This window comes from Equus przewalskii, chromosome 6, assembly GCF_037783145.1.
Source record: "Equus przewalskii isolate Varuska chromosome 6, EquPr2, whole genome shotgun sequence".
Lineage (NCBI taxonomy): Eukaryota > Metazoa > Chordata > Mammalia > Perissodactyla > Equidae > Equus > Equus przewalskii.
Genome location: NC_091836.1, coordinates 23117991 through 23190079, shown reverse-complemented (window position 1 = coordinate 23190079; position 72089 = coordinate 23117991). Strand labels below are relative to the sequence as shown.

Sequence of the window (72089 nt, the reverse complement as noted above, 5' to 3'; positions counted from 1 at the left end):
CCAAGTTGTCAGACAATTCAGTGTGTATCCGATCCTCAGGCACTGACAAGATTTACGTTCCTTTTCCAGGAGGAACCTTGGGTAATAGAGCCCAGGGAAGGAGATGAAGTCACAAATCCTTACTCAGAGCTGTATCCAAATCTAACTCCAGTCCATCACATCGTCCGTGCCCCCCCACCCACAGGTCTCCACTCAGAGGAATGCCTTCCTTTAATGCAATGCTGTATTAGTGTTTTAGATGCACAGCCTTTCAGTCATAGCTATTGCTTTCTTTCTGGGCTGCATCCTCAGATACATTGAAATAAAGGAGCTATTTATGCACAGACTCTATGGCTGTAGAAATTATCCAGTAGCCCAGATGTCTGTCTTTATGGAAAATTATTAAATTGTCCTGTCAATTTCCAAAAAGACCACCACAAAAAACCTTTGATGGAGGAAAGCTAAGTTTATTAGACTCACTGCCATAAAGGAGAGTACTACTTTGACAGTCTCAGTAGTATCTCAGAGAGGGAAATCGGGGAAGGATATTTTTAGTATATTAGACACAGGGCTGGGTGATTTAAGGCGGGTCTTACAAGGCAGACAACTAGTTAGGATTGAGTGGAGTTTCGACATGAAAGCTTTACATTGATGATTACACAAAGCAAGGGTTTTAGAGTATTGATAAGTAAGTTGTTAGTCTTGATAAGTGAGCTGTTTTAGTTGGTTCACAGTGCTAACTTCCAGAAACAACTCTTTTCTGGAACAAGTAGCTAAATTACTCTTGCCCAGTCCTAGTCTTATTTAGCAAAGAAACAGGAAAATAAATTTCAGTTCCAAAAATTTTGGCACGTTTGTATCACACATGTAACTATAAGTTGTCTTGTATTTTTTTTCCATTAAGTTTCTCATGATGGCACCTCCAAGTTCTTGGTAATTTTGCGGGACTTTGTTCACACCACTGTTTTGGTGCATGGTTCTTCCAACTTTTCTCCTTTACACTCTCTTGGGAGAGGGGGTCTTTGGTAAAACAGAGTCAAGAGACAAGGACGTAATTCACTAAAGTTAATCCTTGAGAAGCTATCATATTAGCAAAAGAAAAAAGGTGATTTATTTATGAATCTGAAGGAACCAAAGCCTCTTCAGCAATTCCAAGACATGCGGGATTTGACGCTGCCCCTCCAGATGGAGCTGGATTTGGGGGGAAATTAGAGAAGTTCAACAAAATCAAGGATACTATAAGGAAGAAGAGTAAGAGAGACCAGAGAAAGAAAGATCACCTGGTTACTGATAGGCAACTGATGAGTGACTTAATGGGAAAAGTAGAAGAATATTCTGCTTCATCCTTTGGAACTACACACAATTAGCCTGTGTGCCTGCCTGTTCCTTTGCTAGATTCTGAGATCCAAGAGGGTCTTCATATCCCTATTGCCTACCAAGGTGACATCCCTTCATAATAAGGAGTTTTGAACAGACTTGATTATGAGGCCGACTTCCTCCACTTACAGAGGAAGAATCAGCATTCCTGTCAACTGCACGCAATTGGATACATTTTTTGTTTAGATGTCCAAAATTATTCAAAGGTGGCTGTACCCCATTGTATCTATCTTCGTGGTCTAAATTTGGCAGTCATATATATTAGCCTGTAATCCACCTCTCTTAGTCCTTCATCAGGTGTCTCTTCAAAATGTCTTTTGAAGTGCAGCATCATTATATCATTTTTACTAATACCAGTCTCAGGACCGATTTTCCCTCTGGCAGTTTCCGTAATTGGTGATTTGGCAACACTGGGTTTTTTCTTCCAACCTGCTTGTTTCCTTCACTTAAAGCAAATTCTGTCAAATGAATAAGTGCCTATAGCACAATTACCAAGCATAAAACGAAACCACAAATAGGCATTAGCTTACCAGGGTAGTGCCTAGTATATTAAAAAGAAAGAGACAGGCATATGAGATTGACAAGAGAATAGAGCATTTCATTTTTTCATTCTGTTTTATTGCTGCAATATCCAATTTGATGGCCTCCAGCTTTCACAGCATCAGCTTCCTGCAATGACACTAATGAAGAAATGCTGCTTTTTGTTTATTCTTTAAGCAACTGTGTTGCTCTTTAATGGTAATATGGCACTTTCCCCCCATTCATGCAGAGTTATGAGCAGTTGAGTCTCTAGGCTCCCTCTGATGTGTACAGCACTCTGTTCCCTTTAAGATTTCTCTGACTGGATGGTAAGTACACTTTTCTGTCAATAAATTCAATGTTCTAGATATTTCAAAGTGTGGGCAGAAATGAGGATCTTTTCCAGCTTGGAAAAAATTAAAAAGTCCAAGAAGGAAGAGGGATCACTTTATTTTTTATCTCATTTCTCTGCTGTGTGGGATATACTGTTTTAATTATTTCCTAATCATTTTCTTCAGTCTGTTCCCTATGAAGGCACTCACATTTATAACCATTTTGGTTAATCATTCGCACGTGACTGACTTCCAACTAGTTTCTCATTTAAGCAGAAAGTTATTCTGTCACTTTGCCAGAATGTTCACTCTGGCTTGATTTCCCATGGGGCTCATTTAGTTTCTTCTCTGCTTTCTTCTTTGGGTTCCTTCTGCTTGCCCAGAAGTGTCGAATTTGATCTTATGTCAGCTCTCAGAGACTCCAAAATAAATGAAGGCTGGGTTTAAGCTGCCAGAACAGTGAGGGCAGTGAGGCACACCTACCGTTTTCAACTCGGTTTGATCCCCTATCATGAAATGTAGCTGAGTCCTAGGCTTGGTTCAAACCAGCTGAGACATAACCCAAAGTCACTAACACAGCAGAGCGGCTTCAAGATCCAGGAACAAAGGGAATATCTTCCAGAGAGCAGGAAGCTAAGTAGGTTACCCTTTTCCCCAACTTGGGAGCATTTTATTTCCACAGGATAATGGACAGATTTTGATGTTTCCACACACAAAATTAATCTATCCCACAAATTAAATAGAAATGGATGGGTATTTCAAATGAAACTTCTCATATTACATCAAAATAGGTAAAAAGATTAAGAAATTTCCTTTCAGTTGTGGGAAGAGAAAAACTAATACAATGTTTTAATAAAAAACTCTATTTTTCAAATGTTACTGAAACTGTTGAGTATTAATGCCTAGCAAAGTCTTTCTAACATTATTATCATGATTACTATTGCTGTTATTAGCAATTCAAATTAACAAACATTTATTGAGTCACTGTTATAAAAGATGGGAAGAAAATGACAAAATTAAATGACTTAGTCCTTGAATTAAGAGGCCAGCAAGACTACGGGAGAAAGGAACATGTAAATGGCTAGCTATAGAGCAATGTGGAATGGCCTAAGTTCTAAGTAGGTAACCCAGAGGAAGGAATAGGCAATTCTGACTTGGACTATTGGTGAAAGGAGCCATTGGTAAGCTGGGCATTGAGGCATGCAAACGGTTTTGGACGGTGAAAATTTGTTGGATTTTTAGATTGAGAGGATTGCATAACTAAAGCCATATGGGCAGGAAAGTGAATCCACACATTCAGGGAGTGAGTGGTAGCCTGGTGTGCCTGGAGCAGAGGGTTGTAGAGGAGTGGATAGACAAACAAGGCTGGAGACATAGCTTAGGGTTGGCCTGAGTGCCACTCCAGTACTCTGTTTTTTAAGGGGGTACCTTGATGTGCTATAAGGAATGTAGCAGAGTGAGCAAGATTTCAACTTCCAACTCCAGCATTTGATAGCTTCGTGAACTTGGGCACCAGTTTTTGGATCCCTAAACTGAAGATAATAATAGTAGTTACCACCTAAAGTGATAAGACCAAAGATCAAACACATATGAAAGAACTTAGCCCATTTCCAAGCACTAAGTAAGCTCTCAATAAAGAGCAGCTATTATTACTAGAATTACCTTAATATGATAAACAGATGATTTTAGCAGATATTCAGAATTAATTGGAAATACAAGCAAGGTGAAGAGAAAACAAAGAATTGCTTTGGAAGTTGTTGCAATGGCCAAGATGTTGAAGGGAAAGTTGGATAGGGGATAAAGATAACACAATTTGGTGACTTATAGGATGTGAAGGGTGAAGAAGAGTATAAAATAAATCCAAGTTTTTAGCTTGAACGATTGAGAAGACCATAGACTGTAATGCTATTATTTGAAAAAGAACTTAGGAGAAGCAGCAAGTTTGGATTATTGATGAGGAAAAGGGATATTCAGTTCAGTTTCAGACATGATGAGTGTATTCGTTTCTTAGGGCTGCTGTAACAAAGTACCACAAACTAGGTACCTTAAAATAACAGAAATATATTGTCTCATAGTTCTGGAGGCTAAAAGTCTGAAATCAAACGTCAGCAGAGCCATGCTGCCTCTGACACCTGTGGGTAAGATTCCTTCCTTGCCTCTTCTAGCTTCTAGCTTTGCCAGCAATCTTGGCATACCTCTGCTTGTAGCTTCATCACTCCAATCATCGCCTTCATCATCACAAGGCTGTCTCCTCCCTGTGTGTCTATGTCTCTTCTCCTCTGATAAGGACACTAGTCTATGTATTAAGGGCCCACCCTACTCCATTATGACCTCATCTTAACTGGTCTCATTACAATGACCCTATCTCCAAATAAAGTCACACTCACAGGTAGTAGGGGCTAGGACTTCAACATATCTTTTTGGGGAACTCACTTCAACCCATAACAGTGAGTTTCAGATACCTATGGCGATCAAGGTAGAGAAGTCCAATGGGCAGTCAAGATATGCAAGTCTGGAGCTCAGGAGAGAAGTCAGAGATATAGATGTGTAGTGGAAGAATCATCACCTTGAGGTGACAGTTGAAACATGGGAGTGACTATATGAAATTGGTCAGAGAAAGAATATAGAGTGAAAAGAAGGAAAAGAGTACAACCTCGTGTAATTCCTCTAATAATTAATGGCAGCCTCTGTTCCAGGACAGGCCAAGAATTGCTGAGGGTGGGTTTGGTGGAGGGTAGTTACTGAGTGAGGACTGAACCAGAATTGGCATGAGATAAGGGCTGACAGCAAGAATAAGCCCTAAGCAGTCTACCTAAGATATGGAGTTGGATGTGACATCAAGATTTGTGAGTAACAGTAAGTCACGTGGACCAGAAAACCACATGTACAACAGAAAGCCAATTTCTGCTTCCTGAAAAGAGCTGGACCAGATAGTTATGCAGAGCAGTGGTTCTCAAAGTGGGTCCCCTGGACCAGCAGCAGCAGCACCTGGGAGCAAGTTAGAAATGCAGATTCTCAGGCCCCACGCTAGACCTACTGAGTGAGAAACTTGGGGCCAGGGCCCAGCAATCTGGGTTATAACAAGCCCTCCAGGTGACCCTGATGTGCACGGAAGTCGCTAAACCACCGTTGTCAGGCAGTGTCAAGTCCCGGTTCACGGCCTGAGAAACCAAAAGTAAGAGGAGCACTGCTGGGTGGGACATTTCACAACAAAGTGCTGCCCAGTGGGGAAGTCCAGGGCTTTGAAGATTATTTTCTCTCTAAGTCCAGCAGAGTTTTAAGTTAACAAAATGATTAATAACAGCTGAAAATTAGTGCGATGGCGTCTGACTGTATCTTTGCATTTTAACTTATTTTCATATAAGGGCAAGCACGGTTATTAGAGATTAGTTTTTATTCTGTTTATTGGTATAAACAAGGCCAATATTATAGGATAATGTAATTGGGACATAAGGTCATTCCTTTAGACAAGTGCGAATGGCATATCCCTGGAGGGGTGCGAGATGATCCATTTGGGGAGTGAAAAACTATGTCAGGACTTATCTATCTCAAGAAATAAGGAAGCGATTCAGGTTAACTAACCTTTAATATACAAATCAACCTGGCACCCTCAGTTAGTCTGTCAAATGAACGCATTCCTCTGGTTTTTCTAGAGAGGAAGTGGGAATTCCATAAGGCCAGGGGTTAACAGTGGAACCCTCATTCATTCAGTTCCATTCATTTTGTTCCAACAAACTGCAGTTTACATGTGCCTGGTTAAGTGGATTTTTGGACTGCATTGTCTACTTTTACCTAAAGTCATCGTACCCTAAATAGACAAGTTACTTTCAAAAAGAAAGTGTGGACTGAAGTTCAATTTTAATAGTGAAAGTGTAAGGGAATAGTGAAAAAAGTGAGAGCAGCAGCTTGGTTCAGTAGATAAGAACAAGAATTCTGGACCCAACCACCTAGCAACTGTGTGACTTTGGGCAAGTTACTTAACCTCCTAACCTCTCTGTGCTATAGTTTTCAAATGTGTAAAAAGGAGATGATAATAGTACCCACCCCCCAAGGCTTTTAGGAGAATTACAAAGTCAATATTTTTGAAACACTTAGGAAGGACAGTGCCTAGTATAGAGCAAACTATACGAGTTTGTTATAATAAATAGCTTGAATTCTTTGCCAGCAACATTACAAAATAAAAACAAGGATCTAGTTAGGTCTAATAAAAAGTTAGCCAATATTTTTTCTAATTATCAAGAAGACTATTGGAATTATGGATTTAAATCCATTGTCGTTAAACTATGAACCTAGCCCTAGTGTATATCGCACTTTTAGATCTTGGGCAATCATAGTATGAAGTCATCACAGTTAAAACTATACTCGAGGGGCCGGCCCGGTGGGGCAATGGTTAAGTTCACACATTCCGCTTCGGCGGCCCGGGGTTCGCCGATTCAGATCCCAGGTGTGGACATGGTGTTGCTTGGCAAGCCATGCTGTGGTAGGCGTCCCACATACAAAGTACAGGAGGATGGGCACGGATGTTAGCTCAGGGCCAGTGTTCTTCAGCAAAAAGAGGAGGATTGGCAGCAGATGTTAGCTCAGGGCTAATATTCCTCAAAAAAAAAAAAAATTATACTTGAAAGTGTTATTTCATCTATATCTCATTTTTTTAAAGGTCTGTTTTTGTGTATGTCTTATAATGTACACAATATATTAGGACGTTTGTCCTTTTATACAATTTATACATAAATAAACGTATGTTGGTGGTATGTATTTAAAAGTGTTTTGGGTTCGAATGTGTGTGTATTTGGTTTTGTTTAAACTGATAGCATACACAATAAACAAAATTAGAGGAAACTCCTGTGGAGCAGAGGTTGGTTGGCACACTGTGTCCACGAGCCAAATCCAGCCCACTGCCTAATTTGTAAATAAAATTAATTGCAACACACACACACTCATTTGTTGTCTGTAGCCACTTTTGCCCTACCATGGCAGAACTGTGTAGCTGGGACAGAAACTGTACATCCCACAAAGCTGGAAATATTTACTCTGTGGCCCTTTACAGAAAAAGTTTGTTAACTCCTGGGCTAGAGCACTCTTTGCCTACTAGTAGCTTCATTGAATTGTGGTCATCAAATCTAGGATGAATCAGATAACCTCAGAAAATCCAGCCTTGCAAGGACAAACCTGCAAACTTGTGGCAGACATCACACCCACACAAGTGAAGGCTGTGACACTGCGGCGGAGAACAAACATCCCTTGTCCCCAGCCACCGGCTTCTCCGTGGGGAGGAGAGCTACTCTAGCGACTGAGAAATTGCAGAGTTCCACACTGTCCTGGGCTTTTCTCTGGAGCTGGAAAGGTGCTCCCTAAGGACTTCTTTCATGTTTGCCTTGCAGGCTGTCAGCCACAGAACAGTGATCTGCTTGGACCACATGTAAGGAAGAGTTTGAGCAGGTGTGGGCGGTTGGCAGCAGGAAGGTTTGTTCCTTTCATTATGATCGTACCTGAGGCACCAGACTAGAAAAACATGCCCAATCCTTTGGATCACTTATTAATAGGACAGTTCAGATCACAGATACTGTCCCGCCACCATATGCAATCAAAGATAAACTGGAAAGACAGGAAGTGAGATTTTTGGCCATGTCTCTGTGTGTTTTTCGTGGAATCTACTGTTTTAGAGTTATTTTTGTTTTACTAACGGCCTTGGCCTGAGAAATCAGTCAAACACAAAGAAAATAAGAATTGTTTGTTAAAAAGGATTGACAATTCAGTAATGGATGGGTCGCTTGGCACTATGGCCTTTAGGTGACTGGAAAAGATGAACCAGCTGAAGGACTTGATTCAGTGATGCCATATCCATAGTCTGCAGCTCCTCAGAAGTTGGTCTTCCAGCACTCAGATAAACAAAACCAGGAAATTCACCTGAAAAAGCAACCACTATATCCCTCAAACGTTAACCATAGAGTGGTTTGACCTTTATTGTCAAAATCCATCATTTATTAGATAGCAGATCTACAAAAACAAATCATTTTTTAATGTATACAATCTTTTTTTTTTTTTTAAAGTTTAGCTGTGTACATTGAATGTTGAGAACCAAGACTTCACTGAGTCTCAGGATGCCACAGATAACATTGTCCGTGACATAACGACAACATGAGACAGCTAAAAAGCATGAAAAATGAAAACTTCGGGATGTCCTGGTTACTGGCAGTGACAAGGATACTGTTTGTGAATCCTATAAACAACACGACTCTTTCTCTACAGGTATAGAAGATTGGTTGTCTAAACTCGGGAGAAGACACCAGAGCTAGTATAAGAAAAGGCTAAAGTATCAGGCGTAAGCAGCACCTGGAAGGAGCTCCATTTCTTAGGCTCTAACTGTCAGCACAGGGAATGGGCTTTGCTCCTGAGAGAAGCTGTTTGCTGTTTATTCCTAATGATGGTTAATGTGTGAACAAGCCAGACTCCCAGAGCTCTAACTGATATCATCAATGATGCTGGTACACAAACAAAGACGCTAATGAAGCGGAGCCATGTGACTCCTGCTTTGAAAACGCCTGTGGCAGAGGCAGGAGGGGAAGAGCTTGGCTAAATGAAGTCATTTCTAAGAGCAGTAGATAACAGGTTAGCATTAGAACAAAGCAATGGCTGCAAACCATTACATATTTAAATTCCCTTCACTTTGTGTGGCAGGAAAATTTTACTTTATCACTTTCTCCTCTGACATGTCAAAATACATAAGCTTTCGAGTCCTTAGGGCCTGTGTTCTCCGGTCAAAACATAAGAGGCCGGACATCCAAGGGGGCATTTTGATGCCAGGTGATGGACAAGTAGGACATTCAGCAAACAGCTCTGTCACTCATCCTTCCTCCGTCCACGGAGATGATTGCATACGTCGTCTGTGCCAGTCTCTCTGCTTGGCTACGTGCATGTTCCATGTTGACGCTCCTGCCTCAATGACTCATTCTGCCCAAAGACCATTAACGTTCTGGAGAGCTATAGAAATGGAGCTATTCTGGTGGCCGGGTAGGGGGTGGGGGAGCCTGAATCTCTGCATGTTTTGCCACCCTCAAGAAAATGACTGCCCCTAATTATAAAAAATCATGGGGAGAGCAGTTGACTGAAACCACTGCAGATGGCAGTTATTTCTCTGAACAGCCTAAAAGAGTAGGTCACCCTAGCTAATACACTAACAGCATACTTTTCTGTATATGCAATTTCCATCACATTCTCCAAATGCTTGCGTGCTGACTGATGTCTGCACTGAGCAAGAAAAACAGCTTTTTTTGTCTTCCTGTGGAAACCTCCAGCAATGCATTTATATATAGACTCCATGATTTGTTCTAGCAAGTAAGACATGCGTCTGTGGTAGGAAGAAAGAAGGCAGGTTTGGGTTAGAATTTGAGGGATGTATGAGCATAAGCATAGCGGTATGCATGTAAAGAATTAAACAGGAGAAATCATGTGTCTTCTCTGTCTGCACCATGTATGGGACAGTCTGGAACTGTCAATAAATGTTGGCTCCACTCTGTCCCAGGTGTTTCAGCCCCTCTCATTTCAATCTACTTGACAAAGAAGTAAGGATGGTGCTGGAAAGCAGGTCATTGATTGATTTCATTGTCATCTTAGCTACAGATGCCTCCCCCAGCATTTGCGGATGTGCTACTACATCAGAACTTGGCTAGAATCGAACAAAAATCCAGTCCTGTTTGTCACAGAGCATGTAGTAGAGCTGGGGGTTTGGAGACCCCAGCTCTTGTCCTCTTCAGGTCAATGGCTCCATCTCCAGGAGCAGCAGCAGTGGTGAGGCTGTGGAATGGCTGCCTCAGGGGAGCCACTTTTGTCACTGGGGTCACAGGGCCATGGGAGGGAGCAAGTTTCTCTGTCCCTAAAGAAGGAGCCGCAGAAACCACTCTAGGAGTGCAGCTGCTGCTCTTCAGGGTTATACAACAGGATCTTTGGGGTCACGTTTATTATAGTGCAATTCAGTTCAACAAACATGTATGGGGCATCCATTAGGGGCTAGGAATGGTAAGAGATTAAAACAATAACCATGTTCTTAAGATGGTGTTTCTCAAGTGCTATAGAGAGAGGGCATGTCCCCTATACTTTCAACATCCTCCTCTGTTAAGCAAGTGACACCTGTTACTGCGGCCAGGGGAGGTGTCCCACTGAGTGGAGGATAGCAAAGAGCCTAACAATGCCTCCCACTGGGAGCAGCAGTCCCGGATGTCAGCTCACTGCATAGTTTGCAGGTATTGTGGTCATAAAGAAAGACAGGACTCACACAGGCACTGGAGAGAACAAGGCTTTATCCACACAGAGAAGACACAGCAAGATCAGGTTCAACAGTGTGCATCCGTCCGCCGTGGCCAGCAGGTCTCATCCCACGGCCGATGCAGGGGGATGGTCTGCATACACCCATCTTGTGCTGCAGGCAAAGGACCCATTTCCTCTCATTAGAAACAGATAGAGCGTTAGGGTTGGCCCGGTGCCATTAATGCACACACTGAAGCAGAATAAAGGAGAACACGTCAAGCCCGGAACCGGGAAAGATTCGCCCAAATGAGACTGTTCTAGGGATTCTCCCACACAAAACTGTGAGGGCTCCTTATCTCCACATAAGAAAATGTTCCAGGCCTGACACGCACTCTTTATTTATTTATTTATTTATTTATTTAAGAAGATTAGCCCTGAGCTAACATCTGCTGTCAATCCTGCTCTTTTTGCTGAAGAAGACTGGCCCTGAGCTCACATCCATGCCCATCTTCCTCTACTTTATGCGTGGGACACCTCCCACAGCATAGCTTGCCAAGCCGTGCCATGTCCGCACCCCGGATCCGAACCTGAAAACCCCGGGCCACTGAAGCGGAATGTGAGAACTTAGCCTAACCGCTGTGCCACTGGGCTGGCCCCCCCGAGGCACACTCTTATGCAGACATGCAAGGGTCAAGCAAGCTCTGCTTGACTGCCTTTTTCCAACATCTCACACACGTCAAAGGCAGCAGGTTGGTGGGGCGGTATGTATATGAAAAAATACCTATTGTTTTTGTAACATAAATAACAGAAAGCGAAGATCAACGTAAGCTTCTTAGCTGGTGAGGACATAAATAAAATGCAGTGATACTCAAGGATAGCAGTATATCCAGCTGGAAGGGACACTATGTCGTGGAGGAATCTAATAAATAAGCCAATGGAAGGCAGACTGAGATCAGTGCCTCTTGAAAAATGTACAAGAAGTTGCCTTTTACAATGGCTTTTAAGAGTAAATTTTCCAACAATAATACTCACCAGGAAAAAAAAGAAAAAAGTCTTTGTGCTACAATATAAAGATATAGGTATTTGTCTACACACACACACTATGTATAACATATATATGTATAGCCAAAACTTTTCCAGCATCGTTGTACCATTGTCCATTTTCACCAGCAATCTATGAGAATATCAGTTACTCCCCCTGTTCCCCACATTTGGTACTATAGGGGAGGAAGACATTTCCTCTACCCACTCTAGGTCCTTCTGCTGGCCAGGCTACAAATTAAATTCACATGAGACAGAATAACAGGAGAAAATTAAACAAAGCTTTATAACATGTGTACATGGGAGAGGCCCAGGCAAACTGAGCAATTCACCAAAATGGCAGAATCTCTCACCTTAAATACCATCCTCAGCTTAAGACAAAGGAGGATGTTGGGGGTGGGGGGAGTCAGTTATGGGAGATTACCAGAAAGGTACAGTAAACAAGAATAAGATTATTATGCAGACTTAAGTCCTTGCCTGCCCCATTGATAAGTGTTTCTAGAGATAAGGTCATCCCCCCTTCTTCCTGGTACAGAGAGGGAGACAGCTTTACAGATGGAGATTTCCTTTACAAATGTAAATGTCTCTTAACAAAGGGTAAGTAAATTCTACTTTTCAGAGTTGCTCTCATGTCTGCAGTTTTTAAAAGTAATCAGCCCAAAATAATCCTCATGCCAAAGAGCGGTATCTTGGGGTGGCCAATTCCAGTCCCCAGAGTACTGTCAATCTCTTTAATTTTAGCCATTCTAGTGGGTACGTATGATGCGGGGTCGGTGAGCCGAGGAGTCAAAAGAAAGATTTCTTAGACTCTCAAGATCTGGCAGTAGTGCTCTTTTATTTAGAGAGTAGAATAGCATGGGGACAGGACCCATGCGCAGTCAGAGTTTCTGCTGCCGCCGCTTCTGCTGCTCCCGCTGGCATGGGGACAGAGCCCATGGGCAGGCAGAGCCGCTGCTGCTGCCCCCGCTGGCATGGGGACAGGACCCATGGGCAGGCAGAGCTGGTGCGTGGGGACAGGACCCACGGGCAGTCAGAGCTCCTGCTGCTGCCCCGAGTTGAGGGTTAGGGCTAATTTTATAAGGCATAGGTATATGATTCATCTCTTTGCAAGACAAAGGAAAGAACATGAAAAAAAGTTAAAATGGTATCAGTGCGGGCGGGGTCTGGTCATTGGGTGATCCCATGACTTTTAGACAAGAATCAAATCGGATTAAGTAAAGGTTAGAAAGGTTAGACGCCACCACCCTAAACCAGTTACATGAGATGGCCAGACAGCAACCAACTTAAGTTCTTGCCTTCCCCATTAAGAGCTTCTAGAGATAAGACCATTCCCCCTTCTTCCTGGCACAGAGAGGGAGGCATCTTCACAGATAGAGGTTTCCCTTAGAAATGTAAATGTTTCCCAACAAAGGGGCAAAACAAATTCCACTCCTTGGAGCCTGAATCTCATCTGTAGTTTTAAAACTAACCAGCCTAAAAATTCTCGTCATAAGCCATTTTAAAATTAAGCAGCCTAAAAATCCTCATCATGTAGTGTTATGTAATTGTGGTTTTAATTTGCAATTCACTGATGACTAATGATGTCGGGCACTTTTTCATGTGTTTATTGGCCCATATATTTTTTCTCGTGAAGTGTCTGCTTTAGTCTTTTGCCCATTTAAAAAATTGAGCTGTTTAACACTTTTTTCATTCCATCGTATTCTAGATGTAAGTCTTTTATAAATATATTCCCCAGTCTGCAGCTTGCCTTTTCACTTCTTTCCATTTGTTTAGATCTTCTTTCATTCAGTCATGTTTTATAGTTTTCAACATAGATATTTTGCATATCTTTTATTAAATTTATTCTTGAGTATTTTACTTATTTTTAACACTATTGTAAATGGATTAAAATTGTTTTCCAAATTATTCACTGCCATTTTATAAAAATACAATTGATTTTTATATGTTGGTCTTGTATCTTGAGACCTTGCTAAACTTATGTTTAGTTTTAGTAGTTTTTTGCTTGTTTTGTTTCCTTAGGACTTTCTACATAAGCAATCATGTTGTTTGCAAATAGAGAATGCTTTATTTCTCCTTCTCCAACGTTAGTGTCTTTTCTTTCTTCTTCTGACCTTTTTGCACTGGTTAGGACCTCTGGGACAATATTGACTAGAAGTGGTCAGAGCAAACATCTTTACCTTGTTCCCAATCTTAGTGGGAAAGTGTTCAGAGTTCAGCTAATTTGACGTTAGCTGTAGGTTTTTCATAGATGCTTTTCATCAGATTGATGAAATTTCCTTCTATTCCCAGTGTTCTGGGAATTTTTATCATAAATGGATGTTGAATTTTACTACTTGCTTTTTCTTCATCTACTTAGATTATCATATTGTGTTTCTTCTTTATTTTGTTAATATGGTGGATTACATTGATTGATTTCAAATGTTAAATTAACCTGTATTCCCAGAATGAACTCCATTTTGTCATTATATAGTATCCTTTATGTATATTCTTGGATTTGATTTGTTAATGTTTTTGAGGATTTTTGCATGAATCCACGAGGAATTTTAGTCTCTAGTTTTCTTTTCCTGTAATAGGGGTTCCATGTTTGTGAATAAGTAACATGGAAGTGACTAGGCCCATGGGGAGTATACTGAGGTTGGTGTGCTTTTTGGTGACTCTCAAATTATGCCAGTAGACAATCAATCACCCACTCTTAAGACACACTTTATATATAGGATTTCTTTAAACATTGCTATAAAAATATAGTTGGTGCAGTATCTTAGGTGATTTCATTGACTCAATCCAATTCATTGTGATGTGGATTAAGGCTGCCCCAGCTAGAGAAGCCCAAGGTGACCTGGCCTACATGCCAAACTATACAACCCAGTGGACTTTTTTTATGGTATGAATTAGGACCGCCCCAGGGAGAGAAGCCCAGGGCATCCTCACCTACATGCCGATCTATATGGCCAGATTCTTATCTAAAGTTATATGACCGCACAATAACCAGACCCCATCTGCACTGAAATCATTTAATGACTTTTTACATCATCTTTTCTTTTCTCCAGTAAAAATAAGTCACGTACCCATGCGTTATAAAATTAGCCCTAACCCTCAACTCGAGGCAGCAGCAGGAGCTCTGACTGCCTGTGGGTCTTGTCCCCACACACCAGCTCTGCCTGCCCATGGGTCCTGTCCCCATGCCAGCGGGGGCAGCAGAAGCGGCGGCAGCAGAAGCTCTGACTGCCCATGGGTCCTGTCCCCATGCTATTCCACACTATTCTCTAAATAAAAGAGCACTACTGCCAGATCTTGAGAGTCTAAGAAATCTTTCTTTTGACTCCTCGGCTCACCGACCCCGCATCAATTGCACAGAAGACTTGATAAATTGGTCATAAAAAGTCACTAAATTGGAAAAGAAAGGATTCAGCCATGTATACATATATAGAGAGAAAAACTTGGGGTTTTCTTTTTCCATTTCATTATCATTTTCTCGCATTTAGATTTGTAAATTTCAAAATGAGGAAATTCAACTTATTGGGATTGGAAGAGAAATTTTGGGGGTCATCTCAATAATCCTCATGCAGAGAAGCACCTCAACCATTGGCAAATTCTGTCTGTCAGGTTCTTATTAATGACAAGTCTGGATGGGTTTTTTTTGACAGTTCTTTGGTTTAGTTTTCATTTGAGGACCTCCATTTAAAGACCACTGTCCCACATCACTGTCTTAACTGAGGGAAAAAAAGATATTCATATCTGGCTAAGAACTACCAAAAAGATAAAAGCAAGCAAATTGATGGAAAAGAGACAAGATAAGTGTCTCACATTGTTTTCGGATGTGAAGACAGTGGGAAGAATATGGCACTAATGTGTTAAAAACACACATGTTTTGACAAAACTGACACAAAATCTTTGAAGAGGGCTGCTTCCTAAGACAAAAAGCATCCTTGTCCATCCTTAGGAAGGACAATTTTGAAATCAGAGATGTGGACGAAGACATATGTACAAGGCTATACTTTGAGAATATAATAGCAAATTTTCTAACAGTAGCAGCGTTGTTAAATAAATAATTATAGAGCCATATGATAGAATATGGTGCAACCATAGAAAGTCATATTCATGAAGTATATGCAATGTCACAGGAAACACCAATGATAAAATGTAACAAAAATTTCAGATACACAGACATCCAAATGCTGAAGGGCAAAGAAAAATAATTAATTAAAAGTAATTAAAAAGAATAACCTTCAGACACTAGATATATGCATAGAATAAATGCCAGAAGGAAACTGCTAAATTGGTAGTGGGGGCTATTTTTGTGTGACAAAAATAGATATGATTTTGTGTTTCTTATGGTTTTCTGTACTTTTGAATTCTTTTTTAAAACCTATATTATTTTTCTAATAAGAAAAATATAGAAAAATTGAGTTTTTTAGACTTGGTTTGGGAAGTGTGTCACATGTCATATATGACACAACGAAATAGTTTTCCACTTGGCTTCAGAGATGTGCTTGTGAAATAGCCAGGATGCAAGCTCAAGGGCTAGCTGTGTTTCAGTGCAGACAGCTTACTTGGTCTTTTACTGTTTCGGTGATAGTTCTCATGAGCCAAGTTTGACTTTTGAAGGAAGGTTCAGGCAGCCACATCTTAACAGCTTGACCACTCTCATTTCTGGCATGAGGGCTGCCAACTTCCTCACCCCCAGTCCTCTGAACACCACAAGCTGTCAGTTCCCAGTGGCTCTGCACTGTTGGTAGCTTTGTAAGCAGGCTGCTATGCAGTAGACTTGTGTCCCTGATAAATACTAGGTACTGTTTTACACACAGGCCAGGTATACACTAGACAATCGACTCATTTTGAAGCCAGTACATACACATATTTGATCCCACTATCTAGACATACAGTAGAGAGGAAAACATTGGGAGCTTGGCACAGAAGACCTGGATTTAGAGTCTCTGCGTGACTTTGGGCGAATCCCTAACTGCCCAGGGCCTCACTCAGCTCAGCTATGAATGGGTAAGTTAAATGACATTTTCTGTTTCTCTGTGACAAAATTGTTGTGAATTTCAAAAAGTGTGTGTGTGTGAAATTGACAAATTAATTCTAAATTTTATATGGAAAGGCAAAAGTCCCAGAATAGCCAACACATTATTGAAGGAGAGGGACAAAGTCAGAGGACTGACACCACCCAGTTTCAAAACTTACTATGAAACTGATGTTGGAGAAAGAATAGATCAATGGAACAGAATAGAGAGCCCACAAATAGACCCACACAAATATAGTCAACTTCTCTTTGACAAAGGAGCAAAGGCAATACAATGCAGAATGGATAGTCTTCTCAACAAATGGTGCTGGAAAAACTGGATATCCACACTCAAAAAAGTGAATCCTAACACAGAACTCACACCTTTCACAAAAATTAACTAAAAGTGACTCATAGACCTAAATGTAAAATGCAAAATTATAAAACTCCTAGAAGATAATACAGGAGAAAATCTAGGTGACCTCGGGTTTGGCAATGACTTCTTAGATACAACAGCAAAAGCAAAATCCATGAAAGAAAAAAGTTGATTTTGGACTTCATTAAAATTAAAAACTTCTGCTCTGCTTAAGACACTGTTAAGAAAATGAAAAGACAAGCCTCAGACTGGGAGAAAGTATTTGTAAAACATATATCTCATAAAGGGCTGTTATCCAAATATACAAATAATTCTTAAAATTCAACAGTTAGAAAACAAACAAATAAAAAGTGGGCAAAAGATCTAAACAGACATCTCACCAAAGAAGATGTACAAATGGCAAATAGCATATGCAAAGATGCTCAGCATCATATGTCATTAGGAAACTGCAAATTAAAATAACAATGAGACGTCACTACACGTCTATTGCAATGGCTGAAATCCAAAACACCAATTCTAACAAATGCTGGAGAGGATGTGTGTGCAACAGGAACTCTCATCCATTGCGGGTGGGAATGCAAAATGATACAGCCACTTTGGAAGACAGTTTGCAGTTTCTTACAAAACTAAACATACTCGTAATATATTATCCAGCAATCATGCTCCTTGGAATTTACCTAAAGGAGTTGAAAACATACGTCCACACAAAAATCCGCCCACAAACGTTTATAGCAGCTTATTCATAATTGCCAAAACTTAGAAGCAACCAAGATAACTTTCAATAGGTGGATGGATAAACAAACTGGTACATCCAGACAATAGAATATTATTCAGTGATGAAAAGCAATGAGCTAAAAAGAAATGAGCTATCAAGCCACAAAAAGACATGTAGAGACTTAAATGCATATTGCTCAGTGAAAGAGGCCAATCTGAAAAGGCTACATAATTTATGATTCCAACTATGTGACATTCTGGAAAGGGCAAAACTATGGAGACAGTACAAAGATCAGTGGTCGCCAGTGATGAGGAGGGAGGGAAGGATGAATACGAAGAACCCAGGGGATTTTTAGGGCAGTGAAACTATTCTGTTTCACTGGTTTCACATAATGGTGGTGTCACATAAACAGTTTCACTGGTTTCACATAACAGTAGATAAATGTCACACATTTGTCAAAATCCATAGAATGTACAACACAAAGAGTGAACCTTAATGTAAACTTTGGACTTTACTTGGTAATAATGTATCAATATTTGCTCATCAATTGTAACAAATGTACCTCAGTAATAGAAGATGTTATAGCAGGGAAAACTGTGTGGGGCGGGCAGACGTGAGGGAGTGTATGGGAACTCTCCGTACTTCCTGTTCAATTTTCTGTAATCATAAAACTACTCTCAAAACCAAAGTCTATTAATAAAAAAAAAGTGTATGTGAAAGCCATTTATAAGTAAAGCTCTACATGAGCATATTTTGGCTGCAAGTGACAGACGACTCCATTAAAAACAGCTTAAATTGGTGGTTTTATATATTTCTTGATTGTGCATACCTAACAGCAAAACATGTTTGAGAATACACTCAACAGTTTATACAAAAAATATGTATTTACTTGTATATAAACTATATACATTACCCATACAAATGTATTTTGTACATTTTATAAATGTATACAAAAATAGAATCTTTAACAGGATAAGTAAAAGACAAAATAAATAATCTTTAAAAATAATTATATTTTAGTACCAGAATTTTTCCACAGGAACACTATGCTTTACCATTTTTGAAACTTGAAAAATAGTATTTTGAAAGTTGTGAAAACTCCATTTGGATGTCTAATTTTAAGTTGCTTGTTTCTATATTAGATTTTGGTGGCTATCAGTGTAGAAAAAGATCCTTTACAATGTTCATAGAAGTTCATAACTGGTTGTGCTTTCTAAAGCATGACACCCTATTTCAGTCCCCCACCTCAACTGCAAAGCTGAGCAATAAATTCCCAACTTCCCTGATGAAAACCATTGTTCTTGAAAACTAATCAGAATTTTAGTTTTTATTTTTAACAAATGGGTTCAAAACCTATTGAAATGTTCCATTAAAGAAGATTTTTTAAAAAGTTGGATAACTTTCTGTTCTTATGAGTGATGACACACTGACATAATTTTTATCAACAAAATATGTAACAATTAAAACATTTCCAAACATCAATTTAAAAAATACTCTCCCAGGGGAGAAGATCCAAGATGGCGCTGTGAGTAGTCCTCTTTGTCTCTCCCTCTTCGAGTCTACAATTATTTGGACACTCATCGCTTAACAAAGGATATCCGGATAGCATCTCAGGACGTCTGAGAGACCCATGCGACTATACATCGGAAGGCGGACGGACTTCCCTCCTGGAGGAGGTGGAGATAGGTGAAAACTCTCCGACCCTGACTGAACAGCCTAGTACCTGCAAGCGGCTTTCTTCCAACGGACGCCCCCAGAAGATCAACACACACCTAGGGCAGGAGCGAGCACACACCAGAGGAGCGACGGTGGAAACAGGTGACCAGAACCCTACCTAAACCCCCCACAATTACTCCTAAACGCAGAGGGAAACTCTAGAGTTACACACCTGAACCCGTGGGGAGAGTCTCGCCCCGCCATTGGCGGGGAGATCCCGCCTGGTGTCCACGGCACCCGGAGGGTCCCAGAGAGAATCACAGAGGGTGTGGCGGCCCCCTGGCTGCCACTGCCTGCATGGCCGGGCAAGGGATTGCCGGAGATCTCGGAGAGGACTGGGGCTAGGTGAAGCTCCAGAGGCCAGCACCGCGCCCCGGAGGGGAAGCTCCAGAGTTCCACCCGGGCAGCAGACAAAACTCTCTGTCTGCCATTAGCAGAGGGGGCACACCCAGCATCCACAAGACCGGGAAGATCCCGGAGAGGAGAATATCAGGTAGGGCAGCAGCTGACCAGCTACCACTGAAATCAGGATCTCCGGCTATCCCCCAGTCAGGGCAAAGGGCTCCCCGAGTTCCTGGGGAACAGGACTGGGGCTGGGTGGAGTTCCGGTGACCCGGCTCCGTAGCCTAGGGGGAAGCCCTACAGGCTCACAGCAGCCTCAGCGAAAACCTCTGCACAGCACTAGTAGAGAGCACCCGTCTGGCAGCCACAAGGCTGGAAGACCCCGGGACAAAAGTAGCATAGCTAGGTGAGCTAACCACAGACCGTAGAAGATGCCAATAGCTCTGCTGCGACCCATAGTGGACAAGTGAGATTTTGCGGGTGCCAACAGTGACGGAGCAGTAAATATAAGTGATCCTACCCCTGGCCGCTGGAAAAGCCCATAACACCATTGCAGACCCCAAGGAGGGAGCACGTCTAGGTGGGCTGCAACAGTAGGCACCAGCAGCCTGAAGCCCCCCCGTGACGGCCCCCACGGCAGAAGAGGGAATCCAAAGGACCACTGTGACTATGAGGAGGGGCCCAGGCCCAGTTAGCAACTGCGGATAGGGTTCCTGGTTGGTGCAGTATAAACAGCTGCTCCCCCACCACACCAGCAGAAACAAGTGGAAGGAGCAACTAATCTCTATCTCTATGCTGAGGCACAAATCTACAACATCAAGCAATATGAAAAAATACATTAAATCTCCAGAACAGAAGGAAAATAACAAATACACAGACAACAATCCGAAAGAAAATGAAATATATAACCTAAATGACGATGACTTCAAAACAGCCATCATTAAAATACTCAATGAGTTAAGAGAGAATTCAGATAGACAACTCAACGAGTTCAGGAGCTATGTCACAAAAGAGTTTGATACGATAAAGAAGAACCAAACAGAAATACTGGAAATGAAGAACACAATAGAGGAGATTAAGAAAAATCTAGATGCACTGAACAGTAGGGCCGATAATATGGAGGAAAGAATTAGCAATTTGGAAGATGGCAATATAGAAATGCTGCAGGCAGAGGAGGAGAGAGAAGTAAGACTAAAAAGAAATGAAGAAATTCTCTGAGAATTATCAGACACAATTAGGAGATGCAACGTAAGGATTATAGGTATACCAGAGGGAGAAGAGAAGGAGAAAGGGGCAGAAAGCCTATTCAAAGAAATAATGGCTGAGAACTTCCCAAATCTGGTGAGAGAGATGGATCTTCAGGTGACAGAAGCCAATAGATGTCCAAACTTTATCAATGCAAGAAGACCAACCCCACGGCATATAGTAGTGAAGCTAGCAAAAGTCAACGACAAGAAGAAAATACTAAGGACAGCCAGGCAAAAGAAACTAACCTACAAAGGAACCCCCATCATGCTATCAGCAGATTTCTCAGCAGAAACTTTACAGGCTAGAAGAGAGTGGAATGATATATTCAAAAATCTGAAGGACAAAAACCTACAGCTGAGAATTCTCTACCCAGAGAAAATATCCTTCAAATACGATGGAGAAATAAAAACTTTCTCAGACAAACAAAAATTAAGGGAGTTCATTGCCACAAAACCTCCTCTTAAGGAAATCCTCAGGAAAACCCTCATTCCTGAAAAATCAAAAAAAGGAAAGGGGCTACAAAACCAAGAGCAGAGGAGATAAGTAGAAGGACAACAACAGAGAGTAGCAGCTCTACATCAGAACAGATTAAACCATGGGACGAGAAGCAAAGGAAATTGAAGAAAACCAGAAAACAAGACATAAAATGGTAGTGGTAGGCCCCCACATCTCAAAAATCACTCTAAATGTAAATGGATTGAACTCCCCAATCAAAAGACACAGAGTGGCAGGATGGATCAAAGAACAAGACCCAACAATATGCTGCCTCCAGGAAACACACCTCAGCCCCAAAGACAAACACAGACTCAGAGTGAAGGGATGGAGAACAATACTCCAATCTAATAATGAACAAAAGAAAGCAGGTGTCGCTATACTAATATCAGACAAGGTAGACTTCAAAGCAAAACAGATAAAGAAAGACAAAGAGGGACAGTATATAATGATAAAAGAGACTTTCCACCAAGAAGACATAACACTTATAAATATATACTGCACCCAACACAGGAGCACCAAAATTTGTAAAGCAACTCTTAACAGAACTAAAAGAAGACATCAACAACAATACAATAATAGTAGGGGACCTCAACACACCATTAACACCAATGGACAGAACATCCAGACAGAAAATCAACAAGGAAATAATAGAATTAAATGAAAAATTAGACCAGATGGACTTAATAGATATATATAGAACACTTCATCCAAAAACAGCAGGTTACACATTCTTCTCAAGTGCACATGGAACATTCTCAAGGATTGACCATATTTTGGGAAACAAAGCAAACATCAATAAATACAGGAGAGTTGAAATAATATCAAGCATCTTTTCTGATCATAATGCTATGAAACTAGAAATCAACTACAAGAAAAAAGCAGAGAAAGGTGCAAAAATGTGGAGACTAAACAACACACTTCTGAACAAACAATGGATTATTGAAGAAATAAAAGAAGAAATCAAATATTATCTGGAGACAAATGAAAATGAGAACACGACATACCAAATCATTTGGGATGCAGCAAAAGCAGTCCTAAGAGGGAAATTCATCGCAATACAGGCTCACCTCACTAACCAAGAAAAAGCTCACATAAGCAACCTCAAACGACACCTAACAGAACTAGAAAAAGAAGAACAAACAAAGCCGAGAGTCAGTAGAAGGAGGGAAATAATAAAAATAAGAGCAGAAATAAACGATATTGAAACAAAAAAGACAGTAGAAAGGATCAATGAAACAAAGAGTTGGTTCTTCGAAAAAATTAACAAAATCGACAAACCTTTAGCCAGACTCACCAAGAAAAGAAGAGAGAAATCTCAAATAAATAAAATTAGGAATGAGAGAGGAGAAATCACAACAGAGACCAATGAAATACAAGGGATCATAAGAGAATACTATGAAAAACTATATGCCAACAAATTGAACAACCTGGAAGAAATGGACAACTTCCTAGACTCCTACAACCTCCCCAAACTGAATCAGGAAGAAATGGAGAATCTGAATAGACCAATCACAAGTAAGGAAATAGAAACGGTAATCAAAAACCTCCCCAAAAATAAGAGTCCAGGACCAGACGGCTTCTCTGGAGAATTCTACCAAACATTCAAAGAAGACTTAATACCTATTCTTCTCAAACTATTCCAGAAAATTGAGGAAGATGGAGTACTCCCTAACAATTCTATGAAGCCAACATCACTCTGATCCCCAAACCTGACAAGGACAACACAAAGAAGGATAACTACAGGCCGATATCACTGATGAACATAGATGCAAAAATCCTCAACAAAATTCTGGCAAACCGAATACAGCAATACATCAAAAAGATTATACACCATGATCAAGTGGGATTTATACCAGGGACACAGGGACGGTTCAACATCCGCAAGTCAATCAACGTGATACACTACGTCAACAAAATGAAAAACAAAAACCACATGATCATCTCAATAGATGCAGAGAAAGCATTTGACAAGATCCAACACCCATTTATGATAAAAACCCTCAATAAAATGGGTATAGAAGGAAAGTACCTCAACATAATAAAGGCCATATATGACAAACCCACAGCCAACATCATACTCAATGGACAAAAACTGAAAGCCATCCCTCTGAGGACAGGAACAAGACAAGGGTGCCCACTTTCACCACTCCTATTCAACATAGTACTGGAGGTGTTGGCCAGAGCAATTCGGCAGGAAAAAGAAATAACAGGAATCCAAATAGGTAATGAAGAAGTAAAACTCTCACTGTTTGCAGACGACATGATCTTATATATAGAAAACCCCAAAGAATCCATAGAAAAACTATTAGAAATAATCAACAAATACAGCAAAGTAGCAGGGTATAAAATCGACATAAATAAATCAGTAGCATTTCTATACACTAGCAATGAACTAACAGAAAAAGAACTCAAGAACTCAATCCCATTCACAATTGCAACGAAAAGAATAAAATACCTTGGGATAAACTTAACCAAGGAAGTGAAGGATCTATACAATGAAAACTACAAGACTTTCTTGAAAGAAATTGACGACGACATAAAGAGATGGAAAGACATTCCATGCACATGGATTGGAAGAATAAACATAGTTAAAATGTCCATACTACCTAAAGCAATCTACAGATTCAATGCTATCCCAATCAGAATCCCAAGAACATTCTTCACAGAAATTGAACAAAGAATCCTAAAATTCATATGGGGCAACAAAAGACCGCGAATTGCTAAAGCAATCCTGAGCAAGAAAAACAAAGCCGGCGGAATCACAATCCCCGATTTCAAAACATACTACATAGCTACAGTGATCAAAACAGCATGGTACTGATACAAAAACAGGTCCACAGATCAATGGAACAGAATTGAAAGCCCAGAGATAAAACCACACATCTATGGACAGCTAATCTTCGACAAAGGAGCAGAGGGCCTACAATGGAGAAAAGAAAGTCTCTTCAGCAAATGGTGCTGGGAAAACTGGACAGCCACATGCAAAAGATTGAAAATTGACCATTCTTTTTCACCACACGCCAAAATAAACTCAAAATGGATCAAAGACCTAAAGATTAGGCCTGAAACAATAAGTCTTCTAGAAGAGAATACAGGCAGTACACTCTTTGACATCAGTTTCAAAAGAATCTTTTCGGACACTCTAACTCCTCAGTTGAGGGAAACAATGGAAAGAATAAACAAATGGGACTTCATCAGACTAAAGAGCTTCTTCAAGGCAAGGGAAAACAGGATTGAAACAAAAAAACAGCTCACTAATTGGGAAAAAATATTTACAAGCCACTTATCCGACAAAAGGTTAATCTCCATAATATACAAAGAACTCACACAGCTTAACAACAAAAAAACAAACAACCCAATCAAAAAATGGGCAGAGGACATGAACAGACATTTCTCAAAAGAAGATATGAATATGGCCAATAGACACATGAAAAGATGTTCATCATCACTAATCATCAGGGAAATGCAAATCAAAACTACACTAAGATATCACCTTACACCCGTTAGATCGGCAAAAACATCCAAAACCAAGAGCAGCAAATGTTGGAGAGGTTGTGGAGAAAAAGGAACCCTCATACACTGTTGGTGGGAATGCAAACTGGTACAGCCACTATGGAAAACAGTATGGAGATTTCTCAAAAAGTTAAAAATAGAAATACCCTATGACCCAGCCATCCCGTTACTGGGTATCTATCCTAAGAACCTGAAATCAGAAATCCCAAGAGTCCCTTGCACCCCTATGCTCATCGCAGCATTATTTACAATAGCCAAGACGTGGAACCAACCTACATGCCCAGAAACTGATGATTGGATAAAGAAGATATGGTATATATACACAATGGAATACTACTCAGCCATAAAAAAAGACAAAATTGGCCTATTCGCAGCAACGTGGATGGACCTCGAGGGTATTATGTTAAGCGAAATAAGCCAGTCAGAGAAAGACGAACTCTATATGACTCCACTCATAGGTGGAAGTTAACATATTGACAAGGAGATCTGATCGGTGGTTACCAGGGAAAAGGGGAGGTGGGCAGAGGGCACAAAGGGGGAAGAGGTGTACCCACAACATGACTAACAATAATGTACAACTGAAATCTCACAAGGTTGTAATCTATCATAACATTAATTAAAAAAAATATATATATACAAAAAAAAGCTATCTGATTGAATATCTAGATTTGAATTTAATTAACATTTCTAACCTCTCTTTGTCAGTAACTATATATTATTCAATTTAAAAGTGGAGAATTTTCATTACTAGAAAAATCGTTCATCTGCAAAAAAAAAAAAAAAAGCTCTCCCAAAGGTTTTTAAAATTTCTATTATTTAGGATAATATACTTCTTTTTTTAAAAAAGATTTTATTTTTCCTTTTTCTCCCCAAAGTCCCCCAGTACATAGTTGTGTATTTTTAGTTGTGGGTCCTTCCAGCTGTGGCATGTGGGACACCACCTCAGCATGGCCTGGTGAGTGGTGCCATGTCTGCGCCCAGGACTCCAACCAGTGAAACCCTGGGCCACCCAAGCTGAGAGTGCAAACTTAACCACTCGGCCACGGGGCCGGCCCTCTACTTCATGAATCCTCTTAACTGGGCATGTGTAAATTGTAATATGTCACAATGTGCTGAAAGCAAGCAAAAAGTAAAGGGAAAGCACCATTCTGCTTTCTAGAACTCCCACTCCTGTCCCCAGGGTCCATCTGGAGACACAGTCACTTGACAAATGATGGACTGAGTAAAGCTACTGATTTCAATATGTATTTTAAATATGTTTTTAAAAATGTGTGTGTTAAAATAGAAATCGATGTTCTATTATTTTCTTCTTTCCATTTTGGAGATGGCTGGCGTAAATTATGAGGGATTTATTATCTCCAGTAAATTAAGATGATTCCAAGATGGTTAATTCAATGGCCAAAGGACAACACAAAGACACAAGTCCTTTCCATTTTTATACTCTGCCATCCTCCGTATGGTTTTATTTTTTATCCTCAGGTCTCTCCCCTCATAGCTGCAAGATGGAGACTTCAAGCACCCCATCCTCATCCTATAATATTCAAAGGCAGCAAAAGAACTGGTTTCTCCTTGTCCATCTCTTCACATGAATGAGAAAACCCGTCCCAGAAGCCCTCATGCAGATTTCTCCTCATCTCTCATTGGCCAGATTACATCAAATATTCATGCCTAAACCAATCACTGGCAAGGAGGATGAGATCATAGGTTAATCACATTCATCTTCTGGGTTCAGAAGGAAAGACCAGAAGAAAATAATGATTCTGCTAGCAAGGAAGAATGGAGGGAATGCTGTTGGGTAGGGAACCAACAGTGGCTGTCACAAGCATGAGGCAGATATGATATTATTACAAAGGGAATGCACGTGCTAACAAATGTGAATAGCACTCAGGTACAACGAAAACTCTTACTGGGTCTTGCATGGAATTATGGGAAGATTATTTGCTTTTTTCTTTTGTGCTTGTAAAATACACATACCATGTGATACACACAGTTATTTCAAAAATAAGCATTTTCATGGAAGAATCTCCAAACACTGTCATATTGCACTTAACAACTCAGAATATTCCCTTGAAATTAAGTACTGTGCTTCCTACATGTCACTAAAAAATAAAACAACAAAAAAACCCAGCCTGCTCATAAATTCTGCCACATTTGTTTATACCAATTGTTGTTGATAGTCTCTTGTTTACTGATTGTTATTTGCTACCAAAGCAAAATGTTTGTTTAACTAGAAAATGCCACATTAATGCCAGATATTAGTGGCCACTACCAAAGAAAACTATACTTATTTTCCACAAATGTGGTCCACGTATAGGTGACCTCAGACTTGAGATAGTCACCATCAAAAAGTGCTACCTAACATCATTCTGTGATGTCCTGGCAAAAACACAAATCTAATTAAAGCAAGAAGCATATATCCTGGGAAATAGAGAGGACAAAACATAAGCACCGTGAGAGCAGGAATTGCTCTTATCTTTTCCATAGCCACATGGGCAGTGCCTAGAATAGTACCTGATACATAGAAGCAGCTTAATAATTACTTACTAAATGAATGGATAAGTGAATATAAATGGAATGAATCTGTTAAAAATATAAGCATCATTCACCTAATCAATTAATATTTCATTATTGAAATTGTTCTATCATTATTGGAACACTGTAGTTAGCTTTTATAAGAAAGGCACCTGAATAGTAAGAACGTCTCCATGTTTACCCAGTATGCTCCAAAGGAGAGAGAGTGACCACACCTGGTGGGCACAAATTTTCCCATTGCTCTTCTTTCTGCAGAGTAGGGATGTCTTCAGTAGCTTTCATGGCCTGAATGAAATTGCTCAAGACCATCCAAGCTGTAAACTGATTATTTGCCCACTGAGCAGCCCATTGACCATTGATATGGGTGTCCAGGTACTCAATACTGTAAGTGGGTTTCTTGGAAAGAAGTCACTTCCAGTCACCAGAAACGTCCCTAGAAAAAGTAGCCACCACTGCAAGTTAAGTTGACATTCTGTGGTATGTAAGGAACATCATCTGAATGCCTAAATCTCTAATTTTGAGGGGAGGGCCAGAGAAGTCCTGCGTGTGGCGCCAGTTAAGAAGGGGGCTATCATGCTCAGGGCTCTGAACTGTTCACCTCGCAGAATCCTCTGTATCTGTGTCAGAACTATACCGTGTAGGTGATATTTTCCAAGGTAGCTGTTAGGTCAGGCACCCAAAATTGGTGGCTCCAGTTGCCTGGACCCATCCCTGACTGAGCTGCTGGGTGACAAGTCAACTGAGTTCTCCTGTGTGGGGCCCTTAGACCAGATGAAGGCCAGAAGTCCCAAGTAACCCATTGACAGGGGGTGGCTACATCTCAAACATGAAATAACCTGTTTCTTCACTTTCGCCCAAAAGCATAGGTTCTGGATACATATATTTATGATTTGTAGCTGTAGAGGAGTATAGGAAATTGTTCTACGTTATCTTAAAGTGTTTTGGGAATTAAGATTGCCCTGAAGCTTTCACAAACGATATGAGAAGCACACTTTGTGAGTGCAGTGGCTCAGACCTCGCGTCTGCTAATTATCTAGTAAAGACAGCCACTTGCCTCAGAGTTGGCTTTCTCCACTGCATCCTGTTTTTCAGGTACAAGGACTCCAGAACACCTAAGTCTTCTTTTTTTTTTTTTTTTTGAGGAAGATTAGCCCTGAGCTAACTGCTGCCAATCCTCCTCTTTTTGCTGAGGAAGACTGGCCCTGAGCTAACATCCATGCCCATCTTCCTCTACTTTCTATGTGGGACGCCTACCACAGCATGGCTTGCCAAGTGGTGCCATGTCCGCACCCGGGATACGAACCAGCAAACCCCGGGCCGCCGAAGCAGAACGTGCGCACTTAACCGCTGTGCCACGAGGCCAGCCCCACACGTAAGTCTTTTAATGCTTCCATGTAGGTATGGCTCTAGAACTGATATGTATGATAAATACCTGCAATCACCTGAAACTCTCCAGGGAAGACACCTGAGGGTTCTTCTTGTGTGGGTTGCAACCCAAGGGACCGTATGAGAATGAGACCTACCTGAGGAGGTCTAGGATGCGAAGTCTGGGGTGGACTCTGAACTGTTATCTTTGAGGAGATTAGAATAGTAGAAGCAATTTGGGAAAAGGTGATGAGAAGCCTGGGCCATTGCTGTGACAACCATTGGGATGTCTACAATTTAACTTTGTTGGTTGCTAGAAGCATGGAATATGAGTGTACTTGTTCCACCTACAGATCCAAGTCTGGTCAAACATTTCCAGGCCCCCTTTGCCCACAAGGCAGTTTTGGGACATCCCAGGGCTCTCCCAGTCAATGCTCATGATGCACTATGGGACATTCTTAAGGTAATTGCTGATTCCCAGGATCACTCCTTGGGTAAAGCGCTCTCCGTTGCATAGGGTGGTGGAGCTGGTGCTGGTTCTGGTAGGAATACGGTTCCTATTCCATTGCATCTATCTCAGATCGTAGAGGCCAGTTGAGTTATGGAGAGCAGCATCTGCTTAAGCCAGGCATAGCAGGAATGGTTTACTAGATAAAGCGAGCCTTCACAGATGGGGATAACTAGAGATGAAATAGATCAGAGAACAGAGGGTCCTAGAAGAATGTCCCAAATAGTGTTGGTGGTTTGACGCTCACTCTTATTGGTCAGCTTCTTGGGAGCCCAACCAATGCCCGATAAACTGATAAAATCCACTTTGTGGATTGCTAGACCTAGGACCATAACCTGGATCACTTCCTGTGACACCATTAGCATCCTGCCCTTTGAAAGCCCTCCTGTACAGCTAATGGCTTTCTTACTTTGCAACACTGATATTTGCTATTTTTTCCTGAAAACTTCTGAGATTTTCCGCTAATATTTTAAGAATGTTATTTTTTGCCAAACATATTTATTATTGAGGGTTGCTTCAAAATGGACCTTGGGGGAAGGAAAAACATCAGCAATGAAGCCACTAGGCATAGACCCAGGAGAACAGGAAATAATGAGAAAGCATAGCTAAGAAATTCTCCATAAGCAAAGATAAAAATATGCATAATATGTCAAACTGAATAACCCAGGAGGGTAACTGGAAGAATGGCTTCATGAAAACTTTAGAGCATAAAGTAGTAGTGGGGCTGTTGAGTGGACGGTGGTTACAAGCAAAACTGTGAGCTGAAGGCTGGGCATATAATTGGCTACACTGCTAAGGGGTGGGAGGTGGAGGGGACACTTTGACATTTTGATAAACCAAGTGATGCTCTGCGAGCTGTAAGGGAATTAAAAGTTAGAAGCGAGTGTAACTGTGGCTGAGTTTGTGCCCAAGTAAAAACGCCTTAGGATCGACTTAGAATCGTGGTTCTCAAACTTAAGCTTGCATCAGAATCACCTGGGGAGCTTATTAAAACATGGATTACTGGGGGGCCCCATCCCCAGAGTTGCTGATTCAGTAGGTGTGGAATGGGGCCTGAGAGTTTACGTTCTAACAAGTTTCTAGGTGATGTAATGTTGCTGGTCTGGGACCACATGTTTAGAACACCGATTTTTAGAAGGATAGCAAAAAAGCTTTTAATAACTCTGTTCTTGACTTACACCCTCACATTCCATAAAAGTGAGGGAATTTTCCATTCTGTGCGTATCTATCAGAATTAAAAATCACATTGTAAAAAAATGAAATAGAATGCTTTTTCTAACTCTAAGGAGATTATTTCTTTTTATGATTTAAAACATGGAAGAAACTCAAAGTAAAAAATAATGATGGGTAGAATTACATAAAAATGTAAAACTGTGAAATAATGAAATTCCACAACACCAAGACAAAAAGAGATGTAACAGAATAAGAAAAAATGTTTGCTATAAATATGGCTGCATATTTAAAATTTAATGTCTAAAATATATTGAGTCATTCAAACCAGATTCCCAGTGGAGACATTGTCTGGGACACATGCAGGCAGCTCGTACACCAGGAAAGCCAACATAAACCAACATTTGGAACATTAAACCTCAAAAGTAATTAAAGAAATCCAAATGAAAACAATTATAAGGGGCCATTTAACACATATCAGATAAACAAGTATAAGGAGAAATGATAAAATTCAGCACCAGTGAGACTGGCAGGAAACGGTTGCTGGTGGAAGTGTAAATTGGTTGTTTTTTTGAGTAAGAGCCATAAAAATGATCATTCCAGAAAATGTATTCCATATAAGTAATTCATAAGAAGAACAAACCTATAATTATAAAAATATTTATAGCAGAATTATTTATAATAGCTAAAGAATGAAATTTACCAAAATACACAATATAGGGAAATAGTAAAACAAATAATGCTATATTAACCTAATATTCATTCATTAGAAACAAAAATGCACAGCCTGCGCAGAGAGGGAAATGCATGCTCTATTGAAATGTTACGGGAAAAAGCACTGGGTTTGGAGTCTAGAGGCCTGAAATTAATTGACCTTTTGCTAAAGATTCAAACTTTTTAAACTTTGTTACTTTTTCTAACAATGCAGTTTTCCTCTAACACAGCAGTTTTCAAACATTTTGACCACTCTCAAAATTCAAAAATTTTACATTCTCATCCACTATAAACACACACCCACACACTCACCCTCACTATCGGTAACATGCTGTGGTCTATTCTGTTCTAGTCTCCATTTCATTCCTTTCCACTCCATTTAAAAATGCGAGTCACTAAATTGATTTCAAACCCACTGATATATCACAACCAGGAGTTCATAAAACACTCATCTAATTTATAGGAGTGCTGAAAGTTTACTGCCACCCTTTCTCCCACCTCTCTCTCCAACATCTGTACCCTTCCCCCACTGTACACACAGACACAATACACCCAAAGAAAGCTCTACTAAAAGTCATGGCCAAAATGGAGCCATCGATGGTGGTAATTGTAGTAGGCATGCAACTTTTACACCCTACTAGGTATAGGGCATATATGCCAGGAGGAATAGTGATTTTTAATGCAACTGCACTGGGTAACTTGTTTCTCAGGTGGTGTCAACAGCTATCTTGAACCTTTCTTAGGCTATTTCTTCCTTCCCTCTTCTCTGCCATAGCTCAACACCCAGACACCATGTGCCTGACTTATAAAAAGTCACATGAACAAATGCATCGCTTTCCACGGGTTTGTTGTGGTAGGACAGGTCTGAAGATATTTTCTGCTTGGATAAGGATCTGGCTGCTCACCCAGCCTCTAGTCTTGGCATAGTCTGTGGTGGTCTAGCCCAGCTGAGAAGCTCCAGTTGGTAGTGCTGAACATTTGTCTGTGTGTCTTCTATGATTTAAGCTCTCCAAAACAGTTATTCTCAAATTCTAATACGCTCAAGGATCACCTAGACATTTGCTGAAGTTGCAACCATATATGTCCCAGCACTGGAGAGTCTGACTCAGTGATGTGGTTGGGTCCCAGAAATTACATTTTCAACAAACACCCCATGTGCTTTCTCCATATCTGGAGAAATCTTTCTGTAGGTCCTATTGCCAAGGTGGAGGGCTGACTGGGATTTGGGTGTGGGTTGTCCCGTCCATTGCTTTCCATCAAGCGTGTCCAATAAACCTTAGTTTTCTTCTCTGTAAAGCATAGGGAATATACCCTGTCTGTAGGCCTTCTTCAGCTCTACCCTTGAATGATGTGTCTATACATAACACTAAACGAAAGAACAAGGGATTCTTTGTACATTGCTTCTAACTCTGTTTAAAACAACTGTAAATATGGCTAAACACTAGAACAGATCAACAAGATATCTGTGTAATTGCGTTATGGTGAAGTTGTAGATGTACTTTAAAAAATAAGCTATTGAAATATTAAACAATTTTGAAAGAAATGGTGAACCACAATGACAGGGACATCAAGAAGGATGGTGACTAAGAGTAGACCTTTGAATCTGAATGCAGTGATTATGACATTGCTGATGATGACATTGAGAGCAACTTGGTACAGCCATGGGCATCAAATCATTCTGAGCCTAAAGAATACGTGGGTGGATAGGAAAGGGAAGTGAAAAGAAGAGTGAGCAGTAGCTCAAGGGAAAGGAGGAGTTAAGACATCTTTCAAGATAGAAGAGCCCTTTGTAGAGAGACCAAAGTCCCAGGAGACTCTGAAATTCAAAGCACTTCGTAAGAAAATAGACTTAGCAAGAAGATATGTTTTCTCATAGAGGAGGAAGAGAGCAGCTGCTGCTAATTGTCCTCCTCGTTGGGAATATCATTCAACTTCTGAGCAGAACCTCCATCTCACGTCATTATACACTTTTATTCAAGCCACATCTGGGAGGAGAAAATCTCCCAGCTAACAATCAAGGTGCTGGTGTCCGGATTGGGAATGTGCCTTACAGAACTGACATCTGTATAAGGCCAATCCCCAGGAGAAAGCATCAATCTTTACATTAAGAATCAGGGGGCTAGTACTGCCTTACGTTTGTGCTCAGTTTTAACTTCTCAGACACTTTCAAATGTATAATTTCATTTCATCTCTACAGTTCAGCAGGCTATCGGGGAATAGGATAGGCCTTGGTATCTATTTCTACCTTCTGTCCTCCCTCCTCATCCCCAAGTCCTTACCTAGGTTCCTGTCAAAGGAGCCTCTACACAAAGGTCAATAGCCAACTGGGAAAGAGTACTAGTTACTAAAGCTGGCAGGATGAGAACCCAATATTCGAATGCAAAGGTCTGGTAAAAACTGAATTCGGAGTGGTGAGCCCAAGTCAAAGTAGGGGCTCTTCTCTCCAAACTCATATCCAAACTGAAGAGCTCCACTCTCAGAGGTACCTGTGGCTAGAGAGTTGACCAGATCCCAAAAGGGCTCTGCTTACTAATTTCTCTACAAGAAGTGATGGGGAAGGATGTTTGGGTGTGCCAAGACGGATCCTGTCTGGCCTACTTACAGCAATGGGAAAGGAAGAAGATGCAGGGGGCTGTGCCAAGTATGACTACGGACCTTTAGCACTTTCATACATAACCCCACCCTCTGGTGTAACTGGATGAATGATAGATCGCTGGCCAATCAAATTTCTAATTCTTCCTTTCTTTGGGAGGAGCTAACGAGGAGGAAGAAAGTGAGCCAAGAGGGGGTTGATTCCCAAAGCAGACACAGACAAGGCATTCTGGCTGATGCGCACTGTCTGCTACAAGGGTCGTCTTGGTCTCAAACCTGGTGGTCTAACCAAGTGAGCTTGGAGGACACACGTGAGTCTTTTTGTCTCTTCAACCCCAGGGCTTCAACCCCAGGCTGGCCTATCTGTGTTTCCTTTCCTGGGGCCTCATCCCTGTCCTGACTGAGCCACCAAGTCTTTCCCCTCCAAGAGGAGAGAAGGGACAGCGAGGACACTTCTCTTCTGAGGAAATACGCTGTTTGGGAGCACATGCCATCTGGTCCCTCTGACTCAGTAGTCTGATTTCCATTTAGGTGTCCATTGCTCCTTCACACAGCTCATGTGCTTGAAGAGAGGCTGCCTTCACACTCAATTCCAAGGATGGGCCATGAACGACTTCAGGCAAACAGTAGGCCCCCTCCCCCAATCATCATGACTGCTTCAGGGATGGACACATGACCAAATTAGGGTCAGTCAAAGACAAAGACACGTTTTCTGGAGGATTCTGGGGAAAACAGCTTCACTTATGCTTAGAAACTACCTGAAGGACATTCTCTTTCTTTTGGACGTGAACAAGGAAGTACTTAGCCCTCAAAGCTACTTGGAGCCATCTTGTGGCCACTCAGGGAAACACATGCTGCGGAAGGCGAAGAGGAGAAATGACAAGCAACTGGGTCTTCAGCGTCAACACAGAGTTGCTGGATAAAGCCTTGACTGAAGCCTGGGTTTCTAGGCTTTCCAGGCATGTGAACTAATCAATTTCCTTTCATGCTTAAGCCAATTTGAGTCGCATTTTCAGTAACTGCAGCTTTATAATGAACACACACTGTAACACATAAGCATATGAGTTTAGGGAGCCTATTCCACTCATTCCCCTATCCTGCTAGAGTTTTCCAAGGACAAAGTGACTGCAGAGCAGGAAGTCAGATTTTCCCATATCAGTCAGATGGGAGGGAAGAGAGAACCAAGCTTAAGAAAACAGATCTTTAATAACATTCCTCCAACACACACATGTCCAAATGAAATAAGATAAATAAAAGCCCTGGTGTACAAATTTACAATCAAAACCAAGTACTAATATTATTATTATTACTACTTTTGTAACACCTCTCACTGAGTGTTCCATGCCATACTGTGGTGGCTCCATTGTGTGTCCTTGCAAATTCCATTTTAACTTATTTTAGTACTTGTGGGGGAAGGACAAATTTTCAAGTACCATCCATCATATGTTAGAAAACAAAACCACTAGACCCGACTGGTACTATAGTTCCTTTAAGGATGGGGACAGTTGCAAGAGATACAGAGCTCTGCCATGTAGTATCTTGCGCCATCCCAGAAACTGCTCACTTTCTGAATCTTTGAAAATGAAGCTGGTGAGGAAAGCCTTATACGGGAATCTCCAAATTCTGAAACCAACGAGGGTGACTCTTCACTCGCTTTGAAGCAGACTTAGCTGCCGCAAGCCTGCCAGGTTTGGGAAGGAGGTGGTAGGAGTAGATAAACATCCCGGTGATCCTTTGTAAAGGAGGTCTGGGGCCTCTCCCCTTGTAATCAGTGATTTTTCTTACTCTAATCAAACCCAGATGCTTCCTATAAAAAGAATGGCTGGCGTTCAAGCCATTTGCCAATTCTGCCTAGAGGTAGAGGGAAAGAAAAAAAGCCGTGCCCCACATCATTAATTTTAAATATCCTATTTTGTTTTATTTTCAGAATGAAATGGTATGGAACAGTGTAATGAGCAATAGAAATATGCAACCAAGATGCAATTATATCTTCAAAGGAGCAAAATGAGAGTAAATAAAAGGCCTTGCCCAAGTTAGCACACAAAACAGGCAGATCAGAACATCATTTACAGCGTCCAAATACATGCCTTTTGGTTATGTGTGTAAATTATCTTCCACAAACATCATGTTATATCACTGGAGACTCATTTCCGGGCTACAATAAAAATTGGATTTCTTGAGAGGCCCTAAAACATCTCAAATTCAATTTTACTAATACTGAGTACCTCAAGTCTGCAGCATTGTGCTAGGCACTAGGGCAGCAAGATCAATAGGGCATGTTCTCCACCCTCAAAGCGCTCACAGTCTAGTGAAGAGGACAGAGCTATACATAAATAACCATGATATAATGTGTGCTGGGCAACACAGAAGAGGGTCCATTTAGTTCTGTTTGAAAGACAGGGGTAGGCTTTACAAAAAGGCAGGCAGGAACCGAAGCCATGCTGTACAAGCAAAGCTGGGCCAAGCTAGAAGGTGTGGAGGCGAGGTCTTCAATCATTCAGTGAGAAAAGTACCCATGAGCATCCTGGGAATGGACGGGCAGCAGAATCCAGCTCCCTGCCTGAAACCTGTGGCCGAGCCAGTGCACTGGGACTAAGACAGCTCCAACTAAAATTTTAGAACCTTTCTATTTGAAGTGACAGGAAGCAGTGACTCTTGTATAAAAACAGGGATTAGATAGGCCTATGTCTGGCATCCAAAAATGTTGCTATATATAATGGATCAAGTGGATCTACTATATATAATGGATCAGAATGCCCAAATCTTTATATGAAGACCCAGGTCAGAGCTGTGCATCTCAGAGGACCAGACTGATGCAACAATGAAATTATTTAATAGGAAGAAGCAAGCATGGGGAAAAAATTCCCATGCATCATCAGATTTTGTACAAAAATTACAAAGCATGTAATGACATCCATAATAATGAGAGCTGGTAGGCAGACACAACAAATAGGACAAAGCACATCTAAGGAAATAGATATAATGGTGCAACTAGCCAAGGTGTTTAAACAAGCTTGTTTAGAATCCTCAAAGAGATAAATGAAGAAATAGCATACTTAAAATGACAGCAAGTTATTAAATTGGAAAAGGCATACATAAAAGTGAAACAAAAATTATTGAAAATAAAAAAATGAGTAAAAAACTTAGGAGATGTGACAAATAGAGTAGATAAGGTAAAAGAGAATCAGTATACTGGAAAAAAGAACTAAATAAATGTGGTATAGACTGGCTAGACACTCACCAATCCCCTTTCCTCTTCCTGGACACATAAGAAAACCCTATTTCCTGGATGTCCTTGCAGCGAGATCCAGGCCATGTGATTGGAATGGGAATAAAAGGAAAGTGTGTCACTTTCAGGCCTGGTCACAAAACAACCTGGATGATCATTTCCTTTCTTGGAAATCATGAAGATCACATGATGATGATGGCATCATCACAAGATGAAAGTCATATCTTGGAGGAAAAAAAAAGCCGAAAAGCCCCCCAACCTGCCTCCAACTGTGACATAGGCAAGACATAAACCTATGTTCTGCTTTCCAAGTTTATTTGTTTATTGCTGTGCAGCATAGCATAGCCTATGCTGAATATACAGTGAATCACCCTGAATGCAATAAAACAAGATAAATACATAGAAAAATAAAAATGAAGTTACAGAAGATAGACTGAGAAGCTCCAACATATGTAAAATTCGTTGTCCAAGTGGGGAGAATGGCTAAAATGGGAGCGAGAAAATATTATAAGAGAGAGGAAACTGAGAATTTTCCAAAATTACAGTAAAACATAAATCCTTAGGCTGAAAAAATGTCATTCAACGTCCTGGTTTACTTGCAGTAGTGATTTTCACAATAATAATTAAAATTTTGACCAAAGCTTAGAAATACATTATAATCTTTTTATAACTCTTCATTCATTCATTCATTCTTTCATTCATTCATACAAGAAATATTTTTAAGAACCTGTTATCTGTGAGACTGCTTGTTAGGAACTAAGAGTGTACAATCTAGTGAGAAATCAGAAAGTTGACGATTACTATAGAGAGCGTAGTATAAAGAAGGGAGGGATTGGGGGCATTCTGACACGAAATGGCATGATCCATTAAAAAGATGCCAGTAGTCAGGTAAGATTAGTGTGGAGGAAATGTGGGCAAGCAGCTACAGCTAATAGTGGAGTAGTAGTCAGGGCCAGATTTTGAACTAACACATTTGCAAAACAGCTTGAAACTTTAGAAGCAACATGTTCACTAGACGGTTTTAAGAATGCTGAAAGATTTCTCTAAAAAGAAATCCCTGCTCCACTCACCTGTCTGAAATACCAGCATGGCTCTAAGGAGCCACGGATTTTGACTGGGACAAAGAATTTTGCATACCTTCCCACACACAAAAGAAGAAGCATCTAGCCAGGTATCACCGTTGCAGTGACCCAGTCCTTATATCCGTGGCGTATGGCCTTCCTCACTCCCTCAGAACCTTTCTTTCTGATGCTCTACTACCAGGCTTTTATTGTGACAGGTGGGAAAAAGGGTGAAAATGCAAAACTGAAGAAGCCCAGAAAATGGGGCAGAATTTGGGGCTACAGTGGGAGGAGGCGGGAAAAGGGGATGACAGTGGGGTGGCTGGGCCATGACGCTGAGTGACATCTGAGTGCTTGAGGCAGAAAAGTGTTGGGGAGAGAAAGGAAGAGAGAGGAGAAAGTCTGCTGTTGTGAGGGGTGAGACCGCAGAAGGAGATTCAACAAGAGAATTTTTAGGAAGTCTTTCTCTGGGTTGTGCAACATAACACACTGCTGCCTCAGGACGCTCCAGAAAAGACCTGTGTTACTCTTCAAAGCTTTAGATTCCATTTTTTTTTTTTTTCATTTTAAGGTAATATTGGTGAAGGATGGTCCCAAGTTTTATTTGGGTTGCATATTCATACACTGTTTCCTAATAGTGGAAGTCCCAAGGGTACAGTGCCCCTGACGGGGAAAGGAACCTGCTGCAGTGAGAGAAAGAGAAGGTGCGCTCAGCAGCCCCTCAAGAGCAGGAGGCATCGAGCGAAGGAAGAGAGCTGGGTGGTGTGGGGTTAATGGAGACGAATTTCATCCACTTCATCATTTTGACCAGATCCATTCTCATTGTACAAATGATCACAAGTCCATAGGCCAAGGCCTTGGAGAAATTAGATCAGACCTGAATAACATAAATTATGGTCAAGGGGGAATCTGTTAAATGTGAAAACATTACCCACAGTGCTGGGCTGTACTACGACTGTCAGTCTCCTAAGATGCCTCCTCGGAGAGACAGGGGTAGGGGAGCAATGGTCCTCAGAGAGGGTCAGTCACTTTAGAAACGCAGGGGACTGGAGGAGGTTGCTTCTTCCCCAAGATGAAATCATCAGAGCCATGGCAGGCAGGTGGGCCATGAGGGAAAAGCTGTGTGGAGTGAGTTCCTTTTTCATCTCACGTCGGGGGATTGAGACAAATGCCAAGCACTCCCTCCGGCAGAAAGAGAATTTGTGCACAGGCAGCAGTGGGCCCTTCTCTTGAGATCTTGGCCTTTCTGCTCCTGGAAAGGTCTGACAACCTGCTCTGAAGTATGGAAATTGCTCTCACTGGAGACATTCCAGAGTCCCCTTCCAGCCACAGACATCCTGAGCTGGCTCCCCTGGTCTCCTGTGACCACTGAAAGGACTCAAATGAGGATTGTGATGTGAACGCGACAAGGTTTTTTGAGAACAGAGTGCAATTATGTTCAGAATCAGAATATCTAGGCCACAAATAGGGTTTTGAGTCTCAGTTCCCTCAGAGAAGAAAGGAGCTCCTGTTTGGCTAGAGGCGTTCTGTATGTCCCTGTACCTGAGGTGGTATTTCTTTTCATACTCGTTCATTCCATGAATTGTGTCCTCAAGGGTCAGCAGCCTGGGCACACTGTCAGCCAGATAATGTCAGACGACTCAATAGCTAGAGCTATGGCCTGGTCTGAGTACCCACTCTGACCCCAGAGAGTATTGGGGGTGATCCCTGAGGTGTCTTCCTTCCAGGGGCTCCTCTCATGCTACACAGGGCCTTCCAGATGCTGGGTGGTGGAAGCACAATCTTATCACTTCTGACATAGCCAGGTGTCAGGCTGTTACCTAAAAGACCCTCATACCCCAAGGTCATGTCCCTTGTGGGCCCCAAACTTTGCTGTCTTGGAACCAGTTTTGTCAAGTTAGTGCTGTCGAGCCTCCACCAAGGCCCCTGCAGGACATATGCCACTGCCTTCAGGCAAATAGGTCCGATAGGAACAATTTACTTGCCACAGCTAAGTACAGACAGTAATAGCCTTGACCATTTGCCTTCTCAAACCAGTGTGTGAATTCAGTCTTCCAGGGGACCACCCATAAGAGCTCCTGCCATCAGCTCTGCCTCCTCCTAGAGCCACTCCTCCTTCCTCTCTCTCCAACTGGGTTTACTGCCACCCTCAGAGTTTGACCAGCCAATTACGCTGAGATCTTCTATTTCCGTTCCAGACATTTCTCAACAAGGGCTTAAACTCAGAGGCAGGAGCCAGCCCTAAAGGTCTAGTGGTTAAAGTTGATGTTCTCACTACTTCCGTGGCCCGGGTTCATTTCCTGGTCATGGAACACCACGACCCATCTGTCAGTCGCCATGCTGTGGTGGAAGCTCACATAGAAGAACTAGAAGGACTCACAACTAGGATATACAACCATGCACTGGGGCTTTGGGGAGGGAAAAAAACAAAAAGAGGAAGATTGGTAACAGATGTTAGCTCAGGGCGAATCTTTCCTTGCAATAAATAAATAAATAAATAAAATAACTTAAAAAAATAAATTGACAGGCAGGACAGCCCAGCAATCAAGCATGTGGGCTCCTGAGTCAGAAAGCCTCTTTGCAAATCCTGCCTCTACTACTTACTATGTGACCATAGGCAGGTTTTACTATCACCTCTAAACTTTGGTTTCCCCATCTCTAACGTGGGAATAATAGTACATAATTCAGAGAATTCTTGTGAGAACTGAAGGGGCAAATGCCTGTGGAAACCTCACAGTAAGATCTCCATGTGAGTTGTTGTCATTGTTTCTTACTGTATGCTAACTCCTCAAAAAAGCTCGCAGTCTAGTCACTAGACTCTAGTGGAAGAAACAATCACATAAATAAGTGCTATATTGTGACTTATAAGAAATACATATTTGATCATTCAAAATGTATTTCTCATCTACATTTGGCCTTTGTCCACAGTTCCAGGCTCACAGCTCCTAAAACCCTTGGGATTTCCTGTGATGAGAGCAATAAAGGTGTCTTTTGTTAAGTTAATGGGGTGACTTTTGGAAAGCCCTTAGCTAAACTAAGGATGGGGGGCTGGGTGCCAGGAGAACCAACTGTGTGATTAGAGGATTGGAACTTCCTGCACTCCGGGGAGGGGGAAGGGGCTGGAGACTGAGCTCAACTGCCCATGGCCAATGATTTAATCAGTCATGCCTATACAATGAAGGCTCCATAAAAACCCAGAAGGACAGGGTCGGAGAGCTTCCAGGTTGGTGAACACGCAGAGGTGCTGAGAGAGTGGTGCGCCTGGAGAGGGCATGGAAGCTCCGCGCCCTTTTTCCATGCTTTGCCATATGCATCTCTTCCATCTGGCTGTTCCTGAGTTGTATCTCATGTGGATCAAGGCTGCCACAGGGAGAGAAGCCCAAGGCGTCCCGGCCTACATGCCGATCTATATGACCCAATTCATGTCTAAAGTTATATGACCACGCAATACCCAGATCTCACCTGCACTCATACCATTTTAACAACTTTTTACATCATCTTTCCTTTGTCTAGTAAAAATAAGTCATGTACCCATGCCTTATAAATTTAGCCCTAACCCTCAACACATTGCAGCCTTTCACTGCCCGTGGGTCCTGTCCCCAGGCTATTCTCTGAATAAAAGAGCACTACAACCAGACATTGAGAGTCCAAGAAATCTTTCTTTCAACTCCTCGGCTCGGCAATATAATATAATAATATAATAAACATATAAATATATAAATATAAATATAATAAATTACTAACTCTATATTCTCTGAGTTCCATGAGCTGTGCTAGCAAATTAACCCAACCTAAGAAGGAGGTCGTGGGGACCTCTGATCTATGGCCAGTCGGTCAGAAGGACAGGTAACAACCTGGACTTGTGATTGGCATCCTGAGTTGGAGGGGATCGTTGGAACCTCCAATTTGTAGCAGGTCAGTTAGAAGCACAGGTGACAACCTGGACTTGCAAATGGCATCTGAAGTGGGGTGGGGGTGGGGGCAGTCTTGTAGGACTGAACCCTCAGCCTATGGAATCTGACACTGTCTCTGGGTTGACAGTGTCAGAATTGAGTTGAATTCAGGCCACCCAGCTGGTGTCCAGAGCATTGCTTGTTGTTGGTATGGAGAAACCCCTCACATACATATACACGTTGGAATTGGGTCCAGGAATCCAAAAGAATTACTAACTTCAATTCAGAACAAAAAATGCTGTAATAAAAATACAGTTGCTTCTCATTATTCACGGATTCCATATTTGTGGATTTGCTTACTCACTAAAATTTACTTGTAACCCCAAAATCAATACTTGCAGTGCTTTTGTGATCATTCCTGAACATGCATCGAGTGGTGAAAATTTTGAGTTGCCCGACAGGCACAGTCTTAGCTGAGGTTGAACAAGACCACACTCTGCCTTCTTGTTTCAGCTCTCCCACTGTAAATAAGTGTCCTTTTCATGGTCTATTTAGTGCTACGTTTTTCGCATTTTTGTGCTTTTTCTTGGTGACTTCACTGTTTAAAATGGCCCCAAGGCATAGTGCTGAAGTGCTGTCTACTGTTCTTAAGCACAAGAAAGCTGTGATGTGCCTTTTGAGGATAACATGTGTTACAGAAGCTCCGTTCAGGCGAGAGTTATAGCGCTGTTGGCTGTGAGCTCCATGTTAATGAGTCCACAATATATCTTAAATAAGGTGTCTTTAAACAGAAACATTTGTCAAACAAGGTTATGTATTGATCAGTTGGTAAAGATGCCGCGCCCTGAGGTTCGCAGGAAACTGACCCTGTATTTACCCCGGGAGCAATCGCTCAGTATTTGCTAAGTCAGTGTTGGTGGAGACTTTACAAAATGTAACTCCTGTCCCGTGAACAAGAATCCGCTGGATGTAGAAAGAGCCTGGAGGACCCCGAGGAGGATCAGTCAGCTCTGCCTAGAGAAGGGTCTTCTCAGAGGAGGGACTTCTGAGCTGACTTGGCCGGGAAAAGTGGGAGCTTCCCGGTGAATCAGAGGCTAGTGTGATCCAGGCAGGTGGGTCCACGAGCAAAGCAGGAAGTGGAGGCAGGTTTGCGAACTGCTGAGGCAGAAGTCCGAGGGCCATCCATCCTTTCATTTAACAAATATTTATTGCGCACATCCTAAGTGTCAGGCACACGTGAGTGAGGGCTGAGAGTGGGGGCCGGAGTTAGGAGGGACCACGGAGAACGGCCTGGGATGCCAGGCTAAGGGCTCTGGAATTAATCCACGAGCAATGGAGAGTCATCAGAGGCCTTTCAGGCAGAAGGATACAGTGACCCTAGGTGACCAGAGAGCAAAAGGCCGCGGTGACACTAAACATTTTCTTCCAGTGACCCAGTAGACTAAATAACCCAGAGAAGCGCCAGCATTGCCTTCCCTGGAAATACTGGCGGTTGGTAGACATCTCTACGTTTCTCAAGGCCAGGTTTTGCTATTTTCTTACTTACCTTCAAGAGTCTCGCGTGTTTAGGATTAAGAGCAAACGCCTCAGCGTCTCTGACTCAGCCTGTTTCTCTCCTCAGTCCATCTCTCACCACTTCCTCACGTAAACCCTGCCCACCGGCCACAGGGAATTTCTTCCCGCTCTCTGTTGTCTCTGGGCTTTGCTACATTTTGCCTGGCGTACGGCTCCCTCTTCCCGCAAGCCTCTGCCTGCAACATACGCCTTGCTTACTCTCTTCATCCTCTAGGTCTCAGATTAAAAGTCACTTTCCCCAGGAAATCAGACCCGTGCACATTCCTTTGTGACACTTCACACTGAATTGTTTTGCCTGATTTACTGTCCAACCTGCCAAAAAGGCCACAAGCTCCTAGAGGGAGGCACCGCGTCTGTCTGATTTACTGTTCAGACCCCTTGTACCTAGTGCCTGGCACTCAGTAGCTGCCTGTGAGCCCAAGGGCAGGGGGAGACCAGGTTCGCCCAGGGGACTTTGGTGTCCAGCTCACCTAGTCTATGAATTGGTGGGGTTTTCCATTATGTTGAAGGTTGAATGTTCCATTCTCCACTATGGGCACTCCACTACGGTTTCCCGGGACCCAGGTTTCCTTAAGCCCCATCCGCTTCCAATGATTATCACGCTACTGAGGGTGCCGAGTTTGTCCTCCAGCCAGCAGGACCCTCTGTGAACTGTGAAACAATTCATTCTTCTCCAATGCACCAAGTGCACTTAAATGTCTGTAATTACAGTTGCACTTTCTAGAAGGACACTAATTATCTTTAATTCATGGATTATACTTATTGCCTGGGAGCAAGAAAAAAAAAAAGTGCAACGCATTGGGGAGGAGATGTTCTGCTTCCTTGCTTGGCGGTGAGTCTTTTTGGGGTTCTTTCCACTCACCCTCCCAGGTCCAGCTTCTCTCCAGCTAGCATACCAGCTCCACTATGGTAGGTCATTCACCCTGATCTCCGGGGGGATAAAGGGAGGGAGGAAAACAGGAGACTTTTTCAGGTTAGTCTCAGAGAAGGTCAGCGTCTTGAATCAGTGTTTGATCTTATAGGTTCAGAAACTTAATTTGTCATTGATCCATGGCTGCTGTGGTCACTGATTCATGCTAATCAGACTCAAAAGAGACTGAGTCATAAACAGACAGCAGACTCTTTTCGCTGGGTGGGAGGGGTGTGTATTGCCAGAACTTGGAATGTTGGTGGCTGTGATCCAGGCATTCCTGCCCTCAACTCTCAGAAGGTCAAAGGATATTGGATATTCTGGAGGTACGTTCTATTCTAGCTGCCCCCTGACAAAGCAGAGACAGCATGGATTATCAGTCCCACTTTCCAAAGAGATGGGCTCAGAGAGGTTTTACGCAGACGTCATGATTTGCTGAGTCTTCATGTCCTTATTTACAAATTTAGGTCAGGGCTAAGTTTTATTAACCGTGATCCTAATGATCAGAAATCTAAAGGGATGTATCACATAAGAATTTTTATTGAAAATGGTAGTAACTTAAGTCAGTAAAGCCTTAACCTGCTAAGGGATGGGGCTCAAATTTGGACCAAGTGCATATGGAGATGTCAGTCTCAACAATTCTCCCTTTGTCACTGTCTTAGCTCAGATTCCCTAGAAGCAGAGCCCAAGTCAGGGGTGTGGGGACATGTCATTTATTGATGGAGTGCTCTTCAGGGAAACCTGGTTGTGAAGGGAGGAGAAAGCTGAGCCAGGATGTGGTCTCAGGTGAAATGTAGCCCTGGCCTGATCCATGAGGGGAGGATGCTGGAGCATAAACTGCATTGACAGGTGTCTCCCTCTGTCTGCAAGAGGACCAGCCTTTTGAATGCCTGCATCAGTCAGTGGCTGTGGGCTGCCCCTGGTTGGGGGGCTAGGGGGAGTGGCATTGGCCTGTAACTTCCAGATCAGGTGCTTCCTGTCAGCTGAGAGCAATTCTCCCAAGAAGGAGGCAGCCGTGAGCCCTTAGCAGCCAACACTGTAGCAGCTAGGGGCTGGGTGTGCCGACCCAGAGAATAGGACATGGGTGGGGCACAGCAGCATCTACTAATCACTAATCCTGTGCCTTGTCCCTCTCACCTCTGGGCATTTTATACATTCTCTTCTCTCTGCCCAGAACTTGTTCCCCTCCTTTTTGCTCAGATAAATCTTTTTCCTTTAAGCCTCATCTCAGGCATTGCTTCCTCCAGGCAGCAAGACTGGTCTAGGCTCAACCTGTGTTTCCCCATCGGCACCACTTTACATGTTAAAGCTGACTCCTGCTTGTCTGCCCTCCTTGACTGTAAGCTCCAGGAGGTCAGGGACCATGTCTGTCTATCCAGCACTTAGAACCAGCCCTGGCACTCAATAAATGCTTTTAGTGTACAGGAATTAATAACGCTCTTCTAGAGGATTTAAACTTGAGAAAAAGTCAAGCTGCAGTCACTAATGAAGCTAAGCCAGGTGCACCAGAGTGGGGTGCAGTGATACCTACACTATGCCCCAATCACCATGAACTGCGGGAGAGTTTTGGGGGCCGGGAAGAGTTGTGCTCATGCAGAACAGCTGGTTTGTTTTGAATTTAGAAGCACAGTGAACTTTGTAAGTGATACTTCCCCTTTTTGCTTTGGGTGCTAGGAAGCTCAGAGCCCTAGCCCCCGATTAAGTAAAGGGTGAATTATCCAATTCTAAATACAGGCGCCAAAGTTCCTTTTAAGGAAAACACTTTGAAGGCTTGAGGGAAATGAAGCCCCAGGAGTGTGGTCTAGACCTGAAGAAGCAAGGGAAATGAAGAGATGGGTGCAGGTATTGGAGCGGGGAGGCAAGAAGCCCGTGAAGAGGGGCCTGGAGACCAGAGAAGGGAAGGGAGACAGCAGAACAACATGGTGAAGGGCAATTGGAGAAAGTGAGTCACTGAGAAATTCTTCATAAGGTTAAGAGCAAGGGTGCTGAGCATTTTAAGCTGCTGTGGTCCTACAGCGTCTTGAAGCTTCAGTAAAAGCTGCTACTCATATGTATTAGGGCCGGTGGAATTTCAGAGAATGAGGGCATCAGCATGAGTCTGGTCAGGGGTCATGTGATACAGAAAAGGATCTACATATGCTTAAAGTGAGATGATTCACAAATTGGCACTCAGTGCCACAGGAGCTCAGACCCAGGCGTCACCTGAAGAAAGACAAGTCATGGCCCTCCCCACCCCACCCCGGTTCCCTGAAAGACTGGAGGAATCATGGTGTGTGTGAAAGTTAGGGGTTTGAGCCAATTTCACTTGCATCTTAAAGATGGAGTTAATTTAGGTGGCACACATGTTAGAATTCTATTTTAACAAGCATTGTTGTCTAATTCAGAAATCACAGAATGTTGGCCCTCACAGGGACCTAATTCAACCTCTCATTTTACAGCAGAGACTGAGGCCGGAAAGGTGAATTTCCTTGCCACCATCACAGTCTCAATTTCTTCACCTGTGACAGAGGAGGTCTTCTCCTTTTAATTTTGTAAATCTTAACTCACAATAACATTTTAAATGGCACGAGGGGAAGGGTCACGTCAAATAGCTGGGATTTCCATATATGTCAGGGCCATGGGAAGGGGCAGAAATTGACCCTTGAGAGGAAAGGGGGCAATAAACTAAGAGCTTACCCTCCTCCTTCTAGAAGCATCGTCTGCCTCCTCTGGCCCACAAAGTGCTTAGTCCCTGCTCTCAAGGGCAGTGCCAGTCACTTGGGTGGGAGGCTTCAAAGGGACTCGTTCCTGCTGTTCCTGATCTTTCTGAAGAGCAGCCTAACTACTGTTTACCACTCTCTACCTCCTCTTTTGTGTAAACATTCAAAAGCTTTTCTCTAAATGGAAAGAGACAATAACCTGCCAGGGAAGAAGTCATTTCCTGGTCCTCCACACTGAAGGCAGAACAAAGGCAATATTAACTCACCATTATTTGCTGAGTGTTTGAAATTCATCACCAACTTTCCCCCTGAATTCAACAGATACTATTAAAGTAAAAATTAGAGTTTTAAGCATTATAGTTTGGCCAGAACCATAGAAAGTCTTCATTTTTTAAATATTAAAAAACTGGATTTTGAAACAGCACAAAACTTCCTTTTCCTTCTCTGAATAAATAGAAAATAGAAGGTGGTGGTGAGTTAACTGCATAATCTAATATTTAACATTTCTTATGCAAATCTGGCCAAGAGCCTCTGTATGGTTTATTACAATTTGCATTTTGTGTATAGACCTAAAGGGGAAAATTTTTAATGTATGAATCTATAAAAATAATTATACATATTTTTTATTAAAGAAAAATAAGCTGAATTCCCCGTCCTCTTTCCCCAGCAGCGTTGTAAGGGGAGTGTACGAAAGGAAATACTGTGGAGAGGTTTCTTGTTTGGGAAGGTTTAACTCAATTTAAATTCTGTGCTGTGTCAAAGGGCAAATTCAGGAATGGACGGCTCCAACAAGAGCCACGTGCGCCCTCTGCTGGCGATCGGAGGACAAAGGACAGCGTTTCCATTGAGCGCAAAACTGCCATCCGTCAGGAAGAGGATGGCAGACTGCCAAAGGGCAAATCATACTTCATTAGAAAATTTTGAAGTAGAAAGCTTCAGTGATTCTGCTCACGGTGGTGGTTTTCTTTGTGATAATCTTCCTTAAATCACCTGATTTGTCTCATTTCCACGGGCTTTGTTAGAAACAGCAAAAGGTTCCGGACTGGCTGACTTGAGAACCAGAAAATCTAGAACTTATCCCAGGGTTAGGTAAGAGTGCATTACTTTGTGGTCTCGTTCACAGGGATCTAAGTCCCAGGAGGCCAGAGGCTGTGTCACTTTCAGCATAGCATCTTCAGCCTCCAAGCCCGAAGCTCAGCATGTAACAGGGGCGCCATGAATATCTACTGAACCGACGAGGAGTTGTGAAGAAGACTCCGCAAGCAAGGAGCCTCTGGCGCTGACTTAGATATCAAGGGTCCACAAGATGGGTTTCCCTAGGCGTGGCTGGAGCCTCTCCATGGCATGGTTAAGGACTTTTGAGGAGCTTTTCAAAGAGCTTTTGAAAGCCATACATACTCAGTTCATGAAGGGATTTTTTTTTTATTGCGATAACATTGGTTTGTACCATTATATAACTTTCAGGTATACATCATTATATTTTGATTTCTGTGTAGATTACATCATGTTCACCATCCAAAGACTAATTACAATCCGTCACCACACACATGTGCCTAATCACACCTTTTGCCCTCCTCCTTCTGCCCTTCCCCTCTGGTAACCGCCAACCCAATCTCTGTTTCTCTGTTTGTTTGCTATTGTTTTTTTATCTTCTACTTATGAGTGAGATCATACGGTATTTGATTTTCTCCCTCTGACTTATTTCACTTAGCATAATACGCTCAAGTTCCACCCATGTTGTCACAGATGGCCAGATTTCATCATTTCTTATGGCTGAGTAGTATTCCATACATACCACATCTTCTTTATCCATTCGTCCCTTGATGGGCACCTAGGTCGCTTCCAAGTCTTGGCTATTGTGAATAATGCTGCCATGAACAGGGGTGCATGTATCTTTATGCATTTGCATTTTCAAGTTCTTTGCATAAATAACCCAGGAGTGGAATAGCTGGATCATATGGTAGTTCTATTCTTAATTTTTTGAGGAATCTCCATACTGTTTTCCATAGTGGATGCACCAGTTTGCATTCCCACCAGCAGTGTATGAGGACTCCCTCATGAAGGGAGCCTTAATGAATGTGGCAATATGTGGCTATATTAGCAGGTTAATAATATCAAAGTTATCTAATAGCTATATATCACTTAAAAGGTTACAAAATGCCTTCCCAGATATCTCATTTGATCTCAGTAGTCCTGAGAAACGATTATTACTCCTATTTTACAGGTGACCCCTGAGCCTGAGAAAGGTAGATGATGCTTTCCCGGCAATCAGTGACAAGCTAAGACTCACACATCTTTTCTGTCCCTTAGTTCTGAGCTCTTTCCACCTCCTCCTAGCCTCCATAAGATTTAATGGTCACCTTGCCTTCTCCATGTCAGCTGAGGCTAAAATTAGAGGGGGCAGTCACAGCTTTTAGAGATCAACCTAGTAAGTCATATCACGGACATCTCGTCTTATTACTCTTGACAGCCAGACGACGGGAATCACGAAAGCCAGGCTTCTCAGGCCGCACCACGCCGAATGGGTGAACAACCTTCTTAATCGCTTTCTCCCGCCCTGTCATTGCCCAGGACATTCAACGCCCACTTGCGTCTTCCTGAGTGAGAAAAGTTTGCTCAGGGTGAGACTGTCGAACACTTCCCCAGAACGTGGAGCGATAAAAGCCCACGGTGGGTCAGTCTTCAAAGAGAGTTATAAGTTAGTACCCGAGTGACCGCCAGGCAGTGTTTGCTAATGACTCAGTTGGTCTGTTTGGTTTCAGGGAAAACAAACGAAAGGCCAGCAGCCAAAGGTTTGCTTACATCCTGGCTTCATTCAGAGAACAAACCTGCAAGGAGCGTGACGGCAGGAGGAGGCATTTCATGCCTCTGTACACGATGTTCCAGAGAGAGCCCTTTCCTTCCCTGCCAGCCAAGCGCCCCCATTCAGCCTGCACGACCCAGAGCAAATGCCGCTTTCTTGACATCCCCCATCCAAAGCACCCTGCGCTTACTCATCTCAGAGCCCTCATCGCCGAATTTTAACTGTTTGCTTGTCAGTTCCCCCCAGTGACTAGAAGTTTTTTAAGAACGGGGCCGTGCCTTTCGTCTCTGTATACAAGTGTTGGCTCTCAGAGGTGAGTCCCAGAAGCCGGAGTACAATCCGATGGCTTTCAAACTTCTTCATCACAACCTACAGTAATAAATACCTTTTATTTCATGATCCAGTAGCAAATATTTATGGTTTTACATATATATGTACATATATTATTTTATAAAACTGAAAAAAGCTTCACAAAATACTACTATAGGAAGTGCTACTATCTGGGATTTTGTTTTCTAGTTTATTCTCTATTATTTTTCCAAATTTTTATGGTGATGCACTAAATTGAGTTTATGATACCCTAATGAATGGTAGCTTGCAGTTTGAAAAACACTGGTGTAGTTGACTTCGTCTGCCCTGCCCCCTTCCGTTTTCTGTCCGCGTCTGTTGAATGCCTTCAAGCTGGGAGAGGAGGCGGGAGTTCTCATTGGGGGATGCAGCTGGGAAGAGAGCCATGGAGCACGGATGGAGCACGGAGGATACCACGTTCCACCTGGTTCCCTTTTAGCCCCTTGAACTGGATTTAAGCTCCTATGAGTAGGACTGAGTTTTAGAAACTAACTAGAATGTTCATGAGAAACCTTATAAAACTCTGGGCACAAACAAGGCTGTTTCAGGGTCTGGATTAGGAATCAGTAAACTACAACCTTTGGGCCAAATCCACCTGTCTACCTGTTTTTGCAAATAAAGTTTTACTGGAACACAGCCATGCCCATTAATTTGCATATTGTACACGGCTGCTGACTTGAGTAGTTGAAATGGAGACTCTGTGACCTGCCAAGCCGACAATATTTACCATTTGGCCCTTTGCAGGAAAAGTTTGCTGACCCCTGGGAGAGATGGAGAGTGTTTCCCACCTCTCTGGGAAGACGCCAGAGTGGCTCTGAGGCATCCGAGGCAGAACCCTGGGCACGGGCAGTGTCTTTCTCATGACAGGCCACGTCATCCCTTCCCCAGCAGTGGCAGACTGGGCACGTGGACCGGCAGCAGCCCAGCCTGAGCAGGAGAGGCTGACACGGCAGATTCTGGGTGGGAACTGCTGCTGCAGGCTGCAGCACTGCCTTCGGAAGAACCTGGAAGCACCTGGCTGTTACTATGACTGCAAAGGTGAGGCCTCTTGAGCCAGCTGACCCTGGGCCATGGGTTTCATTGGCATTCTCAGTGCCTGGAGCAGGAAAGGTACAAAGAGGGTGCTGAATAAATGCTTGCTGAATATTTCTCAAATGAGAAAGGAATTGGTGGCCTGTGGTGTAGAAACTGAGTATTTTCACAGCCCCTCTGGAAGGTCATGCCAATAAAGAACCTGGAGGCCTATAGCCCAGGACTGAAATTCTCTCTCTCACTTAGAGACCAAGACATCTTTCTCAGCTGCCTTGGCAACTAATATCAAAGATGAAGATTATGGGGGTTGGCCCTGTGGCCCAGTGGTTAAGTTCAGTATGCTCCACTTTGGTGACCTGGGTTTGGTTCCTGGACACAGACCTACACCACTCATTGGCAGCCAGGCTGTAGCAGCGACCCACATACAAAATAGAGGGAGATTGGCACAAATGTTAGCTCAGGGTGAATCTTCCTCAGCTAAAAAAAAAAAGAAAGAAAGAAAGAAAAAACGAGATGCAGATTATGATAATAATGATTATAGCTAACAATAAATAAAGTATTGTGTGTCTATCAAGTGCCAAGCATTATATTCTAGGTCCTTTATAAGTAGCAATTCATTTTTATTCTCTTGACAGAAAGTCCTATTTTAATCTCATTTTACAGATGAGGAAACTGAGGCACAGAGAGGTTAGGTAACTTGCCCAAGGAGGAACAGCTAATAAGTGGCATAGCCAGAATTTGAAAATGGGATGATCTTTGTAGCTGGGAAAAAAAAAAAAACTGGATTGCTGGAACGAACAGAGATGCAGGTTCATTCATTGAATCCAGTGAGTTTTCTTTCTCTTGCCATCTAAGAATTTATTCATTCATTTAACAAATCTTAAGGAGGGTACCCTGTGTCTTTTCCATTTTGTCTGTAATTGGTCTGGAGGTGGGCACGTCACTCAGTTCTGGTCAATATGATGTAAAAAGCCTGCTGGGGTCTTCTGAAAAAGACGTCCTCCCCTGAAAATCCCACTTGCCGGCAAAGGCGGAGGAGAAAGATGGATTAAACTGGATGCTCAATGACACTCTTGAGCCATGTTTCCTCCCAGCAGTGCCTACTTCTGAATTTCTGATTAGTGAGATTAATAAATCCCTATTGTTTAAACCTCTTTTAGATATTGTCACTCAAACAGCCTCCTTTCCATTATCCTGTTATATTCCCTTCATAGCTCTTATCACTATGAGAAAGTATCTTATTTATTGATTAGTTTCCTTATCTGCCTATCCCCCCACTCCCTCTTCTAGAACATGAACTCCCCAGAACAGGGCCCTTACCTCTGCCGTTTGCTGCTCTGTCCCCAGAGCCTAGACCGAAGTGTTAGGGAACAAATATAAATCTAAGAGTCTCACAGTTCAATGGGGAAACAGAAAAATACACGCTAACATTACAATGTCACAAATGTCATCCTCGAGGTAAAAATCACAGGCGACGAGTTAGGGACTGTGCTACGTGGCTGCTGTGGCCAGTCTGGTCTCAGACTTTTCTCCCCAAAACGTTCATAAGTAAAAGTAGAAAACCTATCATTTTCAAACTCGTTTTAAAAAGAGATTGCTTGTTTTTATAAAACAAATTTAAACCAGGGAATCCTGTTTTAAAGGAAAGCTTGCATTTTTGTTTGCGGTTGTGCAAATGTAAGCCAGGGCCATTGTGTGGGAGGTGAGCAAGTGCAGATGTTTCCAGAGCAGTTGTGGCCTTTATTCTGGGGTGGGCGGGAGATGGCACATGTTTGAGAGAGCCTGGTCTCCACTGGAAGTGGTCGCTTCTTGGTGGCCTGAGTGGTCTGTGGAGCTGGCTGCTGGGAATTTTCATGTGCTCTTCCCGGAGCGTTGCTTGCAGAAAGGACGTGCAGGCTTGGGCATCTCTGCCCGCTAGAGGGACAGAGGTGGACCTGGCTTTCTCCATCCAGCCTGGACTGGCCTGTTAGTGTCCTTCAGGATAGAATCTCTAGAAATTGTGATCAGGTTAGAATACTATGTTGTGAGCATGTCCTATGAGGCTCAACAATTGAAAGCATCCTGAAAACGGACTGATACTGTGTTACGACACTGTTGTCCTACACCACCAAGTAAACAAAAATGGACCGATGTTGGCCTCTTGTGCTCTGATGTGATTGTTAATGCACGTGGGGGAGTGTGGAGGAAGGGCTCTCTCCTGTGGGAAGCAGAAATGCCCACTGTCAGTAATCCTAGGAAGAGGGACATCTTGGGATGAGAAATAAGGACTGGAGAGATGGGCCTCAGACCGGGGTGAAGAGGGAGCTCCCTCTCTCTCTCGGGTAGGGGTCAGCAAATTTTCTGCGAAGAACTAGATAGCAAGTATTTTAGGCTTTGCGGGTCATACACGTGGTGACAATACGCATGGTGATGGGGTCTAGAAACCAGAGGGAATAGACATGCCACAAGGAGGTAAGCTAACTCCAAGGAGATGCTTGGCCAAGAGCTATGCGATCAGCCTACCTTCCAGGACCCTCTAAGGATGTGGGCTCCGAAGACAGTCATTTCTAATAGCAGCTAAAATAGTACCTAAGAGTTTCTAATAGCAGTAAGATAGTGCCTGTCATCTCTCTTGTTAACTCCTAAACCTTTCTTCAGGTAGAAGTCACAGCCTTGGCTCAGATGTGTTGAGGGAAGTAAGAGCAGGGTCTGACCATACTTGGGACCCAAGAGCAAAGGGGCCAGCTGTTCCCTGAGCCTGGAGGCGATGGTGGCCCCAGTGGACCCTAACAGAGGACGGCTGTGCCCCGGGCAGTCCCAGCAGCAGTGGAGGCTGTCGTGCAGTAGCCTCTGCAGAGTGAAGACAGTTTAACAAGAGAGGCCTGTCCCTGGGAGAGAAGGAGTCCACAGGTGCTCTAGAAACAGTAGTAAATAACTGCAGACACTTCTCTGTAGGCATGTGTGGTCTTGAGCCATCACAACTGGATGTTTAAGGAAAATGAGGTCCTCTTTGGTTATCACAGGCGGTACAGACTGGACATGCCAGTTCCTCCTTTGATGTCCTCGTAGCACCAGCGCTTGTGAGGAGCACAGAGTAGGTGGTCAAGACATTGTTCTGAGGCTGACTGACAGCTCCAACCCCATGCTAGACAAACCGTCAGGCCCCAGCCGTCAGCCTCTACTGAGCACAATGACCTTGGCAGTTAGAACCAGGACTGAAGTCCACTGGGCAAGTCAAAGGAATTGCTTTAATTGCGATCATGAAGTGTCATACAGATCTGCTCTGCTCCCGTCCCACCAGGGAGAAAAGCCCCTCGTCGTCAGCCATGGTGGAAGAATGACGTTGAGAGCTCTCCTCCAACTGTTGGATGGTCTAGCCAGCCTCTCTCACGGCGGCCTCCACCGCCTCCCGGCCCAGGCAGAGGCTGGAGAACCTCTGCTCGCCAATCATGCAGTAGCTGCTCTTCAGGGCACCCACGATCACCAGGAAGCCCCCGGCTTTAGCAGGCTGCTGAGGTTCTTGAGGGCTGTGCAGAAGGCAGGGAGGTCAGGGCAGGCGGCATCCAGGCACAGCGTGCTCAGCAGGCAGTCAGCCAGGGGCAGGGGGCAGCAGGGCTGGCTCTGAGTCACATCGCACTTCAGGACTTGCTTGACCACCTGCCTCAACTTCTCCTCCTTCTCTGGCCCCTTGACTCTGAAACACACAAACCAACAAACGCTGCTTGCTACCTTACTCATGGGGACCCCAGATCTCTTTGGTGTCAATGCGACTAAGCCATAATCAATCTATAAATCAAAATTCGGGTGAGTTTATTATGAGCCAGATCTGAAGACTAGCCTGGGGCCTTCCTTCCCCAAGGAAGGAAGGGCACCAAAAAAGCGGGGTGTACAGAGTGGTTATATACCATCTTGGAACAATGAGCATACATCACATACACCCGGAATGTTCCTTTTATAGTTGTCACAAGATGCTTAGCTGGCACAACAGATAGAGGAACACAACAGATCGGTGGTCACAAGGTGAGCACAGCAGGTCGGTAATTAATCCTTAGTTCCCAGGAAGAGATGCTTATCCTTAAAGAAATGCCCATATATGGGGAAGCCACATCCCTGTCTTTAAGGGCATCATTTTTGTCTTTGGGACATAGTATTTAAAGCAGATGTACAATGTGTGCTCATCAGTCCCTTTTGGAAAAACAAGGTCAGGCCGAATTAGTTTTAAATAAATAGCTTCTTCATATACTGTAATATGTACTATTGCTTTTCATTTATTTATCATCGGTCAGGGCTGAAAATGGCAGTGTTGTCCCAAATGTTAGGTCCTTAGAGCCATCCCTGTGGTAACAGCAAAGAAAGAAGAAATAAGGGATCATTTTGGCATCTGAACGTGACCACATTCCCTTATGCTGGGTACAATATCTTTATAAAGTAAATAAGAACATGGAAATGATAATACAAATACCCAGCTGCCGCCCTCTACAATGGACTGCCCCCATGAAATTATTCTTCTTCCACTACTTAGAATAGTGTCTAGTTCATTTATTATTTATTATTATTATTACTCTTGTCCCCTCTACCAAACTGCGAGGTATTGGCTATTTGACCCGTATGTACCAGGTAATAATGGGCTTAAAATGCCGAAACGGGGTCTTTGCAGCAGCAACTGATCATTGAGGGGCAGTGGGTCAACTGGAGACGTTTATAGAAAATGTTGATCCCTATCCCACAGCTGTGGCCAAGGCTCCTCTAGAGAGAAGAAAACTACAGTTTCTCCTCTCAGGCTTCAAAAACTATTACAGATAGATAGTGTGTTTTCTGATGGAGATCATATTCTTGGTAGCCTTCCCAGGAATCTTATCCTTTTCTGTCAAATCAATGGGGTTTCTTTTCTTTTCTTTTCTTTTTTTGGTGAGGAAGATTGGCCCTGAGCTAACATCTGTGCCAGTATTCCTCCATTTTGTATGTGGGACACCACCGCAGCCTGGCTTGATGAACGGTGTGTACGTCCATGCCCAGGATCTGAACCAGTGAACCCTGGGCCATCGAAGTGGAGCACATGAATGTAACCACTACGCCACGTGAATGGCCACCTCAATGGGGTTTCTTGAGAGAAAAGCAGTTAATGAAAAGAGAAGAGAAAGCAAGTGCAAGAGATGGCATAGAGTGCCTCGGATCCTTTCGGAATTAGTGGAGGAATGAAGGAGCAAACTAACAAATTAACCAAATTAAATAAATGCATAGAGTGCACAAGAGAAACTAGAGAAACAGACAAGAGAGAAAGAAGTAGCAGAGAGTCAGAGGGGTAAGAGAAAGAGAAGAAACAATGAGTGTGTAAAGTGCTCAGAAGGTCACAGAGCTCACATAATAGGAGTGAGGATCGGGGGATCCAGCCCTTCGAGGAAGTTAATGAACAAAGCACCAGGGGTGCTTACATTCAGGAAACCCACAGCCCATTAGCTCCCGGAGAAGACGGCCACTTGGGCAGCAAGGCTTGATGGAGACAGCAGAGGACGGCCCAACATCAGAGCCAGCGAAAGAGAGGCTTCCAGTGGGACTGTTTCTGGTCATGAAGAAAGGCAGTGGTTTAAATAAAACTTGGAGGTTTACCTCCCGGTAGAATGATTTGAAATAGTAGCAATTAATGGTGGATATCTTATTTAAATATTTAGTTAAAATCTTAAGCCTAGTGTATATAATCAGTTATTTGCAAACATCCGTTAGTTTTGTTATAACTTTCCATTTAAGAAGCTTAGCAATAAGCACATGAAAAGATGCTCAACATCATTGGCCAATAGAGAAATGCAAATCAAACCATGAGACACCACTTTACACTTACTAGGTGGCTATACTGAAAAAGACAGACAGCAACAAGTATTGTTGAGGATGTGGGGAAACTGGAACCTACACACACTGCTGGTGAGACTGTAGAATGATCAAGCTGCTTTGGAAAACGGTCTGAAAGTTCCTCAAAAGGTTCAACATAGAGTTACCACATGACCCAGGAATTCCACTTGTAGGTATATAGCCCACAAGAATTGAAACATGTCCACACAAAGACTTGTGCGTGAGTATTTATAGCAGCATTATTCATAATAGCCAAAATATGGAAATGACCCAAATGTCCATCAACTTATAAATAGATAAATATAATGTGGTATGTCCATACAGTGAAATATTGTTCAGTAATAAAAAAGGAATGAACAACTGATACATGCCACAACATGGAAGGACCTGGAAAACATTCTGCTGAGTGAAAGAAGCCAGACACAAAAGGCCACACGTTGTGTGACTCCATTTATATGAAATGTCCAAAAACACAAATCTATAGAGACCAAGAGCAGACCAGTGGTCGCCAGGGGCTGAGAGGATTAGGGGGAAATGGGAGTGACAGCTAATGGGCACAGGGTTTCTTTTGGGAGGTAGAAATGTTCTAAAATTGTGGTAAGGATCGTACAATTCTGTGAATATACTAAGAACTATTAAATCACACACTTTAATCGGGTGAATTGGATCTTATGGGAATTTTATCTTGGTAAAGCTATTCTATTAAAAAAAGAGAGAGAGAAGCTTAGCAAGGTATTGGTTTCAGGGAATTCCTATGAACCGATAACGTGGTATATAGGGAACAATAATTACCTTTGGGTGGCTCTACCCGCTCCCCTATCAAGGGTAGAAAGGGTGGGAGGGGACCAATTTGTACTGATTGTCCTGGACTCTTCTGGTTTCAGCACCGGCAATCCCACGTCGTGGGAACCCTCCCAGTCCTGGGAAAACTGGGAAGGTTAGTCAGTCCCAAAGTAGGAAAACCAGTTACAAAGCTGCCACCTAGCCTGAGAGAATGTGTATGATTTGGCAGAACATTTTAAGATAAAAAATAATAATTCAGGGGCCAGCCCTGTGGCTGAGTGGCTGGGTTCGCGCACTCCACTTCGGTGGCCCAGGGTTTCCCTGGTTCGGATTCTGGCCGTGGACATGGTACCGCTCCTTCGGCCATGCTGAGGCGGCGTCCCATATAGCACAACCTGAAGGACCCACAACTAGAATGTACAGCTATATAATGGGGGGCTTTGGGGAGAAGAAGAAGATGAAGAAGAAAAAAAGAAGATTGGCAACAAATGTTGGCTCACGTGCCAATCTTTAAAAAAATAATAATAATAATTCAACATTATGGAAGTCTGTGTGGAACACAGATTTGAATAGGTAAATTAATCTAGAATAGAAAAATTTCAAATAACCTATCTGTACCTATGGATAACTTAAGTGTACATAAAACGCTAAAGAGGTGACAACATGGTGTTAATTGAATGTGTTTAAGGATCATCCTCTATCATGGGAACATTGTGGGAGCCTGTATTTAAGTGATTACATCGAAAGCAGGTTGGACCTCTGTGCCCTGTTGTGTGTTAAGCTATTTTAAAGACACAAGTTACCACAGAATGAGTACTTGCCAGTCAGATGATGATGGAAATTGTTCCCAAACTGTGAGTCACACTGTGAAGTCTAGAAAGCTCTCAGAGAATGTGCCAGTTTGAGAGGGAAATTTGTTGGAAACACCCACTGTGGCGGATACCTGTGTGTCCTTGGACGTACAGCCAACATCGGTGAACTCAGTTCCCGAGGTGGCTGAGTAAAGATTACGCCTCAGGGCTCCTCGGGGCCTGCAAGCCCACCCGCGGGGAAATGGACTCGCCTGGAGACCCAGGCAATTACCACTCAGCCTCGCTTTTAGCTTAAGGGGTAAGTGATAAACACACACTAGTAAAACGTTAGGCCCTTTTACAGAGAGGGAACAGCACAGCGCCATTTCTCTAGTTCTAAAGATCTGCTCTCTCAAAAGAATCAATATGCAAAAAAAAGGGCAGTGATTTCCTCTGTAAATATGCTGTCTGTGAGAGCCTGAGGCAGCTGGGGAGGGAGGGCAGGAATGAAAGGATGAAGAGCAGGATTCCCGGGAAGAACATTTAGCAAGACTGTCTTCGAGAACCCCAGGAAATTATCCCGGGACTTAGAGCAGGTTGCTCCCGCCCTGTCTCGGCAAGGCAGGTGGTGAATCAGAATCCCCTGGACACAGTTTTTCAATTACACTCACCTCCTCCAAGCCCCATCCCTAGATGTTCCAGCAGGCACCTCCGGAGGGAGAGCCATGAAAACGTGTACAGGAAATAAAAAGCTAAATGAGCTTGGATGTCAGTGGAAGAGTTGTAAGAGCAAGGGATAATCATTGGTTGACTTTCGGTACAGGCCACAGCTGAGTCAGGTGGAAGACATTCTGGGAGACAGAGTCTGGAAAGCAAAATGCACACATGTATTTTACAAAGATTTTTTTGAACCTCTGCTATGTGCTAGAAGAGTGCTGGGCAATGAGGATGTAGGTGGAGCAAATGAGAAATAGGTCCTATCCTCATGGAGATTACAGTGTGGTGGGGGAGAAAGAATTAACCAATGATCATCCACAAAAATGGAAAATTAAGCTGTGATAAATGCTAGGAAGGAGAGGAACATGGCACTGCTGGAGGAATATTGGGAGCTTAATTTGGTCTACAGTATCAGGAAAGCTCTGCCAAAAAGGAGTCAGGGCAGCAGAGACATAGAGGATAAATAAGGAGGAGTTAACTAGGCCAAAGAGAGTAGGGATGGGAAGAGGATCTCCCATAAGAGGAAATAGCAAGTGCAAAGGCACTGTGGTGGGAGGAAACATGGAGGGGAGGAGACTGCCAATGTGGCTGGATCTCAGAAAATAAAGCAGAGCATGGTAGAAAGTGTGGTAAATGGGGTCAACAAGTGCCAGACGGGGCAGGACTTTGTGGACCATGTTAAGAATTTTGCTTTTTATCTTAAAAGGTATGGACGGTCTTTAAGGAGTGCTAAAGAAGGGAGTGAGGTGATCAGATCTACACTTTAAGTTGATTACTACGTTAGGACAGGAGTGGAGGTGGGAGGCCACTTAGGAGAAAGAGGATGGTAGCTGGGACCAGGGTGATGGAAAACATTGGAAGAAAGACACTGGTTCAAGAGGAACTCAGGAAATAAAATGGACAGAACCTGGTGCTGGTCACGGAACATGACTGAGAGAGAGATGGCAAGGCTGGCTTCCAGGCTTCCGGCTTGTCCATTAATTGTGTGATGGTGCCATTCAAGGAGATAAGAACACCAGCAATGGAGCAGATTTGGGGGAGATCATAGTTCTATTTGGGCACATTGAGTTTGAGAGGCTTTGAGACCTATGAGTAGAAATGTTTACACTTTGAAAGTAATGGCCAGTTGAGGATTTCTCAACCTGCCCTGTTAATTTTCCCCAAGAGAGAATGCAGTGAGAGCACCTATTTAAGAGAAAAGCATCCTTTAAAAAGGCAGAAAGTTCTCAGAGGCATCGCTGAAACAATCGTCATGACCATCAGGATCCTGATGTTGAGGAGTGTCCATCCCTTACAAGACATGAAAACATAGAGATGCTCTGGAATAGAGGCAGTTCACTAGTTCATGGAACAAATTTGGCATGACTGTGTCTATTTTGGGCAATAGACAAACACCTTTTTTATTTTTATTTTTTTGGAAGATTGGTTCTGAGCTAACATCTGCTGCCAATCCTCCTCTTTTTTGCTGAGGAAGACTGGCCCTGAGCTAACATCTGTGCCCATCTTCCTCTACTTTATATGTGGGATGCCTGCCACAGCATGGTTTGAGAAGCGGTGCGTAGGTCCACACCCAGGATCCGAACCAGCGAACCCCGGGCCACCGCAGCAGAGTGTGCAAACTTAACCACTGCACCAGTAGGCTGGCCCCAACACCTTTTTAAATAGATTGAAAATGTTTATGTAGAGAACATCTGCTTTAGAGAACTGCCATTCTGCATATGCTCAAGCTTTCTCCTGTCAGGGACACTGAGGTAAGCGGAGGAACTGTTTTCTGTAGAGACAACCAGAAGGGGCTCCAGCCTCCCCAGGTCCCTCCTGGCTGCCCTGAGGGCTGAGGAGAATAACAGCAGAGCACACCTCTAACTCACGTGCATCCCCCAGTGTATCTTGTTGGGAAGCTCTGTTCTAGACACCAGCGCTTTTCGAACTGTAAAATGCATACAATACCCTGCAGATCTCATCAAAAATGCAGATGCTGATTCTGTAGGGAGAGAGCGGGGCCCAAGAGTCTGCATTTCTAACAGGCTCCCAGGCAATGTGGAAGCTGCTTCTCTGGGGACCACAAGGCAATCTGCTCCAAGTCCCAGGAGCCAGAGGTTAATTAATGCTGTTTCTAGGATGTCTTAAGGTAAAAGTTCATTTTCTTCGGTTCACGCTTGAGCAGTTAGTTATATCTTAGTATTTGACTTTCTGACTCGAGAAATGAAGAGTGTGAGGCAAGAATTTGGTACCAGTGTCTTACAACTTTTCAGAGAGTGGTAAAAATGAGTAGTATCTAAATGTATGAGACATATTCCAAAGGCGGAGGAACAGGAGACAGCTCAAATTGTCTCTGGCAGCAGTCAGCGCAAGAAATAGCTTCAGATAAAGAAGAAATAATCTCAGGGGAAATAGGCTGTGGGTTGACAGAGGTACTTGACGATGCAAGAAAGACATAAGCTGAATGGGATCACTATCATTCCCAAAATAGTTGAAGCCACAGGATCTAGCATGAGGATAAGGCTGAGAATGCAGAACTTGACTGCCAAAAATACAATCCCTTAATCTAACGGAGCGACTGGGAAGGGACAGTGTCTCAAGAGGCAATTGCTACAACTGACGATTCTGGCACGAGATAAGAAATGCTTTTAGGGTCCTGCTACATTTTAAGGATTCATTTCTGAATGAGATGGAAAGGCTCGTGATGGCCAGGGAAATTGAGAACAAAGTTCTAAAAGCCCTTTTGACATGATTTGGACTTCAGAAAGGTGTGTTGTCTGACAATGACTGAGAACTTTTTTACAAACTTTCCCTGAAATTCTTAAATCCTCGGAAATTCCTAATGTATCAAATAATTTTGGATATTGTCCAAATCCTCATAGCTACAGGTTTTTTTTTTTTTCCTAGTTAATACCAATTTCATTCTGTGGAATCATATAGTCAATAGAAAAGAGAAGTTTGAAATTACTTTTATTTTGAAGAATATATCTTCAGTTTGAAGACTACAGCCAGCATAAAATTCTAAGTAAGGGATTTGCAAGTTACAATGGCCTATGAAAGTAGCCTCTCTCAACTTCTTACTAAATGCCAGGGAGAAAAATAGAGCAATATTTAGGCAATATTAAACAGTTTTATGACGTTGCTTACATGTAAGGGCAACAAAAATACATTCCCAATATGCATAGACTTAGCAAATATGTCACTTACATGTTCTTGAAAAAATTACTTGAAGACCTATTCAGTTGACTAAGTGATAAACCAGAATTAAAACCCCAATGACTAGAAATAATCATATAAAACGAGCATAATATAAAACGTACACACAATTGCAAATATGATTACAAACCAAAAACAAATATCCAAATGTTTGGGTGTCAAAAATTGTTAAATTCCTCATATTACAAGGAAGAAAAACAGTTACTGACTTTTACCTGATATTGATAAGCTTAGAGAATTTGTCTCCAGTAGACCTGCATTATAAGAAATACTACAACAAGTTCTTCAGGTGACGGGAAATGATGCCAGATAGAAGCCTAGATCTGAGGAAAGGAATGAGGAATACTGGACAGGATAGATATGCGGGTAACTATAAAAGATTTTATATATGTTTGTTTCAAATGTTACTGACTGATGTGAATATGCTGAAAACTACTGAGCTATACACTGAAAAATAGTTGAGATGGAGGGGCTGGCCCCGTGGCCGAGTGGTTAAGTTCGTGCGCTCCGCTACAGGCGGCCTGCTGTTTCGTAGGTTTGAATCCTGGGCGCGGACATGGCACTGCTCATCACACCACGCTGAGGCAGCGTCCCACATGCCACAACTAGGAGGACCCACAATGAAGAATATACAACTATGTACTAGGGGGCTTTGGGGAGAAAAACGAAAAAAATAAAAATCTTAAAAAAAAAATAGTTGAGATGGTAAATTTCAGGGCATGCGTTGTGTTTTAACCACAATTAAAATAAAATAATAAAAAACAAATAAATAAAAGTACTACTGACTACTTAAAGCAAAAATAATAACAATGTATTGTAGCGTTACAGTATATATAGAGTAAAATATGTGACAACAAGTGCATAAGGAGTGGGAGAGTGGGTTAAAGGAATTACACTGTTGTAATATTTTACATTGTTCATGAGGTAATAAATATGTTAAAAATACATAATGCAGTTTCTAGAAAAATCACATGCATACATACACATACACAATCATGCAAAACACAAAAAGAGGTCAATATGGGCAAGCCCCATGGCTGAGTGATTAAGTTTGCATGCTCCACTTCAGTGGTCCAGGGTTCACTGGTTCAGATCTATGGTGTGCACCAACACACTGCTCATCAAGCCATGCTGTGGCAGCATCCCACATAGAAGAACTAGAATAATTTACAACTAAGATATACAACTGTATACTGGGCCTTTGGGGAGAAAAAAAGAAAAGAAGATTGGCTACAGATTTTAGATCAGGGCCAATCTTCCTCACCAAAAAGAAGAACTGAAACTTAAAAAAATATATATTACCATAAAAAAAAAAGAGTCCAATAGAGGAAAGAAAAGTCAATAGAGGAGATAAAAAGGAATACTAAAAATGTGTATACTTATATTAAATGGAATATCAAAAATTATTCCATTCACCAAGGAGAAGCAGGGAAAAAAGCACAAATGAGCAACAAACAGATGGAACAAATAGAAAATATATACTAAGATGGTAGATTTAGACTTGATCATACAATATCAGTAATTACATTAAATGTAAATGGACTAAACAATTCAGTTAAAAGGCAGAAATTGTCACATTGGATTGAAAAGAAAGACCTACTACATGCTATTTGCAAGAAAAATATTTTAAGTATAAAAACACAGACTGGTTGAAAACAAAAGGGTGGAAAAAGATATATCATGTATATTTGTTACCTGTTACTGCATAATAAATTACTCCCAAACTTAGGAACTTAAAATGACAAAGATTTATCTCACAGTTTCTGTGGGTCAGATATCCTGGCACAGATTAGATGAGTACCTCAGGTGCAAGGTCTTTATTGAGTTTGCAGGGTTGGCCATGTCTTCAGTCTCATCTGAAGATCCAACTGGGGGAAATTTTCTTCCAAGCTCACTTCTTAGGACAAGTATGTGAAAGACAGCACCCAACAGGGAAGCTGTAGTCTTTTTGTGACCTAATTTCAGGATTGATGTCCCACCACTCTGCTGCATTGTATTTGTGACTTGAATAGAGTCACTAAATCCAATGGACACCCAAGGGGAGAGAATTAAACAAGAGTGTGAATAGTTGAGGTGAGGATTGCTGGGGGCCATCTTAGAGGCTACCTACCACTCCAAGCAAACATCAAGCATAAGAAGGCTGGTGTGGCCACATTAATATCAAAGTAGACTTCAAGACAAAGTATATTACTGGTGGAAAAGGGAGATATTTCATAATCATAAAATGGTCAATTCATCAAGAAGACATAATTCTAAAAATGTATATAGCTAATAACAAAGCTTCAAAATGCATGAAGCAAATGTTGACAGAACAACGGAGAGCGAGAGATAAACCCACAATCATAGGGTGAGATTTTAACACCTTCTCTCAGTATTTGATAAAAAAAAATCATGTAGAAGTTTAAACAATGCTATCAATCTACCAGACTTAATTGACATTTATAGAAACTAAGTCCACAACTGGATAATATACATTCTTTTCAATGTAGAAAGTACACAGATTGTTCACCAAGATAGACCATAAGCTGATAAAATAAAACGCTGACTACAACAAAATTCGATTAGAAACCAAAAACAATAAGATATCTAGAAACTCTCTAGATTTTTGGAAAGTAAGCAAAACAATTCTAATAATTCATAGTCAAAGAAGAAATCACAAAGGAAATTAGAAAATATGCTAAATCAGATAATAATAAAAATATGACAAATCAAAAATCATGGGATGAAGCTAAAAGAGTGCTGAAGAAAATTTATAGCTTTAAATGCCTACAAGAGAAGAAAGAAATGTGTGAAATCAGTGACCTAGGCTTCCACCTTAAGAAGCTAGAAAAAGAAGAGCACATGTCAGAACTATAGTAAGTGGAAGAAAGAAATTGAGAAAAGTAAGAGTAGAAATCAATACAATACAAAATGGACTGACAATCGAGAAAATCAGTAAAGCCAAGAGTTGGTTCTTTGAAAAAATTAATAAAATTTATAAATCTCAAGCAGGATTGATCAAGATTTTTTAAAAAAAAGGACAAATTACCAATTTCAAGAATGAAAGAGGAAAGATGACTAAAGATCATATAGAAATTAAAAGGATAATAAAGGAATATTGTAAAACACTTTATGCCAATAAAGTTGACAATCAAAATGAAAAGGACAAATTCCTTGAAAAATAGTACTTATCAAAACAGACAAAAGAAGTAGGAAATTCAAATACCCAATAAAGAAATAAAGGTTCTCATAAAAAACCTCCACAAACTTGAAAAACCCTCAGCTTCAGATAGCTTCACTGGGGAATTCTATCAATCATTTAAGGAAGAAATAATTCTAATAATACAAACTCTTTCAAAAAATGGAGGAGGAAGAAATACTTCCAACTTGTTATATGAATCTAGCCTCATGCTGACATCAAAATCTGCCAAGCATGTTACAAGAAAATAAAATTATAGCTCAATACCCCTCATAGATATAGATGCAAAAATCTTTAACAAAATATTAGCAAATCACATCCAGGGAGACACAAAAGGATACTACTTCATGACAAAGGGGTTTATGCCAGTTTGATTTAACATTCTAAATTATCCAATGTAATTCACATTTTCAGAATAAAGGAGAAAAATCATATGACCATCTCAACAAATGCAAAAAGTATGTATGAAAAGTTTCAACATTCAATTAAAAACTCCCAAGAAACTAGGAATACAAGAGAACTTAGTCTGGTAAAGAATACCTATGAAAAACCTATAGTTAAGATCATTCTTAATGATGAATCATTGAACATTTTTTCCTAACATATGGAAATAGGCACAAATGTCTGCTCTCATCATTTCTATTCAACATTCTTTTGGAAGTCCTAGCCACTGTAATAAGGCCAGAAAAATAAATAAAAGTCATAAACACGGAATAGAAGAAGTAAAACTATTTTTATTTGCAGATGATGTAAGAGTATACATAGAAAACCATATGCAATCTACAAAAAACACTACTAAAATGAATTAGGGAAGTCAGCAAGGTCACAGGACACAAGGGCAATATACAAAGATCAATTATATTTCTATATACTAGCAAATGAAATAAAAATAAAATTAGCATGAAACAAAAATGAAATTAAAAATTACAACTAGCAGTAGTATTAAAAAACATGAAACACAGGAAAAATTTAACAAAATATATGTGAAATATGAGAACTGCAAAACATTGCTGAGAGAAACTGAAGTCCTAAATAAACTGAGAGATAAACCATGCTGGTGGACTGCAGAATCAATATATCCATTCTCATAAATTTATTTGTAAATTCAAAGAAATCTCAATCAAAATCTCAGCAAGCCTTTTTTGAAGAAATTGACAAGTTTATCCTAAAATTAATGGCACTAAATTTACCAAAAAAATCTTGAAAAAGAACAAAGTTGGAGGACTCATACTATCTGATTTCAAGACTTACCATCCTTGGTGAAAAGGATAAAGGACTAGCATAAATCCAGTGGAAATTTAGTAACTGCATGAAAGCAAAAAGGTTAATTGCAAACAAAATATAAAACTCCTAGTTTATTCATACTGCTATATTATAAAGAGTTGTACCACGAATGAGTCACCTTGATAACTTAAATTTAACAATCCACGTTTTCTTCTAATACAACAGTGTAGCAACAATATGTAAGAAAATGAACATAAAGTTTGAAATACTCTTAATAACCTTGAAGTCAGCAGACCATTAAAAAGAAATGGGAGGGCTAAAGAAATAGAAGCAGACTTCAGAGTTAATTTCAGACAGGAAACTGACCCAGGAATAAACAAAAGTTGGTAAATAGATGGGAATCAAATTTAAATGCAACTATAGAAAAATGAATTGACCTTCACTCCAAGAAGAGCATGGAGGCAAGCATACTCCTTAGGGACACGTTAAGACCACAGGATTTCATATTTATTGTGGGGATTCAGGAGTATTACCTCAATCCTCCTGTTGTTGAAGTTCAGAAACACGGGAGTCGTCCTTGATACTTCCCTCTCCTCATTCCCATAACCAATCATTACCAACTCTTACCCATTCTATCTCAAAAATTCATCTCAAAGTAATCTACCTCTCTCCATCACCTAGTCCAAACCTCTATCATCTCCTACCTGGATTTAAATTGTCTCCTTTCTGCATCTCTCATTCTCCTCTAAGCCCCTCCAACCCATTCTCCACACGATAGCCAGAGAGATCTTCGTAAAAGTAAATTTGGTCTTATTGCTCTCCCCATTATACCTGTAAGGGCTTCTCCTTACACCTGAGGCCACAATCTTTAACTTGGCCTGCAGGCCCTAATGATCTGGCACCTGCTTGCCTCTTGTGATGTGACCTCTAGGTAACAAGGGACCTCCTCTGTCTTGTTCACCGTTCTTTCCCAGTAGCTAGTACTACGGCACAATGTAGGTGCTCAATTTAAGTTTGTTGAATGAATGAATGAATGCTAGTACCTTTAACCGTGAGCCAAAAAGTGTTAGCCCTTGTTTCTTGAGGGAGATTGTCTTGCGAGAAAATCAGAGCTCTTTCCTGACCAAATCATGGGATATGTTCATTAAAAACATATATGCCTTCCCATTGTGAGTGAAAGACAAGAAAAGGAAAGACAAAGGATGTTGTGCAACACGCAACGTCTGCAGTATATCAGCAAAAGGGGAAATGTAGGAAAAAGTGAACTGGGGGAAGGGAGAGAGACAGTTCATGTGCAAATTAAACCATGGGTAAAAGAGCATGGGGAAAGAGAAAAAATGTACAAAACAAAAACAAAAAACCCCATAAGAGCAGGAAAAAAAAGAAAGGTAAGTACAACTGAGCATATAAGAAACAGCAGACAAGGCCAGCAGGATCCTAGGAGAAAGAGTAAAGTGGTCCTTTTATGAGTTTGCACAGGAGTCTGTGGGGTCTCAGCAACATGCGTAGCAGCAAAGACATGATGCTCCAGGAGCCGATGGTCCGCTGGGCAGGAGAGTGGGCCTGAGCTGAGCAATTACGGGACAATCGGCCGAAGACCGAGGCACGTCAGGACAAGAGAAGGACAAGGCGAAATGCAGAACTGGCCACCTCTGGCTAGCAGGCTGCTGCCAATTCTCGTGCGGGGAGAAATTAATTTAAACAAGATTCATTTGCATAAATTTTACTTGTAGACGGAGTAGTGTAAGATTTTGATCATTAGTTGTGAGTTTGTAAAGCTCTATTTTTATGGATGGTGAGTAACAAATTCTTTTCAAATACTTCCTTGATGCTGATAATCTCAGTTTAAAAACCTAGTCAGCTTTTGCTGTATCTGGTGGCGTCAGCACTGGCCACCCCCACAGCAGAGTTCTCTGTGCTTGGATCACTAGCAACAGAACGGCTCTGGGGCACGAAGCTCTGACAGCCAGAAGCTGCTGGTGAGGAGCTGTTTTCGCCTTAGCTGATGTTGTCCCCAAACAAGATCTGATGTACCTGACCGACAGGCTGCACCTACACACAGCCCTGGAAAGGTTTTGTGTGTATTCCTCTCAGCTCAGTGTGCATCTCTTCAACTCTCTCCCTGTGCTTTCTGCTATTCTGGTGCGTGCACACACACACTCACTTCTCTGTCTTGTTCTCTCTCTCTAGCTCTCTCTTTCTCCATCTGAATTTCTGTTTGGTTTCTCTCTTTCTGTTTCCTTTGCTTTGCAACTTGGACTTGACAGATAATTCTTGGTTCAGAAAAACAACTGTCACTCAGGTACCCTCAAAAAGCCAGGAAGCAGACCCCAGCTTCTCTATCTGTTCCCTTCCAGTTCACACACGTAAGTCACCACTGGGGACCAGTCGAAGGCCCCTGGCTCCTTCTTCAGCCACTTCTCCAGCTCTTGCAGGTTCTGGTCAGTGTAGTCGGTGGCGATGATCTCCTTGAAGGATTCACAAGCAGAGAGGAGCTGATAGATGGTGGGGCCAGAGCCGATGTCAATCAGGACGTCTCCCTGCAGGCCATCTGGTCTAGAGGAGGGAAGGAAGAAGGGGGGACCAGGCATTATACGGTAGCGGACGGAGCCGATTTGCATCGTCTTTGCCAGAATTGTGATGGAAAGCCCCAAGGAGAGCCCCAGAGGCAGGTCATCTCTCTATTCACTCCTCCTCCCTCAACGTCTTTTTTTAAAACATCTTTTCATTTTCTAGTCCTCAATCCAGGGTGGTGACATGTTGCTGGGATATTTTTAGGTCTAGGAAAAAGAAAAAAAGATCTATATGTGGTGTAGAGACCCCTGATCCAGAAAGACCGCTACACAGAGAATGTAAAAACTGTTGACGGGAAAGCCTCAAAACGAGTTTATTTGGGAATAGCCAAAACAATTGCCATTCAGGAGCGCATGCTATGGCAACCACGGGCAAAGCCGGAAGGGAAAGGAGGGGAGCAGGTTTTATAGAGAAAAGGAGGAGGAGGGCGGGCTCTTCTAAATGAAAATCCATTGGGGGAAGTAACGGTTCAGTGCATCAACAGCTTCTCATTGGCTGAGCTTCGGCATTTCTCATTGGCTGGGCTGTTGCCAGGTGGGGAGAGAAGTCTTCCTTGAGTAGTAAAGTGGTTTTACTTCCTGTCCAAGATGCAAGCCTCCCTCTCTTCCTGTCTGGGGTAATTGGTGACGTGTGATGGGGCGTGAGAGCTCCCCCTACAGGCCTTCCCAACTCCAATTTAGTTAAGGTTTCTTTTATTAATTTCCACAAAACTATTAAGGAGTACTTTTGGGGAAAGTTAAAAAAAAGTTTTTAAATTGAGTTTATATATAATGTCTTTCTCCAAAAAGCACCCAGTTCTTCATATACTGGGAATTTTTTTTCCCACGCATATTCACAGCATTCCTTTGAGTTAGGAACAGAATAAGTATTAGAATCTCTGTTTCTTAAGTGGCCCATCATGGTTAAATGGCTGGCTCTGGTCACCTAGCAAATTCATACAGAATCAAGGACAGCACTCTCATCCTCTGATACCCTTTTGCATGGCCAAAAAAGACAATGGATGCAAAAGCACTTTGTAAACTGTAAAATATCTCTACCAACGTTAGTTTTTACCCTCATTAAAGAAATGATGCCCAAAGGGCTGTCAAATAACAATGCCTAGACACAAAACCCAGTCATGCCCTGAGACTCTATCTCAAAATGCATGACTTGCCTTTCGGAGGGGAGACGCACAGACAACAGACAAACTTACCTAGGCAGAAGATCTTGAAAATGTTTTTCAGAAGATACCTAAGAGTCTCATTTTCTGCAGAGTGCCTGGACCCAAAGTTGTAATATTTTCCTAAGTAATCCTGAGGGTTAAAATGGCTCAGATAAGTGTCCTTGGAGGTGAAGCCAGATTCCATTGTGTCTCAGGCCTGCTGCCACCAATCTACCGCCCACGCTCCCTCTCCTCAAGAAACTGGGTAGTCACCCTGCGGAGGTTGACTTCCTAAGTCTCAGGCCATTAATCTTTCTTCTATCAGTTTAGCCCATCCCTTAGCAATAGATGTTTGGTTAAACACTAACTGAGAGAAATATACCAAAAATGTTCTGGCTGTTCTAGGAAGTGATGAAATTCCTGGGGAAGGGAGCCTAGGAGAAGGGCAGAGTGGGAAGGGGTGGGCCATGAGCTGTATGCAATGCTCCGCCAAGGGGTGAAGTTCAGCCACAAGGGATTATAGACAGGAGGAATCACCTGGGCTCATCAGGGAAATTATTTAACTCATAGAAGAACCGCAAAATTCAGAGAGATGAGTCATCTCCCCACAGCAGCATCATTCTTCTCCTTCTCGCAGGGATTCTCCCGGGAACGAGAGCCCAGAAGAATAGTTTCAATTTAAACATGTGGAGGAAAGAAAAGAAAAGAGGGAAAATAGGAGAGGAAATGTGTTCAGGGCTAGAGAAGGAATATCAGATGAAGTCTGGAAAGAGGGTAAAAGAGCAATTATGAAAACATGGATGAGGCTTTCTCCAGTGTCTAGGCCAGCTACAATCCTGTAACCCCGTCCTCGTGCTCTGCACACCCCTCCATCCCCTCTCTCTGTCTGCGGTTTCACCCACCATTTCTCAGCATCTGGCAAACACCTCCTCCCTGAGCCTCCCCACTCCTTTCAGTCAATCCAAATCCTGACGGTTCTTTCAAAGTGAACTTTAAGCCCTCTACTTCCTTTAACAAGTCCTTAAATTCCCTTTTCTGGACTCATATTGCCATTAGAATCAGCTCACCCGGCCAACCATTTGATTTTTTGGTGTTGTGTATTTGTTCCCGGTTTTTCTGAGTCAGTTTTCTTCCCAAACTAAATTTTACATGTGTGATACACTAAACCACTAGCTTCCTTAGATCAACGACCATGGCTCAGTCCTCTTCATGTCCCCTACCACACATCACTGGGTGGTCTTCCTAGTAGGTGTTCAAAACACTGGTTGATTAGTGGACTGTTATCATATTGCACCAAATGCAGTTGTAGCAGTGTTCCATGGGTGATGACTTA

General features: G+C 42.2%; 1 long non-coding RNA gene and 1 pseudogene across 2 annotated transcripts in view; both read right to left on the bottom strand.

Annotated features, from left to right (window-relative positions):
• Positions 1 to 4482, bottom strand: part of LOC139084284 (uncharacterized) — a 6623-nt gene extending 2141 nt beyond the window's left edge. Inside the window, exons 1-2 of the long non-coding RNA XR_011541663.1 lie at positions 4403 to 4482; positions 1 to 76 (exon numbers count right to left, since the gene is read on the bottom strand). The exon at positions 1 to 76 is cut by the window's left edge and continues 63 nt beyond it. This is a non-coding gene — a long non-coding RNA (uncharacterized lncRNA). The remainder of the gene's footprint in view (positions 77 to 4402) is intronic.
• A 50095-nt stretch (positions 4483 to 54577) lies between these two features.
• On the bottom strand, positions 54578 to 70961 carry LOC103558248 (nicotinamide N-methyltransferase-like; annotated as a pseudogene). Its single transcript, XR_011540868.1, has 3 exons — positions 70808 to 70961; positions 69371 to 69592; positions 54578 to 55001 (listed from the first exon to the last, which is right to left on the bottom strand). The product of XR_011540868.1 is annotated as a nicotinamide N-methyltransferase-like (transcript).
• Between the last annotated feature and the right edge of the window lie 1128 nt (positions 70962 to 72089).